The 72,089-nt window shown below is 43.4% G+C and overlaps 3 protein-coding genes across 6 annotated transcripts in view; all 3 read left to right on the top strand.

The window, feature by feature from the left end:
• Positions 1–3,204: 3,204 nt before the first annotated feature.
• LOC134449839 (DOMON domain-containing protein FRRS1L) lies at positions 3,205–9,472 on the top strand. The gene is made up of 5 exons (XM_063199946.1): positions 3,205–3,403; positions 4,103–4,187; positions 7,549–7,687; positions 8,278–8,524; positions 9,282–9,472. Exons 1-5 carry the CDS (start codon positions 3,205–3,207, stop codon positions 9,452–9,454), a joined length of 843 nt encoding a protein of 280 aa, XP_063056016.1. The 3' UTR covers positions 9,455–9,472.
• Positions 9,473–14,684: 5,212 nt separating this feature from the next.
• Positions 14,685–45,692, top strand: tmem245 (transmembrane protein 245). Of its 4 annotated transcripts, XM_063199654.1 has the most exons (19): positions 14,685–15,318; positions 16,078–16,195; positions 17,190–17,297; positions 20,379–20,498; positions 21,766–21,978; positions 22,489–22,658; positions 23,789–23,812; positions 26,925–27,029; positions 27,517–27,599; positions 28,221–28,311; positions 28,934–29,032; positions 30,187–30,261; positions 30,392–30,526; positions 31,338–31,460; positions 33,598–33,743; positions 34,337–34,437; positions 39,649–39,823; positions 41,903–42,082; positions 42,816–45,692. In XM_063199654.1, the coding sequence occupies exons 1-19, from the start codon at positions 14,710–14,712 to the stop codon at positions 42,859–42,861; spliced, it is 2,721 nt and encodes a 906-aa protein (XP_063055724.1). In that variant the 5' UTR covers positions 14,685–14,709; the 3' UTR covers positions 42,862–45,692. The 4 variants fall into 4 exon arrangements, with proteins under 4 accessions (XP_063055724.1, XP_063055725.1, XP_063055727.1 ...); XM_063199655.1 differs by lacking the exon at positions 23,789–23,812; XM_063199657.1 differs by lacking the exon at positions 30,187–30,261.
• A 24,776-nt stretch (positions 45,693–70,468) lies between these two features.
• The window catches only part of LOC134448656 (C-X-C chemokine receptor type 3-like), a 3,327-nt gene continuing 1,706 nt past the window's right edge, over positions 70,469–72,089 (top strand). Inside the window, exons 1-2 of the mRNA XM_063198319.1 lie at positions 70,469–70,898; positions 71,644–71,978. Coding sequence (XP_063054389.1) covers positions 70,892–70,898; positions 71,644–71,978 — 342 coding nt within the window. The 5' untranslated portion in view covers positions 70,469–70,891. The remainder of the gene's footprint in view (positions 70,899–71,643; positions 71,979–72,089) is intronic.

Below are 72,089 nucleotides of genomic sequence, written 5' to 3'. Positions count from 1 at the left end.
TATCAAGACTCACCAGACCAGGCAACATTTTTCCGATCTTCTAGTGTCGTTTATGGTGAGCCTTTGCCAATTGTTGCCTCATTTTCCTGTTAGCTGGACAGGAGTGACACCCAATGTGGTTTTCTGCTGCTGTAGCCCAGTTGCCTCAAGATTTGATGTGCTGTGTAATCAGAGATTATCTTATGCATACTTCGGTTGTAATGAGTGGTTATTGACTTAATGTTGCCTTTGTATCAGCTTAAACCAGTCTGGCCATTCTCCTCTGACCTCTGCCATCAATAAGGCATTTTTTCCCACAAAACCACCGCTCACTGTATATTTTTTCATTTTCGGACCATTCTTTGTAAACCCTAGAGATGATTGTGTGTGAAAACCCCAGTAGATCAGTATTCTGAAATACTCAAATCAAGCCCTTTTGGCACCAACAACCATGTCATGTTGAAAGTCATTTAAATAACCTTTCTTCCCCATTATGATGCTCGGTTTGAACTGCATCAGATCATCGCGACCATGTCTACATGCATAAATGCATTGAGTTGCCACCATGTGATTGGTTGATCAGAGATTTGCCCTGAGTTGTAAAGGTGTTCCTATTAAAGTAGCCGGTGAGTGTATGCACATTTGCTAACAAGTAGACCTCATGTTTACAGTGATATGCAAAAATCTTGGAAACCATTTGGAAAATCCCATCAGTTTACCTTTTGTTTGTGAAGTTTTGTTTTAAAGATGTTTTTGGTATTTTATGACAGGACAGTTTGAGAGGTAGACAGGGGAGGGGACAGCAAATGACCCAGGCCGCGAATTGAACCCGGGTCGGCTGCATGGCAGATAAGTGCCCTACCGGTTGGCCACGACAGGGGCTGTGAAGCTTTATTTTAACATATGCTATGTTCTATTTGTTTCATTGCAAAATTATATAAACACCATTTTTTGATTTTTGCATTTTAATATTGGAAATGACTACTCAGATGTCCTTTCATCTTCTATGTGTGGATTCTTGCCATTCAAATATTTGAATCACATCCTCCTAAAACTAAAATGCATTTGGCAAAGTTATGCAATACCCAATACAAAAATGTTAATTTCCAAAAATCTTGTTGTCATTTTGCAGCGAAGCTCTTCATTTGAAGAGAAACATGTTGTGAAAGCACAATGGGAGGGGGCGCTGTGGCGCAGCGTGCTAAGCCCCCCACATTTGGGCTTACATGCTCACATGGACCCCGATTCGAGTCCGGCCGGGGTCATTTCCCGATCCCACCCCGTCTCTCTGTCCCACTCGCTTTGTGTCACCATCTCAGACTGTTCTATCAAATAAAGGCATGAGCGCCCCTAAACATTTTTTAAAAAGCACAATGGGTGTATTTGAGACCAATTTATGTGCATTTAAACAGGACATAGGCCCTCAAGACTGAGAACTCATAAGCGAACCGTGCTGAGACCACGTCAATAAGGGCATTTTCACACCTAGTCCTCTTTAAGTGAACTGAACTGCAAAGTGAAAGTGAACCAACAGCAAAAGGACTCAGTTACGTTTTTTTTCATATTAGAAAAAGAATCGGCTGATCTTTCTGGTCCTGCTAGGCCTTTATGGTTTGTCAGTCCTCTTTTTGATCACACCTGTTCCTCTAGAGCCCTCCTTCAATGATTACACCTAGTCACAAGTGTACCTTGTCAGAACTCATAAGCGAACCGTAGACCACGTCAATAAAGGTGTGGCAGAACACTGCCATCTCTTGCCTTGACTATTGCTAATGTCGCCTGTCTGGTCTACCTACTGATGCAATAACAACACTGGATATCAGGGCTGCAGTCAAGTCCACGAGTCCAAGACCAGAAGTAGTCAAGTCAGAGACAAGTCCGACTCCAAAGAGTTTTGAGTCCGAGACAAATCTGAGTCCAAAAAGATTAAAATCCATACCAAATTCGAGTCACAATGAATCAATGAATGAAAAGGATGAAAGACAATAAGGTAAATGTTTGAATGTGACCTATATTATGTGAAGAAAACTGTTATTGTATTTCAAGCTCCACTTTAGAATCTATGATGACCAGAGTTTTAAACAAAATAGATAGATTTGGGTGAGTCCAAAACCCATAATTGGCAAGAACAGAGTCCGTGTCCAAGACAAGCCCGAGTCCAACTTCTAGCGAGTCCAAGACAAGTCCAAGTCCAAAAAAAGACTTACTACAGCCCTGCTGCACATGTGCTCAGGGGCCCCCAAACTGTGTGTTGTATGTTGGAACCAGAGATGTGTGCCTGGACCGTGAGGGACAACATTCTTCATTAAGAATTCTTCATTAAGAATTCCATGGACATGGGACTCGGAGCCCTATATGCACAAATAGTTTTGTGGGGCCCCTTCCTTTTAACATTTCCTGTCTGACATGAGTCACATTATCAAGGAATAATGTTAAGAAATCAGTTGGGAAATATATTTAAAGATAAAAATTTAACAGTTTACTTTTTACTAGTCAGGGGAGTCACCATATTTCACAAGTGAGCACAAATAGACTACACACATGGAAAACGTACTCAGTCTCCTCCAATTAAAAATGAGGTGAGAATTTAAGGCCAAAATAAATAGCATATCCTCATGTCTCGCCTACACACATTATAGTAAACATTTCACAACATGGAATAGCATAGAAATGTAGGTCTATCAAATCACAGCCTATTAACAAGCCAACCATGAATGAAAGCACATTCGCCAAAGCAAGCACGTCGCGCGTCCCCATTGGACCACGGTAAAAATTCGATAGATGGCTATTGAGCGAAGAGGGGCGGGCGAAACCATGCAAGAAAAAAATAGACCACAATAATAAACTGATTAGCATCAGTTAATGCCCAAACTAGCTAGTGATATTTGTAATGACGCCTAATGTAACATATCCCGTGGATTTTGACCCATGTTCACGGCCAGCTGTTCTAGCGGACCCGTCGGTTAATCCCTGCGAAGACCACTTGGTTCATCCTCTGATAGGGACCCCCAGCCTAAGATTCTGTGCGAGTACCAGCGATATTAGCCATCTCTGATGACAGCTTTGTAGAGCTTATGATGCGATGAAAAATGAGAACGGGCGTAATGCCAGAGCGTAAATAGCCCTTAAGTAGAGCCAATAAGAAAATGACGGGTTGGTCTTAGGAATGAGGACATTAATGCGAATAATTGCTCTTTTAGCTCACGGTCTATGACGAACACAGCTATGTCTATATTTCGTATACCGCTGCTGCTGCTACTGGGCCCTGAGTTCTGGGTTGGAGTCGTCGCCAGCCCAACCGATGACAGCGCGCTGCGAGGCGGCCATGGAGAACACGGAGAGCCCGGTCACCAAGAGCATCACAAGGACTCATATAGCACGTTTGCCTCCGAATTTCTTGAGTCCAGATACCTGTCCGACGACGGTAGGAGGGAACTTTTTGCGTAGGCTAGGGCGCATGAGATGGGGACAGTTAGTCAAACGGCTAAGACAAGGAATTTCAAGCAGAATAAAAAATGGTGATATAATTTAAGCAGCCATTAGGTCCACCCTAAAATCAGTGGCGTACATAATTGCAACTGTCGACTTGTCATAGCAAGGGAATAGTGGTGTTCGGTGTGGTTGTGCGCCGCGTCCACTGCTGCGATTCCCGTCAGCACCATGGTCAGCACCCGCTGTCCATATTTTGCTTTCCTCACCTCGGATGCCTTGTCACTCATTTAAGCGGGGTATTCCAAAAGGTGATTCAGTAGCTAACCAGGCTCAGTTAACCTGTAGGGCCTAAGGGTTTGTCGGCTATTTAGACTTTAGAAAAGTCCTGCTTTTGTCTCTTATTTATTAGCAAATGTACCACTTTCTGTAGGTTAACTTAGACTATCACTAAACCATCTTCATGATTTAATTTTCCACTCACTGATAGATAGACTATCACTAAACCATCTTCATGATTGAATTTTCCACTCACTGATAGATAAAGGAATAACTATGACCGTGTTATTTTTTTTAGAGTTGCTCCTTGTTTAGCATATTTATATAAGTGGCATACGCTTGGTGCCAAATTATTAAGGCACTAAAGTATTCTGTTGTGGTGATTTCCTGTTTGTGTTTGTGTTTTTCAAATCAGGTTATCCTTTCCCCACGGCTCCCCCTGTCGACCCTTTCGCCCGGATCAAAGTTACCGACTGTGGAGTAACTAAGGGTTGTGTGCGGTGAGAAAAAAAACAAACAAACATTTTTGTTACTGTATGTGGAATTATCCTTTTCAATGTACAGTATATCACGAAAGTGAGTACACCCCTCACAGTTTTTGCAGATTTGTGAGTATATTTTATCATAGGAAAGCAGAAATTTCTCTTTGACACAATAATTAGTGACCTTTTAACAACATATTTAACTACTTAAATTTCTTGTTCACTCAGAAAAAAACAAAATACAGCTATTAAAGTTTGAACATGTACCCACAAAAGTGAGTATACCCCAGATTAAAATCCGGTAGAGAAGGGGCCGTGTTGGATCGAATCGTTGCGAAATGAAAAAGGATTAAAAGGGAGGTCATCGGGGTGCGTTTCAACCTTTCTTTGCATTTAACTTTTACATTTTGAGTGTGCACCTGGCTTATATAGATTGGTGTGAGATTTCAATGCAATCCTATGGAGAATGTCATGATCTGCTTCAGTAATCACAGTGCATGGTGACATGGTTTCTTTTAGGTGTATTTCAGGTTGGCAATGTTGACAGCATTCATGCATCCCCAAACCATGGCAGTCCCACTACCATGCTTGGCCATTCAGAGGATACACTTTTTTGTAAAATTCACTTGTTTACCACCACACATGCTTGACACCATCTAAAGCAAATTTGTTTATCTTGGTCTCAAGAGAGATGAACAGACCAAGGATATAGATCACTGGAACCATGTTGTGTGATCTGAAGAGACCAAGATAAATAAATGTACTTTAGATACTGTCAAGCATGTACGGTGGTAAACAAGTGAGTTTTAAAAAAAAAGTTTATCCTCTCAATAGCCAAGCATGGTAGTGGGACTGACATGGTTTGGGGATGCATGAATGCTGTCAACATTGCCAACCTGAAATACATCTAAAAGAAACATGCATGTCAACATGCACTGTGACTACTGAAGCAGATCATGATATTCTCCATAGGATTGCATTCAAATCTCATACCAATCTATTTAAGCCAGATGCACACTCAAAATATAAAAGTTCAATGCAAAGAAAGGTTGAAACGCACACCGATGACCTCCCCTTTAATCCCTTTTCATTTCGAGACGATTCGAGCCAACGCGGCCCCTTCTCTACCGGATTTCAATGTGGGGTGTACTCACTTTTGTGGGTACATGTTCAAATATTAAAGGGACAGTTTGGTCAATTTCAACATGCAGTTGTATTGCTCACACTACCCTTGACTTGTCAGTACCTGGTGATGCCACATTTTTCGGCTCCGCCCTTTCGGAGATATGAGCAATTCTAATGGGGGCAGCGTTTGTTTACATTTTTAAAAAATGAAACATAGGCCAACTCCAAATGTTTTCCCAAAAGGTACTGCTGTTTGCTAGTTGTCTGCTGATGTTTTATAACCTTTTGGATGTTTTTGGGAATAAATAAAAATGTTTTTTTGAAATGTAAACAAAGAGCTGCCCCCATTACAATGACCAAGATCTCGGAAACGGCTGAAGAAGAAGAAAAAAAAATCTCAGGCACTGACAAGTCCAGGGTAGTGTGAGCATTACAGCTGCATGTTGAAATTGACCAAACTGTCCCTTTAATGGCTGTATTTTGTTTTTTTCTGAGTGAACAAGACATTTAAGTGGTTAAATATGTTGTTAAAAGGTCACTAATCATTGTGTCAAAGTGAGATTTCTTTACTGCTTTCCTATGAAAAGATATACTCACAAATCTGCAAAAACTGTGAGGGCTTTACTCACTTACGTGATATACTGTAGACTTTAATAAGGCTGTGTGTTTCAGGCAGCTGTGTCTGTCTGTCTGCTCATTTGTCACTAACTGGGCAGATCAGGCAGAAAACTTTAGAGCATGTTCAATGTTTTATTTATATGAGCACTGGCCTGATGGTTTTCTCAGTTTGCAGTGGAAGTAGAGTCTCTGTTGGCCTTTTGGTTCATAACTACTGCTGATAAAGACATGGTGATCTCTAAGTTTATCATCATGTCGTTACACATCAGGGCCTGCATACAGGGAGCCTCCTCAAACCTCCATTGCAACTTGGAAATGGAAAATGAGCCTATCAGTGTTTGAGTAAAACCAAATAACAAAGTGGAAGTGATACAGACTGTTTATTTATCCCTACACAAATTAACGTTAAACATCCATACATACATGTGATTAATCTGATATACACAAGCATCCATATCCACGCATACACAAAAAGAAAGGTGTGCCACAACACAACTTAGAGTAGTGAGTGACATAGTGCAGTGTGCTTCTATGCTCTCTTAGGCTGAGAGCGTACCAATGCAGGACAGTAAAGGGCATAAAAGGGAAATTTGGGCTACATACTGTTGATCTACTTAGATTATAAAAATCACCTAGTAACTAGTACTAGTACTTCTACATAGACTGGAACACTTCAATCACCTTTCTCCCCCATTCTTATACTCAGTTTGAATTGCAGTAGATTGTGTCAACTACGTGCCCAAATGTTGTGAGTTGCCGCCATGTAATTTGCTGATTAGAAATGTGTGTCATTGAGCAGTTGGACAGATGTGCCTTATAAATTGGCCGGTGAGTGTATGTGTGTTTGCTCTGTGTTCTTACAGAATTCAGTAAACTTGTCCTTATAGGTAAAGTGCCTTTGTCCCTGTTCAAAGATCTGAAAATAAAAACTGTTTAAACCAAGTGGCCAAGTGCCAATGGCATATACACCAGATCTCTATTTCCCCTTGTGCTGTGTAGTTATAAATTAGAAACACATACTGCTCTGCTGCTTATAGAGAGTTCTTCGTACAGCGATTTTGAATGTGGATAGGAGTGGACATGCACACCACTCCTTTTGTACAATGTGTCTCACAATTTGTTTACATTTGGCTTTATATCCAAAACCGTTATATAGGTACAGTCTCTGGAGCAATTTGAGGGTAGCTATTGTTCAACAACACTTCAGCCATGGATGATATGGGTTTCAAACCGGCAGCCATCAGATTCAAAGACCAACAACCTAACCTTTAGACCACTGATTCTCAAACTGTGGGCCTGGGCCCACTGATGGGTCCCGGATGTCCTATTTTGATATCCTCTTTTTTCAGATGTAATTTTAATTACTGCACAGTGTAAAATACATATGATATGGATGAAAAGATAAGGAAATATAATAAATAATAATAAATAAACCAACTAAACATTATTTGACTATCATAACAGGAATGTTATGTGCAAAAAATGTGCTCATAGTAGTCTTGTGTATTCAGTTGTGATTTAAGGTTTGGTTTGGTGTACCTTTTTCACATTTCAAAGCAGGCCCTAAAGTTCTAAAGTTTGGGGACAGCTGCTTCTGTGGCCCCATAACATGTTGCATCTCTTGTCAATCTTGTAGATATGGGAAGCCAGGCTGTGATGCAGATTCCTGTGACTACTTCCTAAGTTACAGACGTATCGGCACGGATGTGGAGTTTGAGCTGAGCGCAGAAACAGATGGATGGGTTGCAGTCGGATTCTCCTCCGATAAGAAAATGGTAATATGGATGTGGTTAAAGTTTGACTGCATGTGATTGGAAATGTTACTTTTTTACACACTTGCATCTCAAAAGTATTCAATATACCGATATGTGGTACAGTAAAGTGGTAAAATTTCTACTGTGATTATGATTTTATGTTTTGCCTCAACAATATTTTGTTATCATTCTACAGTGATTTTGCTTTTATGTTTTGCCTCAACAATATTTTGCCTCAACAATATATCAGTTGCAATATCGGTTTTGGACACAATTCTTTATCTTTCAGTCTTTGGAGAATCTTTATGACATAGTCCTGTTGCCAGGGCTGGACTGGTAATCTGGCATACAGGGCATTTTCCCAGTCCACAGGGGCCAATGCTGTTGGGTTTTGTTTGTTTCTTTCCTTGTTTGATTGATTTTTTTCCATTCAGTTGAGATGGGGCCAGCCCATTTGTCCATCTTTAATCCAGATACTGTAGTGGACTGAGCAAGTCATAATATTGTAGGAAAGCAGGTAGGGCTGTGTGAGGGGCTGGGCTATACCAAAAAGGCTCGGGCTGTTTTTTTGTCGGTCACAGTCCAGCCCTGTCTGTCTCCTCTGTTACCAGGGTGGTGACGACGTGATGGGCTGTGTTCACGATGACAACGGTCGGGTTCGGATCCACCACTTCTACAACGTGGGCCAATGGGCCAAGGAGATCAAGCGGAACCCGGCGCGGGACGAGGAGGGCATCTTCGAGAACGGACGGGTGACGTGCCGCTTCAAGCGCCCCCTCTACGTACCCCGTGAAGAAACACTGGTGGACCTCCACCTCAGCTGGTACTACCTGTTCGCCTGGGGACCGGCCATACAAGGTCAGTGAGGGATTTGCTAGCTGTTTTAGAGCTACTCCAGAATTAGAATTGCCCTTATTGGCCTACTTGGAGTAGCCTGCTGTATTGTACACCAGTGGAACACTGTAATAGACCTAGTCATTGGATAGTTAACTATCATAGTACTACACTACTATGACATATGTTCATTGGCACTGCCCTTACAATTCGATCTGATTACGATTTGGGAGGTAGCATTGCAATTTCATTTCTACTGCTAGGTCTGATACAACAACACTTTATTGGCTGTTGTGTGTATCAGTCCTGCAGTTTTCAATGCAATGCAAGTGCTTTAATTAAATTTTAAGTTAATTTGATCTGGAAATGTCCACAGAAGTAAATGAAACTTGAAAAAAATATGCTGCATCGATTATGGCATTTGTTGAATCGATTATTGAATTGTCCATGCCCGCATCGTGATGCATTGCCGAATCGATTATTGTTGACACTGCTACTATGATGTAGGCTAATACAAGGCTTTTAGTAATGCACTACGACTTGGTCACTGCCATTCTGGTAACTTTTTAATTTTGAACGCTGTGTAAATAAAAAAAATATCTGACATTTTGTACAATGTACACCTCAGAAGCGCAGTCTTAGTGGGCAGTGAGATGAGCTTGTTACAAAAAAATGTTGCTATTTTGTAGACATGAAATCATTACACGGGTGCACGTCAAAGTGCATTTTATGTTGTATGTTGCTGACACGTAAACAAACAAATGCACCACTCTGTCGCCAGGCTCCATCACCAGGCACGACATAGACTCTCCGCCCGTGTCCGATCACATGCTCAGCATCTACAAGTACGAGGACATCTTCATGCCCTCCACGGCCTACCAGACCTTCAACTCGCCCCTCTGTCTGCTCCTCATCGTGGCCCTCACCTTCTACCTGCTCATGGGCACACCGTAACCAGGACGACGGAGCTATAAGGGAATAGGACGGTAGCGCCAGCATGGCAGAAAAACGAAGAAGCCTCACACAGAGCAAGGCCCGAGAAAGCAATAAAAGACTGAATGAGAAACACTTTGGGAAAACTAGCTCTCCATAGTACGATGTTGCACTCTGTTCTGTGTGTACTTACATCTTCAGACCGACCTCAGTACGATATTCATGTCGATTTGTGTACGTACGTTTCATGGGATTTACACAAGCAAGCAACTAGGCACATACAGTACAGTCAGTCAGCTCTTTTAGGCCTTTGTAACTTAAGTAGGAGAGCTAAAAGCTAATAATTACTATGTTCTACTACCCTGGTGTGTATTTTTAACCCTACGCCAGAGACAAGTTAAACACATTAAACATTAAAACACGCACATGCACACACGCACGCACGCGCGCACACACACACACACACACACACACACACACACACACACACACACACACACACACACACACACACACACACACACACACAGACTTTAGTTGCAGGAACAGCAGTTTGCACATTTCCAATTAAATGTTCCAAGTAACGACTACTCAAAGGCAACTAAGACAATTCAAAGGCAACTATTCTTTACCGTGAGTTCAGTGCCAAAACATTTTTAACCACTTACTCTACCCGTAAATCAACACACATACAATTGGAGTGCATTATAACAAAGTGGGCACCCTTTAATATCCACTTTCATCTTCACGTTTTGTCTTATACACATTATTTTGCTGGAATATGACATTAACTCATTTAGTTTTAACACTATTACTCATCTATGTGCACCAGCAATGCTGAAACCCGTCCGTTCATTTAATGACTATAGTATTATTGTTTTTAGTATCCATATTCAGTATGATCATTTAAGATAATCTTCTAATGACGCACAATGGAATCAATCAAGATCAGAGGTGTATTAAGTAGAAATAGAAGGTCATTCGTGATATAAGTGCAACACTAGAACATGGTAAATGTCACACCAGTAATTCCACTGTACCTTAATGAGTACCTAATGAGGTTTGGACTTTTTCACTTCTATGTCTACTTTACACACCTCTAATAAAGTTCTGTTACAGACTGTTGAATTTGACAACTCTGCCTTAGAAAGTACAGGCCCAGGCATGCATTCCATCTACCTGCGCCCTCAAAGCCGAATTCCATCCACATCCCTCTTCTTTAAAGCTACTGAGAACTTAGGGGTTTAACAAAGAAGATGAGAGCTGTTCAGAACATACTGAGAAATTGCACAGAACTCGTTCAAAGAACATTTAATTATTATTATTATTATTATTTAGAGGACCTTTTCCTGGCTTGCTTCAACTTTACATGCAGTTTCTATCTGTTTATTCAAAGCACACTCATGAATTATGCCTTACATAGCTGGAATGGCAGTTAGAGGCAACACAATTTATTGTCCTGTTCATATGCATGGCCAAATCGACAGTTTAATCAATCAGTCTGATGTTTGATCATGCTAAATAAATATGTTGGTTTCACTCATACTCAGTCTCAGATTCACTCATTCAATTCTGAATGATGAATTAGGCTATGCTGTTTATCAGTCAAGTAGTTGATTTTCGTGGTAAGAAAACATGCCCATGAAATAAATGATTAAGAGATTCTGTGTTCATTTTGTATTTGACCTGCAATTACTAATGACAGTGAGGATGACCGTCAGAAGAAGTTTGGTCACTTGCGACCTCCACAAATGTATATTTGTCACAAGGAGCAGAGGGGGAAATCACAGACTTCAGTCAAAAGACATTTCACAATTGATCATAGCACCCATGCTGCTCTGATTGCTGAATACTGAAACAACATGACTATTCATTCAGTCATCTTGTAGGCTATATTTCTGCTCAGCTTCATGAGCTCACATGAGGGTCTGGAGGACTTTTGGATTCTCCATGCTCCCAAATCAAAATGCAGTAGAACCAATCAGGATCACTGGATTTTAATGCAGAAGGGAAAAATAAGCAAAACTGAACAGTTGTTTCAGACAACAATGGCCTCTCTCGTGGACTCACTCATTGATTATGTCATTTCAACTGTATTTATGAATCTGTGAGTAGTTTAAGTAGCACCTCATTAAAAATGTCATACAAGTGTTTCCCCAATCATGTGCAAGGATTTTTTGGACAAAACAACGCCTTCACAGACCTGCGCCTGATAGCAAAGGGATGTTGAATCGATGCTGAATAATGTCCGATCAACGCAAATTGATGCCCAGCGCTGTCGATTCAATGCCATTTTGCTATCAGGGATGCATATGGTGTTGCCAGACTAATGTTCATGGAGCAGACGGAACCCATTCATCTGGTGAGAGTCAGGTTTGGCCTACTGTCTTGCATAGTTTTTGTTTCTTTCGGTCTCCTTCTCTCGGAATGTAGTCCCATCACTCTAACAGCTTCATAGGCAGTCACAACTCTTATATTATTATTAAAGCTTTTCAATGTTATTTTAATTTAATTAGTTTTATTATTGCGGTTAAACTCCTATATGAAGATTTCGGCCACTTTGTGATGAAAGCATGACCTGTCATAAGATGTGGAGGTAAGTTGCATATGACCTCTGCTGACCTTGAGAGGTCAAAGGTCATCAGTGACACTGTTTGCTATTCAATATTCAACATGAATACAATGAGGAAAATCTATTGCATGTGATAAATTTGACTTTACAGACATTTATCGTTATCTTAAAAGAACAGGCCTATAATGTTGACAGTTCAGAACAAAGGTTTCAAACAAATGTTATGGTCAATGGCCTATAGCCTAATTGATGACAACTTTAAACTGTGCAGTTCAAAGCTTTCAGTGAAGACGGTATACAGTATGGAACAGTTATACTACAACACATGTGTCACCCCTTGTCCTGCCCTATAACTACAGTAGCCTAACTTACAAAAGTGCACAAGTGCAATATTACTAACCCTGTAGGTAGGCTTATTATAATATTGCATAGGGCCCTTGGTTCATTCACATAGGCCACAATAACACATAACTTCCTATGAGGAACAATTCCACTTCCAACCTGTAGGCTAGCTTTGCAAGCCTATAAGTAGGCCCCTAGACCATAGTTCTAGATGAAAACTTTGAGCTCCACTTCCAAACTGCAAGTCGAAGATAAAAAATACTTTGTGCACAAAATGTTGTCAGACAGGGGGTGCTGTTTCTCATCTCTCTGTTCTCTGGCAGCCCATGCCATGTCAGATCCATGGCTAGGCTACAAAAAGCCTTTTCGCGAACTGGAACTATCAGTAGCAAAGTAGGCTTATCGGCTGTCTCTCAATATGTAGCCACAGAACGATGTGAACTGTGGTGACATGACGTGATGGCACGGGGATTCATGGAAAGATTCTATGCCAACGGCTGATCTATCTGTCAGACATGGACGAACGCAGAATGACCCAACTCGTTTTCTTCCGTGAACGTACGCTGCTCCTCCCTCTTTTCCCTCCCTCTTGTTCCCATTTCCCCCAATGAGGTAGTGGAGCAGGCGTGTAGCAACCCAATGTAAGTAGGCTGCCGGATGTGAGTGCCCGGATATCCGCCCGAGTATTTACGTCTATTTTACCTCAGCTACTCGCCTTCGGTCGTGTATTTACGACCGTTTAACCTCAGCTACTTGATTTCGGTCCGATTTGAGTCTGACTGAAGATGGAAGGGACATAGGTGCCGTGCGTAAAGAGCCCACCGCACATCGCCGTTTCGGCGACACCAGAAAGTTCCTTGATCTCCCAATCAAAAGAATAGGCCCTGTGACATCAAAATAATAATAAAAAAGTATACAATGAAATTATAACTTAAAACCGAATTGATTTGGGTGTGAAAATTAAACTGTCTCAACCGGGCACCCAAAGGGAATTCATCAAAAGATAACGGCGTTACTTTCTCGTCGGCATTGTGTTTATTATCCAGGAGGACTGAGCTGAAAACTGCAGCAGTCACCTTGCACAGTTCTAGCTGCTCTGAAGCACGTGCGTGTCTAAGCAAATCATCCTGCCCATTCGCAATGTTACATAAAAAGTTTTGCACCAGGCTATAGTCTAAAATAGACACTGGAATAGCCCGTTTCGGAAGGCATTAAAGTCACGAGTTTACCCAGTCTAAATGTAGCTAGCACCCGGGAAGTTTCTGAGTTTTACTCCTTACATTAGTGAAACATAATATCAGGATATCTAACAAGTTAAAAGAATATCTGGGCATAACATTTAAAAGTGTCAGTGCAGAATTAAACTGGGCGCTGAATATAAATATTGGAGCCATTCTCCCTCCGTGTCTAGATACAGTCAGAGGCGCGCGCGCACGCTCTTATTTCTGTATTATATGAAAATATCCTAAAACGGTCACAACATCAGAGGACCTTCGTGGTGGAGGATACTTGCGGCGGGGGCCGAGACCGAGTTGTTACGGGACACTCTTAATATTATTGAAGGGACAGACCATGCTCGATACTTTACCCGGTCTAAATGTAGCCCTCGAAAAGTTATGCCGCATAGGCCTATTGTGCAGATTGATGCCAAGAACACGTGAAACTAGGCACATTGGAGACTAGAGCCTATAATTTAGACATAGCCTATTCATTTGATTGTGCTACGTAAACTTAAAAGTGTCAGTACAGAATCAAGCGGGACGCTGAAATATTGGAGCCAGTAACTTCGTGTCCGGTGGATATTGTGCAGACGTGTGCGCACGCACAACTAATTTCTCTCCCATATCTTTGCTAATCAAGCCTCCGATCTGAAAAAAGACACGGGCACTCAGGATAACCGTTTAGGCCTACACGAGCTGTTTAAATAATGTGATGCACGTTCTTCGTGACATGGCATGGTTTGGCCACCCTAAATTCAACATGACTGCATTCGCACATATCGTTTAAACATCCATGATGGAATTGTCACTCTTAATGTGCAAGTATTGGATATGAAAAAAAGATCCTAAAACGGTCACAACACGAGGACCCGTGGTGGTGTGGTGGATATTTGCCGCGGGGACCGAGGCCGAGTTGTTACGGTGGGCTTCAATCATATTATAGAAGGGACAGTCAGGCGACACAGCGCGACTCACATAGGGTAGCTGTGGTACCGCAAAGCATTCCTGATGGCGGAAATGAATGCAAATACATGCAAATACTCGGGCGGATATCCGGGCACTCACATCCAGCCGCCTACTTACATTGGGTTGCTACAAGGCGTCTGAAAACATTTGAGTAGTCGTACAACATTAGTACGAACATGGCCGACGCGGAGGGCTCCAGCCAAGAGGAGCCAGCCGTCGCTGAAGCTACGACGGCTGAAACACCGCTCTCAGCCCGACCGCGATATGTCTCGTTTAGTGAATCGATGCAACCTGCAGTTGGTATGGTCAGCCAACTGTTTGGCCAGCCAACTTCGCTTAAATTTGACAAGAACATCAAACAGGCCTTCTATAACACCGGGGCGATGATTTTCGTGGCGAGCTGTTGCGGCGCAGCGGTTTTAGTTTACTTTATCCTGGAGGCGTTTCTCCGACCCCTGCTTTGGGCTGTGCTGTGCGGGACATTTCTGCACCCGTTCAAGTACTCTCTTGCCCGTCTCTGCCGCTCCTGGCTCAATGGACTTCAGGAGACGGGAACCCCGGTGGTGTTGGGGACCTTATTAGTTCCGGTGTGGTGTGTGAACTATGTTATTGACATGCTGGGCACACTGGTGTTAGAGCGCTTGAAAGTACTCATGCTAGTGTTTGCTGGAGCCCCTTTACTCTACGGACTTTACCTCTCTTGGAGTCTAGTTGGCATGCAAGTGGTTCTCGCGTACGTCTGGACTGCCATCTCACTTGCGCTGGATTGCTTCAGCGCTGTTTGGGTAAGACAACACTAGCATAGCATGCCATGAAACATAAACAATAGAATGGGCGTGGCGCTTTCCTCCCCATGAGCCTGTCACTTCAGCTATCATTCCAGATCATTAGACTGAAGAGGGCGTGGTCTCCACTTATCCAGTCTAGAGCTCTAGCCAAATGTCTGGGACCTGCTGTCCCAAAATGTTTCTTCTCTAGGCTATATTTGTCTCACGAACAAGCACCCCCACTCCCAACCCATGGACATCTGCGCCGTGGAGAGTGGATGTAAACTAACTGAGGGGGTTCTTACTGTTCACGTGGTGATGCTAACTGAGATGTCATGTTGGCACCAAAGTGTCTGTGAAAAGATCCATTCATCCTGGTCATGTTATCCAAAGAGTTCAGTTGGGTGTAAGCAACAAGACATCCTCTTGGAGCTTGAATGATCCATAACTCATCAGCAGTCTGGTTGATGTTGATGTTATTCCCTGTCAACCAGACCACAAATTAAGTTCCTGAGTGACGAGTAACAAAACATTCAACAAGACTTGTGTATCGGATGTCCCAGGCTCGAACCCATAACCTTACAGTAGCCTAAATCTATGGCGTGGGAAACAGACGCTAGCTTAGTCGCCAGCATATCTGTATGAGGCTTAGGAGGGGAAGTTGTGGTCTTGGTAATATCCTGTGCCAAACAACTGCTTGTTAGTAAGTTACGCTTACAACTAAATGCTGTGGAGAACACTTGAACTGACAATATAATGAACTTCTCTATGTCTCAGGTGGGTACTTTGGTGATCGGCTATGTCTTGGCGGTCATCTTCAAGTGGACTCCAGGGATGGAGGGTTACCTGCGAGCCATGTCTGTCCCAGTATGGACTGTCCTCATATTTTACCTAGGTGAGATCCAAACCCCTGAAACACAGCTGTACCAAGGAATCGTCTTGTAGAGTGAGATACCAAACCCTGCCTACCCAATGCAATGTGGGCATTGTCTCCTCTTTCTTCTTTTTTTGTGCAGTTTGGTGACACTTTGCATAAGATGTGCGCTACCGCCATCTGCAGCACCAAGGGAACTCCATTTATTCTCAACTTAAAGTCTCCAAACCTCTCCTAAGTAATCAAAGGTCTCCTAAAAGGGCATCTGACATCACATGGACCAAGGAAAAGCATGGGCTTGATGTATCTTCCTCTACTAGATGATTATTTGGTTGTACAGCATTTACAAACATCATGGACAACAGGGAGTAAAAAGGCCAAAAGCACACAATCAGTGTGAATTAATCCAAAGCCCTACTGTTTGAAATCACTGACTGTTGTGGAATATATAAATACAAGAACATTTGATGTACCAGACGGAAAAATAATGTGGTAGATAACACTAACCGAATACAATCTTAAATGCAACTTGAGTTTGGTTCCATGCCACATTTGGCCATTAGTGAATACCAGTTCCTTATGCAGCTTGTGTTTACACTAAGTACATTTAGCAGTGACTTTCTGCCTGAGCGACATACACTTATTTGGGTGCAGGGTTTTTGGATAGAGTCCCTTCTGTAACGTGAGGTGAGATGCGTTGGATGAAGGTGGAAGAGACCTCCCACATTTGATTCTACTGGTAACAGGATTCAAACCTGTAACCCTGCTGATCTCATGACCAACTCTCTATCCATTAGGCCACAGCTGCCTACTTGTACTGTATGTTGTCTGTGGCCACTGTCACTGCAACACACACCAACACTCCAATGTGCATAGCACATATGCTTGACCTTTGGCAAAATGTCAAGTGGCAGGCATTTGTGAGACACAGCTGTGACTTCCTCAGTCACTCTGTCTTGTGTCCCTCCATTTGCTGACATGTGACTTCACCTTCACCTTCTTCTCTCCATCTCAGTTTCTCTGGCGGGCTCCTGGAGGGTTCCCATGTTTGTCATCGCTGTTGTCCTTCTCCTCATCGGAACCCAGGAGAAGCAGCCCACACCAGGTGGAACCAAGCATGAAAGTAAGCAACCCTAAGACACACATTAGGTCTAAACCAAGCATGGAAGTAAGCAGCCGTAAGACACGTATTAGGTCTAAACCAGACATGGAAGTAAGCTGCCCTCACTCTGATCCCTTATTTTCTGCTTATGTATTATCATATCTTTTAATCAATAATTTATGAATTAAAGAAAAAGAAAAAGAAAAAGCAGGACAGCACTCCAAGTTGAGCGGGTTACAGTCCTTAGTTTAATTGAATCAATAATGTATGTAATATTAATCATTAGGTCTAAACCAGGCGTGGAAGGAAGCAGCCCTAAGACACATAGGCCCTACTACGTAGGGCTGAACGTTGTAATGGTCAATGATGTTTTTGGGTCTCAGACATCAAGTGGGACAAACACAGCTAATGACCATAAAATGGTAGCCTTTTGCTGCAGATGGGGTTGCCGGCAGGCCTATTCACTATCTGTTGAAATACCCAACTACATCATAACAACATTGCTTTGACATTACTTAGAGTCTTCAGTAACAGATTAAGACGTAGCATTACAATTTTGGTGACAATAAAGTTATAGCATAGGCTCTGTGCTAAGGGGTTAATGTTAAGGCAAAAAATTAGATCATTCATTGAAAACAACAAAAATATTTCCCAATCATTTTCGGCGAGCACCCTCTTTTGGACCTCTTTTCTCAACTCCTGTCCCCCATATCAGATTCAACAATGTATTGTGCTGCCAACTCTAGTGATGAACTTGGGGAGGTAATATCCAAAGAATTGGAAAGGGTGTATGAATGGATTACTGTGAATAAGCTGGTCTTGAATATATCCAAAACTAAGAGTATTTTATTTGGGTCTAGACATAAACTGGCTACCAAGCCAAAGTTAGAATTATATGTGGCCAAAGAACCCATTGAACAAGTTGAAAAGCTGAAATTGCTGGGTATGGTCATTGACAACCATCTGTCTTGGTCACAGCATATAGATAGAATCATTCAAAAAATGGGCAGTGGTATTCACTTTACTAGACAATGTTCACCATATGTGCCATTTAAAATCCAAGAGCAAGTCTGCAAATCTTTAATTTTATCTCATCTAGATTACTGCTCAGTGGTCTGGGCCTCAGCCTCAAAAAGGGAGCTGGCAAAACTACAAGTCGTTCAGAACAGAGCTGCCAGACTTGTCCTTGGATGTTCACCTAGAACTGGCATCCATAAGATGCACACTGCGCTGTCATGGCTCAGCGTGGAGAAGAGACTGGCCTTAAGCACAGCGACATGTCTTAATGAAGCAATAAAAACGCAGAGACCTGAGTCGTTGATCCAGCAAGTAGTGTTTTGTAACACGGCTCACAAATATGCCACCAGGAAAGCAGGCAAGGGTGACATTGTGCTACCAAATCCAAAAACGAATTCAATGAAAAGAACTGTGCTTTATAGAGCAATTAAGACATGGAACGAATTGCCATTGGATATCCGTGAAGACACGGGCAAAAAAACCTTTAAAAGGAAATTAAAAAGGTATCTTTTGAATGGTTGATATAGGTGTCATCTTAAGTTGTAAGGTCTGTTTTTTATTGTTTTAAATGTGTGAAGGAGAACTTTCAGCAATGTGGCAGCATTGCTTTTTATAACAGTTTGCTAAACTTGTTGCTGACCTTCTGAGATCTTCTTGTATGTCTTTTACTTGAATCTTTGAAAAACTCTTTTTATTTTTTTTGCAAGGCATGTTTATCTGTATTGTTATTAATCTGAAATGTGATGTGTTACATGTATTTGGAATAGGACCCCAGGAAGACTAGCGAACTGCTACGGCATAAGCTAATGGGGATCCTTTAATAAAATAAAAAAATATCCAAACAACAACAAAAGAAAATGTTCCAATATTGCCAAACTTGGCATTCACAGGAAAAGTACATACATTCAAGTGAATTCTGTTTCTTATCAATGTATGGAATTGTTATCTGTCCAAGGTTTTATGCAAACAGTCTAGTAGCTGCCTGGTCAGTTTTTGTAACAGTGTTTGTGTAATACTTTAAAATCCTACAAATATGCGAAAATCGAAAAAGGGTGGACTGTTTTTGTAAGGCAAGGAGTACGTTTTAAAGGTTTAATAAGGTAGTCAAGAGATACTGGTTCAGTGAGGCTTGTCATTTGTTTCTGCCAGTAATTCAAAATCAGGAGCTTGTACTCAGTAAAAGCTAAAAAGAAATGCCCATATAAAAGTGGGATTTTATTGGTGTCACATATGCCGTGCTATTTACAAAAGTGCAAGTGGAAACGTTTCGGATGACCCCATCCTCAGTGCAAAACCATAACAAACATTCACAGTGGTTTAAAAAGGAAGTAGCATCAGAAGCAACAGGTGACTTGGGGTCACTTTTATGTGGGCATCTCTTTTTAGTTTTCACTGAGTGCAAGCTTCAGACCTTCTGATTTTGAATTACTCTATACCAGGGGTGCTCAACTAGAAACTGAAAAGGTCCACTCGCCAAATTTCGTATGTTTCCAGGGTCCAAAAAAGTTACCACGGACCGATGCAGAAAATAGCCTCACTCGCTGGCCGCACTGGCCTCTTGCTCACTCACTGAGTTGTCATAGTGATGATACTTTTATTTGTCATAAGACTGGCTTCGCAGAAATACACCTATAGATCGCATGGCAGCGAAATCTCATTTATAATTTATACATATTAAATACAGATGGATTTTGTCTTGGTCTGGATGACATTGCGTTTGGGTCCGCATCTGGACCTGGGTCCGCCAGTTGAGCACCCCTGGTGTATACCCAAAGCCAACGCAGCACCACACAACAAAAGCCACCTTGAAAGGTGCAGGTCATCTCTTCGATGATATTGCCTTTACAATAGTGCCATAACTTGTGAAATGGAATGGTTTACCTCTCTCTGACTCCATCTCTCCAAGCAGTCTATCTCCCCATGGGCTTAAATTCTTCTCTAATATGAATCTACAGTAAGGCTTTCTTTTGAGAGAAGGACTGTTGCTAACTGTCAGTTGTTTGTCATCTCTCTCTCTCTCTCTCTCTCTCCCTCTCTCTTTCTCTCTCTCTCTCTCTCTCTCTCTCTCTCTCTCTCCTCTTCCAGATCAGTTGTCGGGGCAGGTGTTGTCTTTTGCAGCCAGCACCATTTACATGGCCATCTCCTGCAGCACTCACGGACAGCCCAAAGTGGAGCAGCAGAGGAGCGACACTGCACCGTCCCAAGGTACAAAGATGGCCACACACACACACACACACACACACACACACACACACACACACACACACACACACACACACACACACATACACACACACACACACACATACATACACACACACACACACACACACACACACACCCTGTCCCTGTTTGTACATATTGTACACAAATGCTGATATTTAGCAGAAGTCCATTCATATTAAATGAGCCCGGGTGACAGCCCGCAGTCATCTGGAAAGTCGTTGAAAAGTTATCACCCAAACAAAAAGCAATGTGATACGCATAGGGCAACTAAATACGCCGCAGTGCAATAAAACACTGGTCAGTGCTGATGAGTGGCATTGGAAAGTCATGGTCCTACTCATGTAGTAAGTGGTTACTTGATCCACCATTGAAGGAACAACAGTAGCAAGAGAGGCATAAAACCTGTCAACCCAGTTCTTCTGCCTCAAACGTCCCACTCTAATGTCTGTATGCCCTTGCCCTTGGATTGCTGAAGTTTATATTAAATGTCGCTTAATGTATGTCCTCTACAAGTCTTCTGTTGTCCAGTCTTGCACTTTAAATGTCTGTATGAGCACTGTCTATGTCCATACTGTCTTAAGTCCATGTATAAGTACTGTCTATGTCTATACTGTCTATGTCCTTACCTAGATTAGTCTATGTCTGTATGGGAAAGCAAGAAATGTAATTTCAAATTCTTTGTATGACCAGTGCATGTAAAGAAATTGACAATAAAAACCTACTTGACTTTATATTAAAAGTACCTTTTGTAATTGGCACGCACGATTTTGATGAAAATATCCGTCCACGGGTTGGAAAGTTATGTGAGGGATAACGTTCGACATGAAGGTCCCTGTCAGGGAATAGCGACCAACAGAGAGATGCAAGATCCCGTCGCTTCTTTAGAAATGGCAGATGTTTGAACGTTGGGGAGCCACATTCAAGAGAACGGCACATTCTACAGAATGAAGACAAGCCATGTAATAACTGATGATGAATTGATGACGCTGGGCCAATTGGTGGTGGAGGGCCAGAGCCTGTCTTTCCTGGAGTCCACACATTAAAACAGATAAAAGCGTATTGTATTATAGCTACACAAAAAGGTAAATAAGATAGAGGAAGAATTTACATCACAGATTAAGTACAATCAGCTACAATAAATATTGCTTCATTTGACTACCTAACTAACTAACTAAACTACATAAGCTAACAAACTAAATTTGATATTGGAATTTTTAAAACTTAACTTGTTGTCCCCTCCATCCAGACTCGGTGGATGGTGCTGGACCAAGTGCTGGTGGTGGTGGCGGTGGTGGTGGTGTGCAGCGTGTCCAGCGGCCCGTGCGGCCCCAGCTGGGAGCCATGCAGCAGAAGAAGAGGGCCAGTGACATCTACTTCGTGATGCTGGGATGGGCCTTCATCATTGTGCAGATCTTCCTCAACCTGTGGATTATACAGCTGCTCCCCATACCTGTAGCTGGTATAGTCTTTCTCTGACTCTCTGACTCTCTGACTCTCTGACTCTCTCTCTCTCTCTCTCTCTCTCTCTCTCTCTCTCTGACTCTCTCTCTCTCTCTCTGTATGCGTTTTTGTGAAATGTGCTTTGAAGTATTTTTGAGTACATTTGAGCATTTTTGCCAGTGAAATGGGACTGTGTGAACAAGGGAAATTGAATGGTCTCAAGGAAAACTTGGTGCAAGAAAGCTTGTGGCCAGTGTGTGGTTTGCTGGAAAGGAAAGGGAGTGCTCGTCAGGATCAATGTTTAGGTTTTTGTAGATTTTTGTAATTCATTATGTGTGTGTGTGCGTGCATATGTGTGTGTGTTTTTGTGTGACTTCTGAAAAAGTGCTTTACGTGTAGTTTGTGTAGGTGTTTTTACATTATTTTCACTGTGTGTGTGTGTGTGTGTGTGTGTGTGTGTGTGTGTGTGTGTGTGTGTGTGTGTGTGTGTGTGTGTGTGTGTGTGTGTGTGTGTGTGTGTGTGTTTTAGTGTGGCTTCTGAAAAAGGCCATAGTGCACTTTGGGTTGAAGGGCTTCGCCGAGCGAGCCCTATGGTCCTGGTGGGGGAGACTGCAGCAGTTCGTCGGCGAGAGACAGGAAGTGCTTCTGCCCGGACCAATCAGAGGCCTCTCTCGCTTCCTGCTTCGTATCGACACAAAGGTAAAGCCGCCTCCCACTCCTCCCAGCCAGTGGAGTGCAATGGACCCTTGGCCACTGTCCGTTTCGCTTGTCTTCCCTCTTAACAATAAGTCCTCACATCCACACTTTTGAACACCTTATCATCACCTTATCATACCTACACTGCTGTGTTCTTTCACACAGAGACTCATGAAAAAAAAGCCGTCCACTAAGGGTGAATGGGCCTGCATGGGTTTATGTAAGTGTGAACAACAGCTGCATAGAGGGACGGTAATGGAGTTTAAGGCAGAATGTGTGCATGTCAGGGGATTCCCCCCTCTGAGTTCTCATCTGGCTCAGAACAGCTGACATAAAGCAGCTGACCATCTCCTCTGGGAAATTCATCAAGGCAAGTCTTTAAAAAAAAAGAAGAAAAAAAGTAATCAGAACAAAACGAGAAAAAAAAGAAGTGGTAGTATAACAGTGAGTAAATGTTCATACAATAGCTGAGCTGATGTGCCTTCAGGCTACGTTTCAGCACTTGCTCCGTGTGTGTGCGTGTGCGTGTGCGTGTGCGTGTGCGTGTGCGTGTGTGTGTGTGTGTGTGTGTGTGTGTGTGTGTGTGTGTGTGTGTGTGTGTGTGTGTGTGTGTGTGTGTGTGTGTGTGTGTGCGTGTGTGCGTGTGTGTGTGTGTGTGTGTGCTTGTGCGTGTGTGTTCGTGTTTCAGAGAGCGAGTGTGTGAATGCCTCACATGGCATGCTGGTGAAGCCTAGTACACCCCCCGCCCTTTTCCTCGCCTCTGCCTGCCTCAAGTCACACGATGGTATACCCCCGCCCTCCACAAATCTCAGACATGACACAGCAAGCCATTTTGGCAGTCACTTTCACAGTCCAAGTGAAAGGTTAAGACTGCACACACACACACACACACACACACACACACGTCTTTCTGTCCAATCACGACCTCCGTCCACTCCTCACCTCACCGTCCCGTGCCCCACTCCTCGCCCCCAGCACCTGACGGAAACTGATCCCCACACACTCCCTCAGCCTGGAAACCATGTGACATGCTGCTCAGAGCAAACTCGAAGACTGCACTCGGTTTTTTTATCTATTGCTCTTTCTCTTCTAATCCCTGGTTTGTCTCTCTTGTTTGTCTTCCCTCCCCGAAGCTCTGGCATTGGCTTAATCAGCAGGTAAACATCCTCAACAACACTCAGTCCGGAAACAGATAGCAAAAAAATAAAAAAATAAAAGGTAACACTTTTAAAGTAGGATTCACATGGGAGCCACTTAACACATGCCTGACTATGTGACTTATAAGACACAAGTTCAGCAAAATCAATCATTTATTAGGCGTGTATTCTCATACCTCATGTTCATTTCCAACAATATTTCATTGACATAATCGTAAAGAACTTATTAGACCCTTGATTTTGCTGAACACGTGTACTAAGTCACTTCTACAGATGGTAATACGCAGGGCTCTAAATTAACTATTTTCATCACTAGCCAAATCGGCTAGTATGTTAATCTTACTAGCCAAACACACACTCACTAATAGGTCAAAGTGGCTAGTAAGTTTAACAGACGGTAATGAGTCTGTGGCTAACATGCGAACCCTATTCTGAAGAGCTACCAAAACGAGATAAGAAGTCGTGAAAGAGTGGCGAGTGTGTGCAATACGCATTAGAGGCTTGGACTTGATGCTACTGTACTCTACTCATCTTTGTCGTCATCCCTCCATTCCTGGCTCTCACTGTACTGAATCTCTCCCCGGCTTTGCTGCTAGCGCTGGCTTGACTTGACTTGGAGTGCTTGCTGCTCTGGAGCTGTGGAAAAGGGCACATGCATGAGCCTGCATTGCAGACAAATGAGCATAGACACACAATTAGATACACATACACACACACGTAGACACACATGCACGCAAACACAAGGCAAAACTCAGCTCCCAACACCAGCATGTATCTGCCTGCACACCGTGCTGCACCAGAAGACATACTTTGCAAATATTCAAATGCATTCACAAAGCAGTCAGTGTCACTCAAATAGGCAAATGTCAAGTGTTTCTTAAATGTAAAGTGCCCCCTAATTGGTCATTGATTATGTTTGTATAGCACAGGAGAACTTGGAATTGCATATCGGCATTCAGCCCAGTTACTCAAGTGAGCATGGGACAGCCATGTCAGTCAGGCCCACCCAGGAAGCAGTATGTAGGGTCAGAACCATGCTCAGGCTACTTCCTTGTGCACCTCTGGCTAAACGTTCAACAAAGTTTGGCTTGAGGCCCTTCCACAGTTCCACAGTGTGTTGCTGTGCTGTGCTGTGCAGTGCTGTTTGTATGTGCAGTATGTGCCTCTGCAACTCTGCTTCGCTGCACTCGTCCGGTTTGCAGGTCTTATGGTAAGGGTAAATGGCGTGGTGACTCCTCGGATAAAACGGAACCTTAAGTTTTTACGGGCTGGTTTAATCGCCTCTGTGGACATGTGGACGTGTGTACATCCAGCAAGAGCTATTTTGGTAAGGGTTAAGCAGCATGGAAATGGAATACCTAGAATTGTGGGTGAAGATTCTAATTCATCCAGGTAATGCGATCCTGCGATCCAACTAATTCATTTGTAAACCACTGGTCTTGACCCTTGAACCTGAAGGACGTTTCGCTCCTAATTCAAAGCTGCCTCATCAGTTCTGGTATGAAGTCATGTGAATTTCGTCAGAGTTGAAGAGTGGGGTCTAGAGAAGTATACTGCCCCACAAAGGCAAAGTGCAGTAACTACATATTAAGTCAAAGTTGAGCTTGGCCTGAAAATGGTCTTCATAACACCTCCTTTATATGGTGACAAACTGCAATACAGTATTCAACCTAATACCAAGGCTTGGAAGGTATTTTCCTCAGTTTCAATGCTGCTGTAGTTATTGCACTTTGCCTTTGTAGGGCAGTATAACCACTAGCAAGCATTCTCTCCATCAACCAGAACTGATGAAGTTCCTTGGATGAGGGCTGAAACCTCTTTCAAGCTCAAAGTAGAAGCCCAGTTGCTGACAACTGTGTTAAACTCATTGGAGTACCTGGAATTGCTCAAGCCAGTATATTGCAACCCATCCTATTGCCCATGGCGGATTCTTATGAAACTAGCTTGTCATGAGGTGCTATTTGGACAATAGCCTTTTCTAAGTATTCTATTTCTCTGATTACAGGACGTAATTGGTGTCTCAGTTTGTTTAACAAACCTGCTGGTGGTCAACAGAAACGCAATCCTTGTTCAGTAACACAGCACTCCAATGCAATCCCTGTACAGCACACCCTGTAATACATCAACTAACTGCATTAAAATGCTTCAGTTTATAGTTTTAATAACTCACTCCGCCTCCTCTGATGGAGTTAATAAACATTAAAGGAGTGCTTTTTTGTAAATCAATCCTTAGTCCTGTTTTTTTGAAGGTAACAGAGGGCTGTTGGTTGAAGTCTAACCGGAACTTCAGTTGCAACGTAAACCAGATCTGGTAGAGAACACAAATGAATGAGATATTGGAAACATTGAAAAGTTGGCCATTATTTTGAGTAGCATCAATACGAGCAAATCCAAGCAATTTTTTATATCAACAGTGCTCAGGGACCTGGGGAAACTGAGCTTTGGATTAATCCATACTAAGCATCTTAATCTTAAAAGCCAAATTTCATTTTTTGTAAGTGTTTGATGTCAGTGCTGACGTGCAAGGCTTTTTTTCTGCTGGTGATGGTGACGTACAAAAACACCACACAGGGACGAAGGGAAGGGAAATACTAACAGTCCCCAGGTGTTGCCCCATTCGCATAAGTGCGGCTGGGCCACACCGACTGTAACGAAGACCCCTTAAATCCACTAATCCAAGCATGTCTGTTTTCAGGTGATGTGTGTTTGCGTGTGTGCACTGCATACTGTAGGTAGACAGCTAATAAAGATAAACGCAACCTCATGGTTTTCAGGACCCCTGGGCCCTCATGGTTGGTTGGGGTTTAGACATTTCCCAAGAGGCGCACACACACTCAGACACGCATACACACATACACACTGCGTACATGTACATGGCGTATTCAAAAGGGCTAGTTTTAAAGTAGTACCTCTTTTTTTTCTTCCCCTTATTTGTCACATTCCATTTTTCTTTCTTTCTGTCTTTCTTTTTGTCTGTCTTTCTTCATTTCCTCTCTCTCTCTCTTTCTCTCTCTCTTTCTCTCTCTCTCTCTCTCTCTCTCTCTCTCTCTCTCTCTCTCTTTCTCTTTCTCTCTCTCTCTCTCTCTCTCTCTCTCTCTCTCTCTCTCTCCAGATCATCGTGTGGCTGGAGAGTTCCCTGGACAAGCTCATCAGCATCTTGATCATCTTCCTGCTGGTGACGGGGACTCTGATCATGGCAGTGCTGCTCACATCAATGGTACTGTGTCATCTGACAAGACGCTGTATAGTGTGGGTTGATCTTACAGGCTGACTTGGAGCTTTTTGTGTCTTCGTTATTCAATCAAAGAAAAATGACTACTCTAATAGTAACTGATAACTACACCTTGGTCTTTCTTGTAATCTTTGCATTTCTATGACAGAAAGCATTAGAGCTTTTCTGTCATTATTACATCAATCAAAGAAAAGTAAGGGCAAACCAACAACAAAACCGCTTTGGAGAAAAATTACATAACGTTAATATTGTGTCAGGTTTTTTCCAAACAAAGCTTTTAATTTGAAATGGCAATGAAAGCACAGTGGATTTTTACTTTTAAACCCTTTTTTGTTTTCAAAACTGTTTGCTTTGCTTGTCTTTGCTTATCTTTGGTTGAATTGATAAAGATACAAAAAAGCTCCATAACTTTTGTGTGTAAACCATGTAGGCCAATGACACCAGCCTTTTGATGTTGATCTTGAACTTGTAGGTCCACCATGAGAGCGTACACATCATCGAGGTCACCAGTAACCTGATTAACGAAACCGTGTCCAACCATCCTGAGTGGGCGAAGTAAGAACCGCAAACACTCGCAACAGATGTGTCTAAAAACCTGGCTCAGACAGTAAAAAAACCTTGCCATAGTTTCCCTCCAATGCTCGTGACTTCACTAATGCTGTTTTCAGGCTGACCAGAATGGTGCCACTGCCCGTTTCCGCACCAGTTGCGTTCAGAACGAAAGTGCTTATCTACTAACTACCCACGTTCATACCGAGCTCGTAAGTTTTATGGAACCATTTCTTACGCAGATGAACCTGCTGCCATCCACATCGTCAGACATGGTTGACAGAGAAAACCCCAGTATTTTTCAGTTCTTATCGCAAACCAACTTTCTCAACGCCCAGACTTGCGATGTGAACACACCAGCGAGTTTGAGATAAGGTGTGGAAACGGGCACCAGCACGGTTCTCTGTCATCCGCTTTCAGTCTCTGCTCTACCTGCTTTTAGTTCTCATTAGGATCCATCAAGTCAGAGCTGGTTGGATCATATTTGTGGCAGAGGTTTTCAACTGTCTGAATCCTAAATTGACACATCTCAAACATTACCTGTTACACTTCTTGAATATAGTGATGGTCTCTCATTTCTGACTGCACTGGCTTTTTGTGTGTTTGCATATGTCTGCATACCTGTAGCTGGCTTCCAGAGGCGCGCGTGGTCCAAAATGCATTAAACTCAGCCGCAACCAATGTCTACCAACACGGTCGAGAATGGATAACACACAAGGTGGGTGACTACCCTACTGAACACTATCCCTAACTATTATTAAGATCTTCCTTGTAGACAACATAAGGTTAAGAACAGGGCTTTGAACCAGATTTTTTTCCAAGTGTTTTGTTCTGAACAGAAACAGAATTTTAACGGTTTTGGTTTTATGTTCCAACATTAAATAGACGTTCCCAAATGGATCAGAACAAAAAACATTTTGTTTCAGGAATGGTTAATTACGTTCCCTGTCACCTGTTTAGCAACAGGTGACAAAGGAATTTATAAAAAATTATGTCTCATCCAGTTTAAGTTAAATGTAATTCTATTCACAAAATAAGACAATAATTCAAAACATGTATCATGTTCAAACGTGTTGCCTATTGTTAACTAAAGGATTTTCAACACAAAAGTCAACATTATAAAGTCAAGTGGCTATATCATTCAGTGGGCAACAACAAAATTGGACTTATTTGGTTATTAACCGTTTACTATTTTTTTAATAAGCATTTCTGTTCCAGAACATAAACAATAATAGTTTTCGTTCCTTGAACCAGTTCGAAGCCCTGGTTTAGAATTGAATAACCTTTGTATGATGCATGTGTTTAGCTCATGCCATGTGTACTGGTTTGTTTTCATGCAGCTCCACAAAATGTTAGGTGACAAGGTCAACCACACAGCTGTCATTGAGAAACAGGTTCTGGAACTATGGGACAGACTGTACCAGACTTGGTTTGTAAAGGTAATGTTTTCTGTTTCCTTTCTTCCACACACACACACACACACACACACACACACACACACACACACACACACACACACACACACACACACTTTTACAAGTACTGAGGTTGAATATTGTTTTTATAAATCGGACCCTCCCATTCACACTCCAGTTCGGCATGGGAGGCACAGTACCATACCACAGAGCTTAATGTCCACATCGATATCTCAGCTTTACCGATGAAGTATGAGGCTTTGAGAGGGAGCTATTTACTAATGTTTTACCGGCAAACTCTCCTAGTTTGCGTCCGTTATACTCACCCCCTCTAATCCTCACACCCATCCGAGTAACGGCACGAATGTAACCTGGCACTAGTTCTTCACTCGGGGCTCTAAGCCACGACCTTCCAGTTCAAGCTCTAGTTTGGCATGATTTGCATAGTATGCTACCACTGAGTCCAGGCAGATAGTTCAGCACTACCGATACTGTATGAGACTTTGGGACGGACGTTTATTTACTTTATTTATCCAGGAAGGTCCCATTGAGGTATGAAACCTCCTCTTCCAGAGAGTCCTGGCCAAGACAGCATTAAGACAAACCAACAGAGGAGGCACATGCATAGGACTTAAAGACAAAAAACACATACAAGGATATATACACATGCAGTATCAGACATGGGTGCAAGCAGATAGACACTAGACAAAGACTAACAAGCAAGGCAGACAAGCACCAAACAGTAAGAGGAAGAAAAGCAAGCAGGCAGGAGTTGTTTTTAAAATATTTTTTAAAGTATCAATAGAGTGGACAGATTCCAAGTTTAAAATGTTTTGGAGGTTATTCCAAGCATGTGGGGAATATGAACTAAAAGAGGTCTTGCCTAATTCAGTGCGCACAGCAGGGGTGTTTAAAATTATTTTATCTCCTGACCTAGTGCCATAGGAACTGGCCTGGCGTGACACCAGACAGCTGATATGACGGAAGTTTACCAACCAATGCCTTCAATAAACTGCTGCTACTATCTACTGCTGAACATAGCTTCCGCATACTGTATGTAGCATCTGCTACATAAACTCATATGATTGTGTCTGTTTAGGCCTTTAATTACACACACACACACACACACTACATTACACTACACTACACACACTTATTGAGTGTGTTTTGTTGTGCAGAATATGACACACCATGGCCGCCACCACCGGGGCCACAACGGGCACGAGCAGATGACAGTTGCTCCTCCTTCACAAGTACTGTGTGTGAATATTGAATGCATGACTGCATCCGTATGGGCCTTTTAATTTTTCATGCACATGCACGCACACAATCACACACACGCATACATGCACTTATCAACTGTTATTTTTTGTTGTTGTGCAGAATGCGACACAGCATGGCCGCCCCCACCGGGGCCACAAGTGGCACATCCAGAGACAGGGCAGCTGGCTGGGGGACATCCTCGACTGGCAAGACCTCGCCTCCTTCCTGCAAGAGAACATCGAGACCCTCATTTCGGTCAGTTAGTCATTTAACACGTTTATACGCAGCATTGTAATGCAATTTCAAGGCAACATTTTCTGTAACAAGTTCATCCCGCTGCCCACTAAGCCTGCACACATGAGATTTACACAAAATGTCAGTTTTTTTTATTTAACCTGTTACGACAGGGCGTTATAAATTTAAAAGTCACCAGAATGGCAATGACCAATTCGTAGTGCATTACAAAAGGCAAATCAAAGACCAGTGTGAGGTGATTAAATTAAGCCTTATTAACCATGTGTTTTTATATACAACTGTGCCTTCGTATCACCAGCACCAGGACACTGCCTGTGCATGAGATCCTGTGCCTTCAAAAATCCATGCCCCAATTAGAATGCTCAGAAAGGGCAGAACAAAAACAAAGCTGTGTCATTCCACTACTGACCAATCAAGGCATGTTGAAATTGGCAGGAAATCTCCTGTATCCCCATAATGCATGCCGTTGCTCCAGTGGAACGCTGTAATAGACATTGAAATGTTTACTATCATAGTACCGGTACTACTACACTACTAAGGCAATAACACAGGGCCTTAAGTAATGCACTACGATTTGGTCATTGACATTCTAGTAACAGCAAATGTATAATGCTATAACGTGTATAACGTGTCGGACTGTATTACTCTGAGAGAGTTTCAACAAGAATTTCCACCTGGCTAATCATTGTCCCTTTCATATTCAAATGGGGTGTCAGGTACTATTCTGAGAGTGTACAAACACAGCTTAAAAAAATGAGCACTTCAAAATGTGCTTTAAGGTCTCGTGTGACGTGTAGTCTTTTTTCTTTAGATTCTGGAGTCACTGTGGATCGTGATGAGTCGGAACCTTGGCCTCCTCATCTCCACGGCAACCACTCTGTTTACAGTCCTCTTCCACAGCGGGACGGCCTTACTCAACTTTGTCCTGTCCTTGGTAATATCCATGTTATTGCTAATGCTCATTTTTTGAGAGGAAGATACCGCATACTCTTGTCCATCGTGCTGAATTGTATTTACAGAAACAACGTTTCGGCCAGTGTGGCCTTTCTCAAGTTTCCTCTTCCAAATATAATTCCTAATGTTAATGTCATGTTGATTGCACGGATGAGGGTCATCAATCAGACCGCAACATTATCAATCCTTTTCAATCATTACAGATCTCTGCTATAGATTTGTATTATAATTGCTTGTAAAGATGCGTATGATGACTTCTAGCATCAGATTCAGAGAGAAAAGAGTGATTATTTACTTAATGACAAGAAACCTGGAATGGGAAAGTGTGCACTGGTTTCTCCCCAAACATAGCCTTTGCTACCATCCATGGCCTTGTTTCCCGATAACGATGGTTCTTAGCCTTACGTGTGTCGTTAACCAGTGATCCTACGAATGTTCTTAGATTTCCTACGACTGTTTCCCAAAGACACTCGTACATGAACGCGCGTGCACAGCCTCTAAGATCATTCGTAGCGTCGCTCTTAAGGATCGCTGTCCACATATGTGGTGCTGAAGTCTCCTCGGAGTGAACTGCGCGGTCATCTGCTGCTAAACCATTTAGAAAAAGTAAGGCGTGTTTAAGTGTCAAAAGTTGCTCTCCATAAAAGGTGGACTACATTTGTCGCAGTTTGCAACTATTGACAGGAGTTATTGTTGGCAAATGAAATAAAATGCACACAAACAATGAAATCATGCAAAACTCCCAACTGACGGTAATAACCATGAGCTACGCCGTTAAGACCCAGATAAAGCGCGTGCAGTTGGCTACTGCAGCTTAATATTTAAGAAGACAAGTAGGCCTAGTTGGAGTTCCAAATTGGGATGCGCAAAGTTACAACCTCAAGGCGTTTAAGGCTTGACAACTGTCGGGAGCACGTCAGCATGGTCTTATGAAAAACAATGTCCATCAAAATTGACACATCCCCTCGCTGCCTTCTTGTTATTGCTTAGCATACTAGAGTCGGAATAGGGAGAGCAGAGCTTGGCACATGTGGTGAGCGGTGCGCAAAGTAGGCCTACCGTGCGCTCAAGGCTTTCACGAGGACATTTTTACACCGCAGTCTGCTGTTATTAAAACAAAAAATCTACACGAATCCCCATCGCTGCCTTTTTTTGTCATAGCTTACCCTTCGCCTACAACTATCATGTATTTTCTGCGTCGCCTTCCCTTTCTTAGGCTACTTGAAAATGAAAGAGGGTGCAACAACTCGCTGACCATTTTTCTTTAAAAAAAATATAGCCTAAAATAAATAAAGTTTCGGAAGTGGCCTTCCGACATCAACACTCTTGTCTCTGGTTGCCGAAGCCCCTTATTCATTTAGCCTTGTCGTTCATGAAGCACCGACACAAATTATGATTGATCACAGTTTAATTTGCACAGGTTTATCAAACACAGTCGAACTATTTTACTACCTGTAAAATATTTCCAAACACGTTGCTTTTGTTTTATAGGCCTACACATCCACAATTAATGTTACCTTCTTTTTCGTTGCAGTGTCAACTGTGCTGCCATGATATTGACACTCCCGTCTTAAAACATCAACTTGAAGCGCAAGTTTCCTCTTTTCCTATGGGTGTCTCCACTGTGCCATGCCGCTCGCGTCTTAAAACAGCAATCTTATGCGCAGGTTTCTTCTTTTCCCTTCATATCCTGTGGGTGTCTCCACTGTGCCATGCCGCTACGATCAATCTTAGCGCGTTAAGACTACTCTAGACCACTCGTGGATTGCTCTTAGAGTTACGTGTCAACCTACGATGGTTCTTTGCTAAGTTGGCTTTGGGAAACGCTCCGTGAGCTCTACGATGGTGTTACGTGTGAACTTAAGTAGCACGTAGCGTTAAGTAGTACGTAAGGCCCTTTCGGAAACGAGGCCCATATCAGTTGCTGACAATCTCTTCTTTCTTTGTCACGTTGTGTGTCTGTCTGTCTCGCTGTCTCTGTCTCTGTCTGTCTATCTGTCTGTCTGTCTGTCTGTCTGTCTGTCTGTCTGTCTGTCTGTCTCTCTCTCTCTCTCTCTCTCTCTCTCTCTCTCTCTCTCTCTCTCTCTCTCTCTCTCTCTCTCTCTCTCTCTCTGTAGGTGATTTTCCTCACCACTCTGTTCTATCTGCTGAGTTCCAGTGGGGAGTACTATAAGCCAGTCAAGTGGGTGATCAGCCTCACCCCGCTGTCACAGCCCGGGCCATCCTCCAACATCATCGGCCAATCAGTGGAGGAAGCCATTAGGTGGGTCTGCAAATAGATACACACACACACACACACACACACACACACACACACACACACACACACACACACACACACACACACACACACACACACACACACACACACACACACACACACACACGATGCAGCACTACGCACCATCCGCTGCAATAATGTTTTCATGTTCCGGAGAAATGTAATTATACTCACAGGTGCACATTGAGCAGGCACTGTAGTGTGGCATTGTGGACACAGGGTGGAGCCCTTGAGCTTTGTCGCGCAGCATTGCCTTCAGTCGCCAGTGTACGGTAGCTCTTCTGAATGTCGCCTGTGAAGCTCTCTATCTGCTCTTATACTCCTCCCCCCCCCCATTACCATCATACCATTATCATTACAAATTCAACGCACCATTATCTATTATTGGCATTATATAAAATACCTCCAGCCATGTTTCAATGGGCACATGATGAGCTATGAATCTCCTTGTATATGCACATGTGCTTCATTTATAATTTGTATTTTTTATCAATTTGACATTTAAATGGCACCAGAAACGCTGGCAAATGCAAGAATCTTGTGTACTGTATGTGTGTTTATGTGTGTGTGTGCAGGGGGGTGTTCGATGCTTCGTTGAAAATGGCGGGCTTCTACGGCCTCTACACTTGGCTCACTCACACCATCTTTGGCATCAACATCGTCTTCATCCCGTCAGGTAGGTTGGGCATCGGCATGCACAGTAGCACACAACACACACACGTACACATACACATACACATACACACACACACACACACACACACACACACACACACACACACACACACACACACACACACACACACACACACATTTTTCTGTACAGTATTTGTGAGGCCTGGTCTACTATTTCCTTAACTATAGAATGCTAAACGGTCCCCAGAGCAAGCCCATCCCTAATCCTGACCTAGAAAAGAAATGTTTTTTCTCCACTTTTCGTTTTGTCTTTAATATTAAAAGGACTAAAAGTCATATTTTTTCTAGTTTTCTCATCGTGAATGCCCTTGGTCCTCACAAACATAGAAATACACACCACACACCACACACCACACACCACACACACACACACACACACACACACACACACACACACACACACACACACACACACACACACACACACACTTTTTAATGTTCAATCTATACATTCAAAAAAACAATTAATTTAGTTTTACACCTACACCATGTCCAATGGAAATTGGCTCAATGGTTTGCATGTGTGCATATACGGACACATACATGTCATTCACTTCTGCAGACATTTGAGCATGTGCACGCACGACGTATGCGCGCACACACACACACACGCACACACACACACACACACACACACACTCTGTGTAGCAGGGTGGCCGCGGGTCCTTAAAAAGTCTTAAAAAGTCTTAAATTTCATTTTTGCCAAATAAGGCCTTGAAAAGTCTTATTTTGTCTTAAATTTTCAACCCAAATGTCTTAAATTTGTGGAGCTTAATTTAGGGAGGAATAATTATGTCAGCCATGTGATGAATTTCGAAATCGGGAGTTGTAGCCATGTAGTGTAATTTAGAACGCATTATTGAATTTTATTTAGTGTTAAGTTTTATTGTGTATCGTTTTGTGTTTTCAAACGTCTACATTAATGTAAATAACCAATTGGTTTTTGTGATTCATTTGAACCTGTGTATGATCTTGCGAGTTGGTCCTAATTTCATTTGGAAAATGGTATTGAAAAGTCTTAAAATGTCTTAATTTTGACTTGCTAAAACCTGTAAACGCCGTGAGTTGGTCTTAATTTTATTTGGAAAATGGTATTGAAAAGTCTTAAAATGTCTTAATTTTGACTTGGTCAAACCTGTAGACACCCTGGTGTAGACTGGAAATTAGACCAGGTTGCTTAGCTGTCATCCTCACTTTTCAGCATGGTTTAGCACAGTCCCCTCCGCCTCCCTCACATCTCTCTGTTTACATGCCACTTCAGGTGTGTGGGCGCCAGGGCAAGCAGAGAGGCCAATTGTGACCTGGGTTGTTGTTTATTTGTTTGTCTGTCTGTCTGACAGGCTGTATTTACTCATGCATGCGGTGCGGAGACCAGCCATCTGCCTGCTTTATCATCATCCTGCCCAAGCCTCGTCTACCATATCGCCTCTCTTCTGTCTCCTCTCTCTCTCTCTCTCTCTCTCTCTCTCTCTCTCTCTCTCTCTCTCTCTCTCTCTCTCTCTCTCTCTCTCTCTCTCTCTCTCTCTCTCTCTCGGCCTCTAGTGCTCATTTGCTTTCCCTCTGTCTCGCTCTTTCTTTCTCTCTCTTGCTCACTCTCTTGCACACAGTCTCCCTCTCCCTCCCTCCCTCCCTCCAGCCTCCCTGCTCCATCTATTCTTTAACACGGGGGGCAGCTGTTGCGCAAAGATTAGCAAAGTCCAAGTCTTGAGACAGAAAGAATGTGGACGTGGAGAGGGTGGCGGTGCTGCCCTTGCCTCCGTGGTAAACATCTACTGACTGCCTAAGTGCCCTTGAGCGAGACATTCGCCAACCTTCCCCTGCTCCATGAGCGCTGCATATACTCTTCTCTGTGCCCTAGTGTTGGTAGTATTGTATTACATTAATGTTAATAAATATAATTTTTTTCAGAAAAGGCATGAAGCACCCAAGAAACAGAGCGAAAATGAAATGGCTAATGTGAACAAACAATGCATAATATTTAAAAGAGTGTTTTTTTGTCTCACACCGTCAGATGTCACCACTGTCAGATTTTGTTCTGCTCATCATGTTGTTCCATATTTTACTAAATTGTGCTGGTTAATGAAACATTACTAGGCATGTTAGTAATAATTGTGATCCAAAATGATACTCTAGCCACCACTGAGGTGCATTTGGAGGTTTTTTTGTCAGAAAACCTGACGGTGGTGACATCTGATGGAGTTCACCAAAAAACACATGTTTTACGTGTTTTTGACATGTTTTAAGAATATGCATACAATAAGTACAAAGCGGATTCCAAAAAAGTTGGGACACTTTGTATTTTGTGAATAAAATCAAAATGCTGGCATTTTCAAAACATCTAATATGTTAATAAGGTATAGCATTATGTACAGACAACATATCAGTTGTTAAAGTCGAGCAGAATTATTGTTTTGAGGTAATTATGTGATCATTTCAAATTTGACCCATGCAACAAATCTCAAAAAAGTTGGGACAGGGCCAAAACATGTTGTAATAGTTGGATAATTCTAAAAATTACACAAGGAAGAATATTTTAAAAGGAACTATATTGACTGCCAACATGAATGCACAAATAAAATATCATCACATAGAGGCTGTGGCACTCAGCAGCAAATATTTTGAGGGACTAATTACTTACCTATTACACAGAAAGATTGAATTATCAAAATTGCAGGCATATAAGGCCTATTTCCGTAATATAGAGTTCTGTGTAATCATTGCACGAGTTATGAGATCATGACATACTCGTGGTAAATAAGCAAACTATGACACTCCAACAATGACAGCTCTCGAAAAATTGACCATAAACACAACACTTGATTAATGCACATGATGCAGGCATCAATCAATGTTGCGTGCAGAAAAGCTCATTCTATGGACCTAGTAGACATGTGAAACTATCCTCTGATTACAGAATGGAAAATATTTAATCCTTTTTGAAAATTATGGAGTCATGCACCCTCCAGGTTATATAGAAAATGAACACTTCAGCTTGATTTAGTGGTCAGTCTGAAAGACAGCAAATATGATGGTAAGGGGGTGCAGAGGTGACTTGGTTAGGGTCTTCTTACTCATGTAGAGCATTAAAATTAATGTTGAATGATACATACAGACTTTAAACAGCAAACATAGCTACCAAGGCATTATATTTTGGAGCACCGCCTTTAGATATTGCCCCATAATGGTGGCAAATTTCAATCTCGACTATGTTCCAACAGTGTGGTTGCATCATAAGAGTAAACAAGTCACAAAATTGTTTTCTTGCGGTCAGGATATGCCACATATTAAGCATAACAAAAAGGTAAACAAGTTGAAGAACACACCTATCAGTTGAGCTGCTGAAATCATGTCTCGCATATCAAAATATCTAATTTTTGAATAAAATTATGCCATCAGTCAAAGTATTTAACTGTTCAGTCTCATCCCTTGTGTTGTGTTTAGTCGTATCCAATATAAAAAGCATTTTATTGGCCCTGTCCCAACTTTTTTGGGATTTGTTGCAAGGGTGAAATTTCAAATGATCACATAATTACCTCAAAACAATAATTCTGCTCAACTTTAACAGCTGATATGTTGTCTGTACATAATGCTCTACCTTATTAACATATTAGATGTTTTGAAAATGCCAGCACTTTGATTTTATTCACAAAATACAAAGTGTCCCAACTTTTTTGGAATCCGCTTTGTATCTACAGTTATGTTGAATTGTTAAAGTAATTCACTTTAATACAGTAAACATGTGTTTTTACTTCTAATTCTGTCTGCCGCTGTTGACAAAACAAGAAAGAGCCCATTTTATGAAAAATGTTAAACATGGGGAGCTTGACCAATGCATTCCCTGCACAGCCAAGCCCTACATCTATGATTATACACCTCTATATTTTGGATTTGAACAACTTAAAAGCTGTTTTTACCACATTTTCAACAACCAGTGGCTTACTTCCTAGATATTCTAACTAATGAAGTAAAAACACATGCTCATACTGTGCACACACAAAAATAAAGTGTTTATGCAAGATGCCATTGACTTGAGAGGGCTATTTATTTTGCTAAATGCAGGTACTAATTAGGCCACTTTCACCACTCTCAGATTACTGTCACCACCGTCAGTTCTTAAGTCACCACCGTAAGAAGGAGTTTTGGACATTTTAAAGGAATGTGCTTACAACATTTTCCTTAGGGGTTGTTGAAATATCAAAGTAATAGCCAATTTAAGCCTACACGAATATTTGTGAAATTACAAAAAATTGTTTGTTGTATTTAGGCGTTAAGTAAGCATCGTATGACGGTACATATTTTAAAATTAGAACACATGAAACAGTATTAAAATAGAACAAAAGTGAATTTTCAACATTTAAAGGCATATGTGTGAACCAAAAAATACACATAATCACTTAAAAACTCCAGATACATATGCAACCAAATCAATACAATTTTAATAACTTTTAATTGTGTCTGACGGTGTTGACAAAAAACAAGGTATGATCGGAGAAAAGCCTGATTTCTGAAAAAAATACATAATGGGGAGATTGGCCTTGTGCATTTCTGAAAAGCCAAGACCTTAGTCTACGAGGATATACCATATCATTTTGTAATTCACTTTGTTTTTTTCTGTCAACATTACAACCTGTTTTAGCCACTTTCTCAAGAATCAGTGATGTGTACGCTACGCTCTAAGGGTGTGAATAGTAATGCATCTTATTTAGAAACAGCCTTTCAAAGACACTCAAGGGCATGTATGCAAAGATTAATAAAACAACAGTAAAAACAAGACACAATTAAACCCATTGGAGGCAAGTTAATCATGAACAAAAAAAGAGGGAGGAATGTAACGGTGCAATCATAGTGAGTATGCTTACTGGAACCCATGTGTCTGTATTTCTAGCCCTGTACTGTATGTGTGGTGTTATCAAATCTGATGTGACATTGTTTAGTCTCTCTCTCTCTCTCTCTCTCTCTCTCTCTCTCTCTCTCTCCTCTCTCTCTCTCTCTCTCTCTCTCTCTCTCTCTCTCTCTCTCTCTCCTCTCTCTCTCTCTCTCTCTCTCTCTCTCTCTCTCTCTCTCTCTCCCCCTCTCATTTGGTGTGTATGTTTTTAACTAGGACGTGTAATTTGTATATTTTGCAAATATTTTCTAAATTTGAATTATCTTCCTCTCTCTCTCTCCGCTGTGTGTGCGTGTGCGTGTGTAGCCATGGCTGCCATCCTGGGTGCGGTGCCGTTCCTGGGGACGTACTGGGCGGCGTTGCCTGCGGTGCTGGACCTGTGGCTGGCGCAGGGCGAGGGCTTCAAGGCCCTGCTGCTGCTGCTCATACACCTGGTGCCCACCTACTGCGTGGACACCGCCATCTACTCCGACATATCTGGGTATGGGACTGTGTGTATGTGCACATGTGTGTGTGTGTTATTTATTGGGAAGGATGTTTTGTACTGGGAAAAATGCTAAAATATTTCTTAACTGACAGGTTTGTGGCAGGGTGGTTTTGTTCTGGGCACAGTTTAGCATTCTTCAGTTTTAATTCTAATCAGAGTCAATGGGAAGGTGTGTGTCTGTCTGTGTGCGTCTGTCTTTATGACTGTGTGTGTGTGTGTGTGTGTGTGTGTGTGTGTGTGTGTGTGTGTGTGTGTGTGTGTGTGTGTGTGTGTGTGTGTGTGTGTGTGTGTGTGTGTGTGTGTGTGTGTGTGTGTGTGTGTGTGTGTGTGTGTGTGTGTTTGCCTGTTTGCCTGCTGCAGTCTGATTGTATGAGTGAAAGTCAAACTGTGTGGGTGGGTGATCTCCTCGGCTCTGCTCATCTCGTCTGTTTCGAGATGCAGACTCCAGTCCTCCGCTCGGTATGAATATTTAACAAGGCCTGGCCGCTCCCATTAGAATTCCTAATGAGCTCCAGTTAATTAAGAAGGAGGCGGCGGGTGAGCAAGCTTAGCAGGTGAAAAAGGAGCGCCTCAGCCAAAATCATCAGACGGAATAGAGAACCAGGCAGGCCAGACTAGTGGGCGTCTACTGGGGCCTCCAGCACCATAGCACTGCTGCCTATGCAGTCTGTGAACTGATGCCAAACCCCAGCGCATCTTCAGGGATTTTGTTTAGCTTCTCCTCGTCTATGATTCATATGTAGTGTGCAACCATTCTGTGGAGGTGTTCATTATTTCAAGGTGAGTGCTATTCCGACAAAACTAGAATGTTTTATTATTATATGACTACAAGAACCTTTTATTACATACAAGATATTTTAATTCTTACAAGACACTTTTATCTAAAGCAGTTTATGACTGTTTTTAAGTACACATGTTGTTGGGTACAGTCCGTGGAGCTACGGTATGCAGAGGTAGGTATGTTGCTCAAGGGTACTTCAGCCATGAACAAGATTTCTTTTCAACACAGGTGACTTACCTAAGTAAGCAGTTGACATGTGTACTTCTCTAACAATCAGCTGACTCTGCACATCTGAGGATGAAGTTTGTGATGGGTCCTTCAGTGTTTCCCATACATTAAGGAAACTATGGCGCACCGCCATAGTTTAAATTTGGCCGCCATAGTTTCGAAAATGTAAAAAAATAAAAACTAAAATTAAAAAAGGATTTTTTTTTTACGATTTCCGTTTTCTATTAAACGATTTGAAAAACGATTTCCTTCGCATTTTCATCCTGGAGTAAATACATCCTATAGAGAAAACCATGAGTGCTTGAAAGACAGAGGGATCAAAAGCCTTGTCAAGTTGTTGTGGCTAACTTGGTTTTGGGAGCAATAAAAAACCTTCAGAGAAGGGACAGTTGGGATGAGTTTACTGACACTCCCCAGGCTTGTTTTACAGTTGTATGATAATGACAGGCCTTCAGGTCTTCATTGACACAGCAGAGGAGACATCGGGCTGCATATAGAAATGAATGTGTAACGAATGTGCATAGACATAAATGTGTAATATGTGTAAAATGTGTGTAAAAATGTGTAAAAGGGCTGAACACTTTTACCCTTTTATGGGAGGAATTTTGAAAAACTGGCCCTGTGACCAGCACCCCTCATGTAGAATGTGTACGTCTATGTGTGTTGGGAAAAAGGTATAGCCTACTCTCTTAAAACCATTTTTGTCTGTGCGTTAACAATATCACAGTGCTCCTAAATTCTTATCTATTTCTTTTTTTTTACGCCGCGTGAACCCCCCCCCCCCCCCCATTGCCCCGTGTGAAATATACACCCCCCCCCCCCAAACAAACAAAAATCCCGCTGCCCCCATAGTTACCAAAAATTCTGTGGGAAACACTGTTGTTTAAGTGTTTTTCGGTAACAACACTACATCCACCTAATTTGGTACAGTGGAGTAAATGGTGTAACAGCTATGTGATATTATGTACTAGTGTTGTACTTGCACCATTCATTTACTTTTGCTCTGATCCACATACATCTAAACATGGCTTTGTGTGTTGTGTATGGTTGTGTGTGTGTTGCAGGGGAGGCCACCCGTACCTGACGGGCCTGGCGGTGGCGGGCGGGGCCTACTACCTGGGGCTGGAGGGGGCCATCATCGGGCCCATCCTGCTCTGCATCCTGGTGGTGGCCGCCAACATCTACAGCGCCATGCTCATGAGCCCCAGCAGCACCCAGGCCACGCCTGTACAGGCCTTCCAGAGGTAACAGAACTCCTCACATTCAGGACACTACTTATTAGGTACAGGGTATTGGTTACAGCCCCACAATCCCCAGCAGCACCCAGGCCGCGCCAGTACAGGCCTTCTAGAGGTAATACAACTCCTCACATTCAGGACACTACTTGTTAGGTACAGGGTATTGGTTACAGCCCCACAATCCCCAGCAGCACCCAGGCCACGCCTGTACAGGCCTTCCAGAGGTAACAGAACTCCTTACATTCAGTACACTACTTATTAGGTACAGGGTATTGGTTACAGTCCCACAATCCCCAGCAGCACCCAGGCCACGCCGGTACAGGCCTTCCAGAGGTAATACAACTCCTCACATTCAGGACACTACTTGTTAGGTACAGGGTATTGGTTACAGCCCCACAATCCCCAGCAGCACCCAGGCCGCGCCAGTACAGGCCTTCTAGAGGTAGTGTAGTGGCCTAGTAACTATACAGTGCTCACATTCATTACACATTATGCATTGCCTTCCAAAGGTACTATACAGTCCTTACATTCAGTACACTACTTATTAGGTACAGGGTATTGGTTATAGCCCATGCAGGCCTTCTACAGGTACTACAGTGTACACTACACTACAGCCCTCATATTACTTAGGCAAAAGGTATTGGTTACTTATAGTCCTTAAATTCATTTCAGTACACTTACTTAGTAGTGGTTTTAAAATGATTCCATACATTTATTCTTATTTCTCTTTCCTTTGTAGACCCTTCATGGACACCCCCATGGTACTGAAGGAAGGGAGTGAGTGAAGAAACGGACAATGCGCCTACAGTGTGCCTGTGGTCATCTCTGTCTCTGTCACACACACACACACACACACACACACACACACACACACACACACACACACACACACACACACACACACACACACACACACACACACACACACACACACACACACACACACACACACACACAGGTCAATGTGACGTACAGTACAGTACCATCCCTGAGACGGGGCTTCCATGTTATTCAAGCAGGGGCTGCTACCATGGCCATGCTGTACATGTGTGTGGCTACTACAGTACAATGGTGGCACAGACAACGTAGACATGCTCTGCACCAGTTCTTAATTACGTCAGAGGTCTCTGTGAAGAAAGCAGTCTTATTTTTACCAAGTGAATGTTTTGTCCGAGTTGTCTTTCTCGCTAAAAAAAGAGCCACAGAGCATCAACTTAAGGCTGACATCGGCTTAGCTGTTATAAGCTAACACCAGCCGCCCTAACAAGGCTTAGATTGAACTTCAACTAGCAACTCTAATGCTAAACACGCACTTGACTGGCTAGCGCGCTAGCTGCTGTTAGCCACATAATATGCAATGAGGCAGCATTATTTACCAAAAAAGAGCTCTTGGTAAGACGCCAAACTAAGTTGACATACTACAATAATACAAATGTTGAGTAATATGGTTCTCCGGTAACCATAAAGATATATCATCTTTAGCAGAAGGGCCAGGTCCTGTATATCGAATACCTCCTCTGTCCAAATACTGACTCAGTGCTTAGAAAAAAAACGATGGCAGTGAAATAGCTGCACTAAACCTCAACTGGCACAGCAACCGAGTGCCATTTGAAATATCGCTAGCGCAAGCTACTTTGTAATGACCTTATTTATTTTTTGGGTCGGTGTGTAATAGCACAGAGGAACATGAGTTACACTCTAAAATGGCTCAACCAATCAAGTTTGTCCTTGTTAGGGCATATATGATTAGTGATTCTTATCATTTGTTATTTTTTTCTGTCAGATATGGTTTAAACGGTTTCCTTCAAATAAAACGGTTGCTGGCGCTGGCTGGTGCTGCTAGGAAACCAGGAGCCCAGGGATCAGACTAGGACACTCTATGCATCTTAGTCGACTGTCTTGCTCTTTTGGGAAAGCTAATGTCTTATCTGTGAATACTGCCTGTTTGTGCTGAAGCACGAGGGGCAACTAGGTCTTGGCCTGTCTGGTGCCTGGCAGGCCTGAATTGTCGCTACACTCTCTCACACAAATGCATAAAACACACTCTCATTTTGTTTACACACATATCATAGAACTTTGGCAGTTTTGAGTGATGGCCTTTTGTTACAAGCTTTATTGTAAAATGAATGGCACACAGAAATACATACTGTAAGGTTGTCACTGAAACGCGTGCCGTGCACACATCCATGGTATCTATCTACCATGCTGTGTACTCCATAACCGTTTTCAGTGAGGGCCTTTTTTGTTGAACACACATTCATGGCTGCAGCTCAGCTGCCATGTTGTGCACTTTAGAAAGGCTGTCTCAATGTGCAATGTTTACTGTTTGTGACAGTAGAGTGGTTTTGTATTGGTTAAGTTAAGTATTACTATGTGCTCTACACGTTTAGAGATGCCTTGTTTGCTTTTAAGATGCACAAGAGCCCCTAATGCAGTGAATTAAATGGGCCAACCCTCTTCCTCTCAGAGGCCAATGAAGCTCAGTCCTGTGGTTACTTTGGGCCAGGACAGTCGCAGTTACATCTAGAAAGGATAATAATTGGCTTTAGTGAAGCTTTATGCACAGAGGTTAAGGAATATACAACTGTTTTGTTAATATCCCATTAATAAACAGTTTGATTTTGCTCTTTAGAGACATTGCCATTGCTTAGTCTGCCTTTAATTTGAACACATATAGTGCTTGCCACCTTTTGTTGCCCTGTGAAACCCAAATTGGGAGAAGGTTGTCTGCCTACAGGGTATATGCCCGACACTCTGGACGTGTAGCGGGCACATGCACATGCATAAACATACTTAGAACATGGTGAAAATTTCACATTGAAGTGACACTTTGACGCCACAACAGCCAGTGGCACCAGCATCCTGATCTGCCCTGCCTTCCACTCACTTCTTAAAGGGACAGCCAGGCTGTTTGATACGTTTTTTTACGGTTAAAACGGTTGATAAAAAAATGGAATCAAACTCAATTTGAATCAATATCCAAATGTTGCAGAAGCACATAAGATATGAGCATGAATCATTCACTCAGATCGCACGAGTTAACATTCATCTGGTCCAATCTAACTCAATCAGGTATGTTTATGCTCAGTGATGCCACCAGATCTGAGATCAATGGGATGAACAGGATAAAACAGACACAGTTTAACTTGATGGGCGTTGGTAACAAAGGGAGCCTTTTCCCCTAAAAAAATGCATTTTTTTCCGTAAGAAAAACAGAACACTCCTGTCTCCTTGCTGTGTTAAAGAGATTTTGAATGTGAAGCAGGGAATAGGCCAAGCCTTTTTTTCATTCACCTTGGATTTATGAAACTGTAAGGCTTTAACATGTTAGACATCTTTAAATATGCATAGGTATTTTTCCCTTGTCCCTATATATGTCCATTTTACAAGCACTTTGGAATTAAGACATATTTGAAGAACCTGCTACTTTTTACACCAAATAAGAATAATATTTACATTTTATTTTACACAATTTTTAAGATTTTATTTCTAACTTTCTGTAGACACAAAACTACTGTTATATTGTTAATATTATTTCCTAGTATTTTTTTTTTTTGTTCCATATTCTGTTGTCATGTTTTCTACCAACATTCACATTAAAGAATTGAAATGCTGACATTTGTAATTCTTCCGTTTCTATTTTACATACTTTTGTGCGCAAATGTCTGTTATCTGGCATGGGGACTGTATTATCACCGTATAGAGCTAGCCACAAAATAACATCAGGGCGTTCGTCTCAATAGTCAATAGGGTTGGAAATTAGGGGCTTGTTCTTAAACAAGCAACTGCAGTTCCTCAACTGTGTCCTCGGGGCATTGCCCAGCAAGGCAGCGGGAACAGCTAGCCTGTGTCCCTTCACCAGGCCACTTGGAGCCAAGGATGGATTAATGCACTGGCCTACTGGGCACAGGCCCAGGGGCTCAAGAGCCCAGGTGGCCCTGAAGCCCATGCCTCCATATTTCAATTTGTATATTTTGTTTTTTTTGTGTTATATTGTGTTAATACTGTCCTTTTGTATTTTCAATTTTCTCATGGGACAAACCCCCAACAACATAGGGTCTATAACATCTGGCCTAACACTAAATATTATTGGAAATTAGCAGCATTGATGGAGGGGGGGCTTTCTTGCTGTCTGGCCCAGGGGCCCATGGCGTCCTAATCAGTCCCTGCTTGGAGCCATGCGGGAACCAAGCCCTGAAGGCATAGATTTCAGGTATACGTTTGCTTGACGAATAACAAAAGCCAAGATAGACTTTTGTTTTGTTTCTGTCCTCTGCAACCCACACATTTAAACCAGCCTGCTTTCTTGGTTGGTATACATGTGGCTTAAGAGAATGAATGTGTGTTTTAGCCTGGTGAACCAGCGCCACCCGCTGGACGGCAAAATGTTTGATTCAATGAAGCCAGAATGCCATGAATCTGGCAAACCAATTACAACGCAAAGATGTGTTTTGAATCAAAGCGGGCAGGGTTTTGAGGGAAAGTTGTTCTCATCAACAATCTTCGGATGTATTATGCATCGAGGCCAGACTAAATTAGACATCCACATTTAGTCTGGTTTATCAGGCTATGTGTGTTTTGTTTCAGCCCTCCCTCGTCCTCGTCGTATGCCTGTGCTGTTTTGGTTACAGCTGACTCAGACAATAAACAATAGGAGAGGAATGGGGAAGGATCGAATGAATCTCTCTGTGGTTTGTGGAGGAAGGGGCATTTGGTTGCGTGTTTGTGTGTGTGTGTGTGTGTGTGTGTGTGTAGGGGGGTTCACAGCAAGCTCGTATTTTCCACAGATTGCACATTTCATCCACTGGAGGGCAGCTCCCTGCTTCAGGCATTGTTCCTGCAGCAGCACAGACGCCCACACGGGGCTGTTGAGTCACTAAAGGGGAGCAACAAACCCAAACCATGAGTAGGCAGAGAAATAGTCCCCCCTCATACGTGTATATCCACATTTACGGTACTTTTGGTTAGGCGTTGTTAAGCTGTGCCTCATTATTATAACAACAGGGATGTTAAGAGTTCTAACCTGATGGCATGTAAACATGATGTGCTGTACTGTTCCTCAGGGCAAGGATTAGGGTTAGGTGCGTGTAGAGTACTGTACATAAAGTACATGTTGATACCCGTAGATAAAAGAACCCATTGCCTTCTACGTTCTAGTTATCTGTTTCGCATCACCGTAGCCTATATCTCCCACTACCGTAGAGCATCACTGATTGTTGGAAACCCTGCTTAAAGTGCATTATTAAGTGGGTTTGCCTAGGCAAGTCCCACTTCCTGCCCTTGGTAAGTCCTGTTTATTAAGAGGGCTTTCCCCAGCTATGTCCGCAATGCAGTGTAGTTGTAAATGTCCTGCCGTTTTCTCGCTGTTTTGTGTGGGTAAAGCATCTTTATAACTCGGAGTTTGTGGCCTTGGGAACCTATCAAAGGTCATTGCAGGCTGATGAGCTCGCTAGTGAGGAAACAAGAGGCCCTTTCAATGACCTGATCTGAGGGCATCCTTTGACTGACCTGTCCCGCCTACAGGGGGGAGGTGTGATTGAAATCGATCAGTGCCCACTTGGCTTTTTCACACACACAAAGCAGAGGAGTATTGACTCAATCAACTCTCCCCCCCACACACACACACATAGACACACATCTCATCATCTGGTATTTTGCTTTGCACTCAAGAGATGAAGGATAGAACAGGCAGAACACCTACCTCTATTTCAACTGTGTGTCTACATCTCTCTATATATCTCTCTCTCTCCCTCTCACTCATTTGTCTCTCAGGGACTGTGCTAGAGAGGTCGGGTCCTATGAAAGAAAAAAAAACACAATATAGCACTCTCCCCCTATGTAATAGCCTTGATACAGATCTCCAAGCACCTGCACTGTCAATGTCGGGGCCTTTAGAATCTAGCAGCCTGCCTGCTTCACTGCACCCTCATCCTTATTGTCATTCAGTCCCCATGTGTCCACAGTAACTTTTGCAGTGTTAATTTAACACTATGGTGAATGGGATTGTACCGTAATAGGCAGTAGAACATACCGTAGCTAAATTCAATTAGCGTGGGGCAGCCGTGGCCTAATGGTTAGTTAGGGGGTTGGACTGTATATCACAGGGTTGCAGGTTTAAATCCCACCCTTGCCTCTCTCTACATCTCCATCCATGGCTGGAGTGCCCTGGAGAAAGGCACCTAACCCCACATTGTTCCGGGGACTGTAACCAATGGTCAACAGGAACAAGTGATTCAATTTTGGTGGTGATCCGGATTCAGAAATTGTTTAAAGGTTCTTCACCATTGCGGGATAAGGCGAATTTTGACATTCCAGTTTCTAACTCCTTAAAAGAAGAAAAAAGACTTGGGGGAAAAGGGTGTAACAAGTCAAATGTTAGCAAACTGCTTCCTTGGCAGAGGTCTGCACTCTCTGAGTGCATTTCTAGTTTTGAATTCAGCACTGCAAAATTGACTGTGTATCTGGCTGCTCTGGCTCTGTATGTCTGTCTATCTGTCTGTCTGTCTGATGGGTTTATTATCCCTTAGATGAGTATGATACAGTGACTGATGAGTCATTGTTACAATTGCCGATACAGTCCTGTATGTGATCAGAATTTTAGCAAAAAATGTGGCTTCTCATTACTGTGGGCTCTCATCCATTAAATGATAGAGGAGAAAAGCCTGATGAGGTGAGAGACTTGGGAGGGGCGTGGGTGGATGGGTGTGTGTGTGGGGGTGTTTGGGTGTAATGTGCCGGCGGCTTGGGTTTGAACACTGTCCCCATGTAAACCTCCAATTTGACGTGTCTATTTTGAGTGTTGAATAGGTTCGTTTCATTATTACATTGCGTAGGCCAGATTTATTTAGCAGGCACTGTTATCCATGTCTACTTTGAATGACTGTTTGACAAAAGATAGATTTCTCCCCCTCGCCATTTATTTCGTCTTTGCTGCTGTCTCTGGTATTTGGCTAATTTGGATTTTGTCTCAACCGGCTTTAGAATGGCCATTTATGGGCATGTCCATATGTTTTTAAAATCACCCTAATCATTTATTTTTAAGACTGTCCAACTCACTAAGTGTTCAGGGGCATTCAGTGGTATTCCATAACAATGTTTGTAGCGAAATATGGCTTCTGTCGTGTTTTATGCAGCAATTTGTAAATACATTTTTTCCCTTTAATTCACAAAATGGCAAATATAAAATGACCATATTTGCCATATTCGTCTTTCAAAAGCCACATTTAGCTTCCAAACTTGTTAGGGAATACCAGTGAACACCCCAAACCACTTAATGAGATGCATACAGAACGTTTGCAAATATACTTGTATTTGGACATGCCCATAGTGGCCATTGTAAAGCCAAGTTAGACAAAACTATATTAGCCAATTAATGGAGACAGCAGCAAACATCAAAAAAATGGTGAGGGGGACTCTAAAACATTGCAGACTACCCAGAAAGGGGGCTTAATGTTAAAAAATAGTGCGCTTGTCCTTTAATACAGAGCAAGAAAAGCAATAAGCCCTAATCAGGAGTCTTTGGGACTGAGTGGGTAATTGGTGCTGTTGCAATTCAGAATGATTAAGACCTCAGCGCTGCAGAGATGAGTCACCAATTATTCTCTCTGATGCGGCCAATGTTATTTGCTATACAATTGCCACTATTGTCGCTGCCTTGCCTGTGTAGTTTCATAATCATTAATTGTATCTACCTACTCATTACCAGAGAGAGCTTAAACAGAGTAGATTACCCTTCACGTCAGGACAAGTAAAAATGGTCTCATCAGCAAAACCAGTGTAAGCAGAGATGGATTATGACTCTATGGGCCCCTGGGCCAGACAACAAGAAAGGCCTCTATGGGCGTTGCTCATTTACAAAAAAGAAGTAGGGTTTTAGACCAGATGTTAGAGACCTTGTATTTTTTTGGGTTCGGGGTTTTCTTGAAATACAGTTGTTAAAAGTGTGAATTTAACACAATATGCAAATTGAAATATGGAGGTTTGGGCTTCAGGGCCCTCTTGACTCTTGGGGCCCCTGGGCCTGGACCCAGTAGGCCTGTGCAATAATCCATCCTTGACTGTATGAGGACAACTGACGTCTAGATCATTTGATAATGGATACTGAGGCTCCTGCTCCTCCACTGGCTCTTGTTCGGCAACTGTCATCAAAATCATAATCAATGTAAAGTGTGTGCTCACTGTTGCCACTGCTGAGAATAGAAAGGCAATGCACATTGTATCTGCTCTTAAAACATCTGCACTTAATTGACAAGGTAACCTAATTTGGAGATAACGTTTTTCTCAGAGCTTAAGGAATTTTCCATGCGTAAACAGTCCACGTTCTGCATCAGTCAGAGAGTGAGAGCCAAACCAGAGACATGCGGCTTTGAGCCTGCTGAAAGACCTTGACTACAGGATGGCTAGCCTGATAAACCAGACTAAATGTGGATGTCTAATTTTGCCGTCCAGCGGGTGGTGCTGGTTCACCAGGCTACAGGATGGCAGCACAGCAGATGTCTGCTCTGAAGGCTTAAGAGGGGGGATGCTTGTCTGAGAGCGTCCCAATCACTAGTGACAGCAGTGTCCCCTACAGTCCTTTCAAAGAATGTCAGAGGGTGAAGTACATGTACATCACCACTGAGGTGTCGCATTGTAATTCTCTTTTTAAAATGCCTCTGGGAGACTCAAGGCCCGACTACAATCCTCTACACTGAAAATTAATTTATGTCCAAGAATAGCTCGTTGATTTTCCAGTTATCTGGTGTAGGCCTATATACAGTATTTATTGTGAGTAGGTCCATCAATCGGAAAGCCAAGAAAGATACTTTTTTTTGCCTGATCAGAAAAACTTGCAGTTAAGTGCAGGATGGGAGACAGCACACATCTCATTTGAAGACTACGCAGCAAAGGTCCCTGCACCAAAAGATGGGAGTTTATGAATGTGGTAAAGTTGTATACCTTGTAATTTAAATGAAAATAATAATATTTTCTTTACATTCACTTGACTCATATTTTATGATTTTCACCTTATGACCCACTTCTGCATGGATGTGTTCCGTTATGAAATAGCCGAATGTGGATGTGACTGCCCCCTTGGACTGCAGGTCAGGGGCGGAGCTACAGGGGTGGCTAGGGTAGCATTTGACCCCCCTGAAATCTGATTGGCTACCCCAGGTGCTCCCCCAGAAAATGGACAGTGGCCACGCCCACTCGCGTTACAGGAAGCACATAAATCGGTACACACCACCCTCGTGAATTTGGGCATATGGGGTACCATTCGAAAGCTTAAAACCCCCTCTATCCAGTGGTATGCATGGGAACTCTCTGTGTTGTATGGTCTGACGGTAATGACTCATAGAAGCAGATGTGTGCTTTTCCATGCTGAACAAGAAAAGCCTTAGAAAAGCCCCAGCTTATTTCAGTCCAGACTAATTTCATTTTCCTTTTGAAAAGTTAGCTGTGTGCCATTTAAGATTTTTCAGTACCATAATGCTCTATTGCCCATGTGATAAATAAATAGATTCATAAAACACATAATAGGAGACCTAAAACTTAAGGGTGCAGTTATAGGGTGCACTTTAGAAGGGATTCAGTGACAGTGCCTTACAGTAGGGTTGCCAAATGTGACCAATGATTGCCAACCCAAAAATATTAAAAAGAACGCCTTAAGACTAAAATCCTGCCAGAATTAAACAGAAGTCTTGATTTATATGACCACAAATCTACAGAATACGTACCTGCCCAAAGCCCTTTTTAACCCATAGATGACAATCGGAAACCGCTCAATCTGGTAACACTGACGGGTGTCATAAGAACCCAAGAAAATCATTCTCTTTATCTATTCTATAGTGTTTGAGTGTTTATTTTCTTTGAGTAAGAGCATGCCCCTGTGAAATTCACGTGGCTACCCCATTGCCTCCCCAAGACTAAATGTCTGGTTCCGCCACTGCTGCAGGTCCACCAGGAAAATGCCTTTTTTTTTAGGTGTAGAGCTTTACTCCTGGTGCCCTCAGTAGTAAGACGAAAAAAAGGAAAATGACTTTGGATGTGCTTGGGTAGCGTGACATTTAGTCAGGGAGGAGACTTGCAGTAACAGCTCCAGCATGCCTGATTGCCACAGCGTGTAGGCCTACTGCTGGCAAAAGAGCCTCGGCCATGACAAATGAATCCTGGCCCATATGATGAAGTTGAGCAACCAGGGTGGGTCTAAGAGCTCTGCATACTTCACGTGCGCACTTTGGCGCATTTGGCGCGAGAACCATTAATATGTGGCAGGCCATTCATAGTCAAAAGCGCCGTTTACAGGCTTTTGTTTGCATTTTCGGAAGTGTGCCCTCTGCTGTTCATGAGAGAAACTGCAGAAATCGCCGGCAGAATCAGATGCAGCAGTTGTAGGCCTAGAGATCTAAATAGTGCAGCAAATACCTCAAACAATCTTTCACTTGGTGATACAAACATCACATTTGGTTCAGAGGTGCTTCAGACCCTACTCTTTTAGAAAAGGTCGCTATCCAGGTGAAAAAACAAAATGGTGGCCATTTTCCAAGATGGCCGCCATGCAGATATGAATTAGCAACTGAAACAACTGTTCAAATGGTGATACAAGCACTGGAATTGTCATAGATACTCCTTAGACACACTTCTTTTGAAAAGGCATGCAGGCCACTTGAAATCCAAGATGGCCGTCCATTTTCCTAGATGGCCACAATACATATTATTGGAATCGGTTATGGGACAAAAAGGGCACTACTGTTACGGAGCTGACAAAAGCGTGAAACTTTGCACGATGCTTCCTTAGGACCCCCTCAATGATTTAAGCCTAGGAGCCCAAGTGAAATGCTCAATTTTCATATCAATCAAGTGAATAATACATGTACATATCATGTGTCAGCTTGGATTATCTACCTCTATAAGGTCATTACAAAATAAAATATATATTGATTTGTGTTCAGATATGTATATCTCAACTAAGTGTACTGTGGAGTGATAGGGGCTTTTATGCTTGGGAAATTATGAATAATCAATGTGCAATACACCATACAGTATATTGACTAATATTTTATGTATTGTATGTATTAGCAAAATGGTTTTCTGGTCTACTTTGTGCTTAAACTTAGATGACATGTTGGCTACCTAACCACTTAATGTATTGATTGCTTGTTATTTTTTATTTGTGCGTGTGGTCCTTTGTTTAAAACATATCTGCCTGCCTTCCCTCTCTCACACACTCAAGTCTTTCAAAAACTTCAAACAACAGCATGTGGAAATGCCATTGGCTTTGGAGGGATACAGCTGTCAAAGTAGCCTACAAGTCATCAAGACTACTGTACTGTACTGTGGCGTAGTGTACTCTGCTATACTGTACTGTACTGTACTGTACTGTACTATACTGTACTGTACGGTACTGTACTGTACTGTAATGTGATATACCACACTGTACTGTACTGCACCGTACTATATGCTACTGTACTTTTACTTTACTATACTGCACCGTAGGCTACTGTTGTATGCTACTGTACTGTACTGTACTGCACCGTACTGTATGCTACTGTACTGTGCTGTGCTGTACTGTAGTGTACTGTACTATACTCTACTGTACTGTAATGTACTTTGCTATATTGCTCCGTACTGTATGCTACTGTACTGTACTGCAATGTACTGTACTACACTCTACTGTACTGTATGCTACTGTACTTTACTGTACTGCACCATACTGTATGTTACTGTATGTCAGATTGCCACCTGACCTTTTCATTGTGTGGGATAACCTGCCCTCTGTCACAAGAAATTCGTTTGCTGCTACAAAGAAGCACTTGCAAGAGGTTTTTGGCAGAACGGACGTAATCGCGTCTTTTCAGGCTTTTCCTAATTCACGTTGTAGAAAGCCGAATGAAGCCATTGACGTGTATGCAGCCGATGTGTGTAGACTAGTGAAAGAAGCATTCCCAGATTTCGAACCAAATGCCTCTGAATATATGACACTCACACGTTTTTTGGCTGGTCTGGATCAAGACCTTCAGATTAAATGCCACGAGAGAGGAGTGAAAACATTCAAAGAGGCGTTGGCCATTGCTACCCAGGCAGAACATGCCCGTCAAGCTGTTAAACTGCTACCCCCAAATCCATACACAAGCAACAGTTCTGCCAAAGCTCAGTCTGTCAATACAATCTCAGAGGATCCTGCAACTCTCCACAATGTGGTGAAAGACCTTACAGACACAGTTAGACACTTAAGTAAGGATTTAACTGACTTGAAACTCACAATCAATGCTCAACCCCCCACTCAAAAATACAACACATACTCACCTTCCCGTGCCCCAAGGTCCCCTTCCCCACGGCACAGAAGCCCTGAATACTCAACACCAGCCCGGCAGGGTCGCGCCAGGTAGCAAAAACCGTTAAGAACAGTCGGCCCGATCTTGGCAGAATGTCGGCTGAGAGTCGGCTCGGCTGGAACACTGGTTACCGTGACTCAGCCAACACTTCATAGAACACTGAAAATAACTGTCACTTCATGCAGTAACTGAGCCAACACTTCATAGAACACTGAAAATAACTGTCAGTCTCATGCAGTAACTGAGCCAACACTGAGCCGACACTGTCGGCATACGGTAGTAGGACCATTATTGGGCCACGGACAAAGCCAGAATCGGACCGACTGTTATCACTCGCGAAAAAAGGATCGGACCAACAATGGGCCAGATAAACTTTGCTACCTGGGCGGTTTGTCACCTACCCGTTACCGTCAGCCATCCCCGGCCCAATATCATAATCAGCCTGCGCGTTATGAGGTAGACAGCCGTCATCAGGGTTACTATGAGCCTCGCAGTCGTGGCAGAGCATACTCCCCACACAGGATAGAGACACCAAGAGACAACCGCTACTACAGATACTCACCTGAGCGCCATACTGACTACTACAATGACATGCGAAGACCTCACTATGCGAGACAGGGTGGTGACCTCATGCGCCATCGCAGCAGCCCAAGCCCAGTGCGCAAGCGCGTCTCATTCTGTGATGACAGGAGTGGTGAGCAGCAACACCACCAAGAGTACATGCATCAGGATGACCACCGGCAGGAAAACTACAACTAGCTGATGCAGTGGGCATTCATCAGCTTGTATACAACTAGCCCCTGAAGTTGGATCACTCAATGTGCCTGTTTGTCATGACCCAATGGTGCCCCCTTGTGGTGGACAGAATTCACATCGCAATGATGCTACTGCTTACATTAGGGGTACAGTGGAGGGCACAGACATGCACATTCTGTTAGACACTGGCTCAAGTATTTCATTTATCAGTGAGAATGTCAGAATGGCCATCCCATCTCTGAACAGACGGCCTATCAATAAAAACCTGATCCTATCAAAATCTGTAACTGGGCAGAGTTTGGACACCCTAGGCACCGTAAATATTTCACTGCGCCTAGGTCCACTGCATCTACAGCATGAGGTACAAGTCATTAGGAATGTAAGTCAGAACATGATACTCGGCTGGGATTTCCTTCAGCAGCAGGGCGCTGTGCTTGACCTAGGTATAGGTGTGTGTCGCCTACACAGCCACAGTCTACCTCTGCTGTGCGCAACAGACATGGTGCCAGACAGCTGCACAGCCCTGGTTGCAGAGTGCACCACTATACCACCTTACTGTGAAATGCACTGTGCAGTCAAACTTACACCTCCTACTGCTAACCTGACTGTCCCTGCTGAATACAGTGGCCTTCTAGAGCCTTATCCGACTGACTTGAATGGGCTTGCAGTAGCCCGCACCCTGGCAAAGGCAAATGAGGGTTTCACTGTTGCCCGGGTTCTGAACCCTACCAACTCCCCCATTGAGCTCCACCCTGGTATGCAGTTGGGTCAGTTCACCCCCACGACAGAGGATGACATCAGCACAGATACTCAACCTACAGAGAATGACATCGGTACAAGTGCCCCCACTGTTTGTCAGGTGTCTACACCATAGTCACCATCACAAGCCTTACCATTCGCTGTGAAATGTGGCAGCCTTTCAGATTCACAGTCTTCTGAATTAAATTCCCTGCTCTTGTCTTATTCTGATATATTCAGTAAAACTCCAACCGACTTTGGGAGAACCAATTTGGTGCAACACAGAATCAACACAAACGCCGCTTCACCCATCAGAAAGCGTGCCTATCGTACCTCTCCTCATATGCAGTCTGTGATTCAGGCACAAGTGGAAGACATGCTGGCCAAGGACATTATCGAGGTCAGTCACAGTCCATGGGCTGCGCCTGTGGTTATGGTGAGAAAAAAAGACGGAAGCTGGCGTTTCTGTGTTGACTACAGGGGTTTAAACTCAGTGACAGTCAAGGATGCTCACCCTCTTCCCAGAACAGATGACACTCTAGATGCACTGAGTGGTGCCTCTATGTTCAGTACCATGGATTTGTCCTCAGGCTATTGGCAGGTTCAGCTTGACCAGCAGGACAAGGAAAAAACAGCCTTCACAACTAGCCGTGCTCTCTACCAGTTTAAAGTAATGCCAATGGGATTAGTCAATGCACCCCCCACATTTCAGCATCTTATGCAGCTAGTACTACAGGGCCTGTCCTGGAGGACATGTTTGGTGTACTTAGACGACATATTGGTGTACAGTAAGACCTTCACCGAACACCTGCTGCATTTGAAAGAGGTGTTCGAACGACTCAGAACTGCCAACCTCAAGTTGAAACCCTCCAAATGTGACTTTGCGCAACCTCAAGTGACCTTTCTGGGACATGTCGTGTCTAACACAGGGTTAAAGCCAGACCCCAAAAACATTGACAAAGTACTTCATTGGCCAGTCCCAGAAAATCCTACTGAAGTTAGGGCATTCCTCGGGCTCTGCTCTTATTACAGAAGATTTATACACCAATTTTCAAAGACTTCGCAACCTCTACATGCCCTTACGCAGAAAGGAAAGTCTTACTCATGGACTGAGGTAGAGCAAAAGGCTTTTGACACACTCCGTCATGCCCTTACGCACACCCCCATTCTTGCCTACCCAGATTTTTCCAAGGAATTTTTGCTTTTCACTGATGCGTCTAACTTCGCAATTGGATGTGTGCTCTCACAGCTAAATGACAACAACAGGGAACATGTAATTGCCTATGGCAGCCATACCCTCACGGCAACAGAGAGACGGTGGTCAACATTTGATCGGGAGCTTTGGGCAATTGTGTGGTCGATACGGCACTTCCGTCAGTACCTCACAGGCCATTCATTTCGAATCATTACAGATCACAAACCTCTCCTTGGATTGAGGAAGATGGCCCTGGATTGTGATCCCACAGGACGGCGAGCAAGGTGGGCACTTGAAATAGACAGTTATGACTGGACTATTGAACACAAACAGGGCCTCAAACACAGCAATGCTGACCCCTTGTCACGACGCCCATGCAGGGCTGATGAACTCATGACTGCAAGCAACTCCAAGGCTGCGGATTCTGTCCTAATACAAAGTCAGATTGCTGGGAAGGCCAATACCACTACATCGTTAAAACCTACAGCTCAAACACTGGCAGTGCACCCTGTGACAGTGAGCCTCCAACATGATGAGCTTCTTGGTCTCGGCCTGGAGAAAACCACTCTGGCCGATGCACAGAGACATGATCCAGTCTTGCAGGCAGTGTGTGAGTGGGTTTCCGGGGACAGCAGACCCCCTTTTGCACGACTACGAGGAAAGCCCTTCGAACTACGCCACTACTGGAAAGAATTTCCAAGGCTGGTCATGGTGGACTCCATCCTGTGCCGCAGAGTTCGCCATCCACCAGGTGACCCTGTGTTCCAAGTGGTCATACCGAACCAACTGCGGAAAGAAGTATTTAACATGCTGCACGGCCACTCGCTGGCTGGTCACTTTGGCAGTAAGAGAATCATTCAAAATGCAGAACCACGTTGTTACTGGCCACACATGAATCGGGATCTCACAGAGTGGAGTCTTCAATGTAAGGCTTGTGAGGCCCGCAGACCACCAATCCCACATCTGCAGGCCCCAATGCAGAACATAGTGACATCAATGCCTTTTGAAAAAATCGCTGCTGATCTAACTGAACTGCCAGTCAGTCACAGAGGCAATCGTTACATACTTGTTGTGATGGATTATTTTACAAAGTACATGAACTTGTATGCACTCCCTGACCAGAGAGCGACAACTGTGGCAAAGTGTTTGTTTGAGGACTACATCAGCAGGCATGGAGTACCCCACAGTCTCCATACTGACCAAGGTCGCCAGTTTGACTCGGATCTGGTCAAAGAGCTGTGTGCACACCTTGGAGTTCACAAAACCCGGACATCTGCTTATCATCCTATGTCAGACGGTATGGTGGAGCGAGCGAACCGATCTATTAAGGATCAGCTGGCCAAATTTCTCTACACAAAAGGGGGTGAATGGGATGATCACCTACGCCATGTTGAATTCGCATACAACACAAGTGTGCATACCTCAACTCACCACACACCTTTCTTTTTGACCCATGGCAGAGAAGCTCGCTTGCCTGCAGATGTCATTCTTGGGGACTTACCAGCATCTTCTAATGGTACACCTGGAAGCCCTAGTGAATATGGAGCGTCTCTCAGACAAAGACTTTATTCAGCTTTTAACATAGTGGAAGACAACATTGCTGTGGCCGGGGCTAGACAGAAGCAGTATTATGATCGCCACATGAGGCACAGTGCTTACAAGCCAGGCGACCTGGTGTGGCTCAATCTCCCAGCACTGGCCAGACAGAAGTTGTCCCCCAGATGGACTGGGCCTTTTAAAGTGCTACAGCGTTTGGATTCCCACTCCGGGGAAATTGGGGTGGATTACAACATCCAAGACCAACTCGACCCAAGGGCAAAGCCTAAAGTGGTTCACTATAATCGCCTCAAACCCTACCGCTCACCTTGGTCCGAAGACTCAGCTCCCACGACACCGGAGAACAACCAAGCTAATCGAGCAGCAAGGCCACAGCTCACAGCCCTTTCAGCATCACGGCCATATGCTTCCAGATACAGCCACCAGCCATCCTGCACCTCCAGATGGTGCACCAGATACACCAGCAAGCCACCAGGCAGCTCCAGACCAGGCCCCAAATGCAGCAGCAACACCAGGTTGTGCGACGCCAGCGCACCCAGCTACACCAGGCCGTGCGTTGGATCCAGTTCCAGTGGCAAGGCTCCCTGCATCACCAGTCGGTGTTCCAGAGACACTAGCAGACAATCCTACAACCGAGGGACACACGTCTCACGAGCAGACAACCAGATCAGGTCGTATTGTCCGTCTTCCTCAACGTTATAGGGACAACACCTAGATGTTTAAACTATTTACTTTTGTCTTGCTATCTGATTGTTTTGGATAGGGACAGCATTTAATTGCATGTGTACATGTGATGTGTTTTCTTCTGTCTGAGCATGTTATTTTTGTCGTTTCAGAGCCTGTTCCAAGTGAGTTCAAGAGCACAAGGCCGTGACAGTGCTATAATTACATAATAGTGATTATTATTGATTTTTTTTTGTATGTGTAGGACATAACGGTTATTTTGGTAAACTGTAATTTAGTTTTTGTAAGGACTATAAAACGAGGACGTTTTAATTTCAGAGGGGGGAAGTAGTGTAGGAACTGAAAGTGTGATTGTTGTGTATTGTGTTAACTGCAAGTCCCAAGATGCTTTGTGTGTTCGATTGGCAGAGATGCTTTTGTATTGTATCCGAAGACACTTGGGTAATTTGGGGAGTCTGGGAAATGAAGAAGTAAAGTATTGTCTTTTCAGTTCGAGCTCGTATGTTTGTGAGTTATTCCAGTAAGAACCCACTCTTGAAAATACTTGGTTTTACACTATCCTCAAAATGATGCAGGATTCATTCTGTAGTAGCCTACAGCTGTAGCCTCTCTTCGCAACTCCTGCTTTGTCTGCCTACCTGCATGGTCGCTGGTGGCGCACGCCAGGTGGGGTGCACGAACTCGCGCCGCGCCAGCCGCGCCAGGGGCGTGTGGCGTCATTTTGAGCGCACGCCATCGTCGCGAGTTAGGTATGAACAGAGAATCTCTAACAGGGAGAAGGCTCAGTCTCACTGGTTAGCTTTGCATGCATACTGCAGTAACGAGCGTGTTTTGTTCTCACATATGTATTTTATTAATTTCGCTACAAGTCATGGAGAACTGACATACTCGATACAGCAAGTGCCTGGTATGTTCTTTTTAATCTGAGATCACAACCAATCACTCATAGGTATATGAACCGTTACTGACACCTTGTGGCAGGAGGTGGAACTACACGATATCACCACATCCCCCTTTCTCTGAAGCATGAAAAACTAAACACATCACGAGTGTCAGCATTTACCTTAGGTAACTTTTCCATTAAACTGCATGGACAACTTATCTCATTATAAGTAGTAGCAACAAACATCATAACTCATTCTTGGTATTCAGTTGCGTAAAACACAATGGCAAATTACTTACTGCAATTAAACTTAAACATTAATGCCATAACACATAACACATTAACTCATCAACTTTCTTTTTCATGTCCTCTTCTCCCTGTAAGGTAAGTATCATTAACTCATTTTTTTTTTTTACAGGTCAAGTCTCTCAGGTTTCTTGATATTTCTTGCAGATCTTCTTATCAGCATTTCACCTGGAAGAGAAGTATTGGTTAGATTATCAGTGTGTGTGTCTGTGTTGCAGTGTGCATCATGTGTTGAGATTGACTCGGACTCAGCCTGGGTTTGACTGAGCTCTTGGTCTGGAACAGTCTCTGGTGTTGCTGGTGTTTTCAGGAGACTGCGCCGGTTTCGCCTGATGATCTGTCCTTCTGGTGTTTTCACAGTGTAGGACTGTGGGGCGACCTCTTGAAGAACAGTGGCTTTCGTCGTCCATCCTTCAGGACTTTCAATCCTGACTGCGTCGTCCCTGGACAGTGGTGGTAGCGGCTTTGCTGTTCTGTCATAGAAAGTCTTTTGTTTCATTTTCTGATGTTTCAGCTTTCGTTCCAGCTTTGGGCGTTTCTTTTGCTTTTCACAACTTGGAAGTGTTGTTCTGAGGTTTCTATTCATCAGCAGCTCAGCAGGTGAGAGTCTGCATTCCAGAGGCGATGCTCTGTAGCTCAGTAGAGCCAGGTAAGGATCGGAAGCGCTGTCTGCAGTCTTTTTCAACAGCTGCTTCAGGATGTGAACGCCTTTCTCCGCTTTGCCATTAGACTGTGCATACAGTGGGCTAGATGTGACATGCTGGAAATCATAGGCTTTTGAGAAGTCTTGCCACTCTTTGCTATTAAAGCAGGGCCCGTTATCACTCATTACGGCATGGGGAATGCCATGCCTGGCGAAGATGGACTTGGCATGTGTAATGACACAGTTGGATGTTGTACTTGAGAGTAATGCCATCTCAGGGTAATTTGAGAAATAGTCAATTACTACTAAGTAGTCCTTTCCTTTCAGGTGGAACAAGTCCATTCCTACTTTGTGCTATGGTGTTGTCACATCAGTTACAGTCATTGGCTCTTTTGTTTGTTTGTTTCTGTATTTTAGGCATGTTTCGCATTTGCCTGCCATGTTGTTAATGTCTTTGTTAAGTCCTGGCCAGTAGACTGTGTCTCTTGCCCTTCTTTTACATTTTTCAACACCTAAGTGTCCTTCATGTATTCTCTGCAGTATTTCTTGTCTAAGTGTGCGTGGAATGACTATTCTGTTTTGTTTTAGCACAAGTCCATTCACAACACTCAGCTCACCTCTGACGTCGAAGAACTGTGGACAGGATCCTGCAGCCCATCCATTCCGCATGTTCTCCATCACACGCTGCAGCTCTGGATCTTTCGCCGTCTCGTCTATGATCTGCCGGGTCTTGGCGTCGGACACAGGAAGCGCTGCGGACACCATGTTGACGTGCACCTGGACATTTTCTTCAGTCGTGCTCGCACAACCCTTGACAGTAGCTCTAGACAGTGCGTCGGCTAGAATGAGGTGTTTGCCTGGTGTGTAAATGAGTTCAATGTCATACCTCTGCATCTTCATCATCATGCGCTGTATCCGCGGTGACATTTCATTCAGGTTCTTTTTCATTACTGCAACGAGTGGACGATGATCAGTCTCAACTGTGAAGGTGGGTAGGCCATATACGTAGCTCTGAAACTTTTCAAGGCCAAACACTAATCCGAGACATTCTTTCTCAATTTGATTCGATTCGATTCTATTAGATCCAACCCGATTCGATTCAATTCTACAATGCATTGCAATGCATTACATTTCTACTGAACGCAAAGCAAATGTTCAGCCATGATGAGGAAATACAAGTAGTCAGATACTGAGCAACAATTTATTGGCTGTTTTCTGTATCAGTCTGTATCAGTCTTGCAATGTTTTGAAGTGTTTTTATTTAATTTAACATTCATTTGCTCCCGAAATATCCATGGAAGTAATTGAAACTTAAAAAAATTGCCGGATTGATTCTGGAACTTGCCGGATCTGGATCTGGATTGTCCATGCCCCGGATCGATTCGGATCGCCGAATCGATCATTGTTGACACCACTACAATTTGTGCATATCTGCACTCAGTCTCTGTCATTGACCTGGACGCATATGCTACAGGTTTCCAGTGCTCACCCTCGGCTTGTAGGAGTACTGCACCGATTCCATCTTTCGAAGCATCTGTAGACACCTTGATCCTTTTGGTTGGGTCGAAGAATGTCAGCACGGGTGTGGCAGTGAGGGCATCTTTGAGTGTTTGCCACTCGCGCTCGTGGTTGGCTGTCCAGTTGAAGTTATTTTCTTTGCGGAGGAGCTCTCGCAGGTAAGTTGTTTTCACTGACAGATTGGGTATGAATTTCCCGATGAAGTTTACCATTCCCATGACGCGTAGGACACCTGGTTTGTCTGTGGGTCTTGGCATTTTCAGTATGGCATTGATCTTTTCATCATCTGGCTGTATGCCCTGTGCTGAGAGCTTGTCTCCAAGGAACACGATCTCCTGAGCAGCAAACTGGCATTTGTTTTTGTTGAGCTTTAATCCATTTTTTTGTATTCGCTCTAGCACTTTGGTCAGTCTCTGATTGTGCTGCTCGATTGTGGACCCCCATATAATTATGTCATCCACATAGGCTCTTACTCCATCCAGGCCTTCGATGATGTGTTCCATTGCCCTATGAAAGATTTCAGAGGCGGATATGATTCCAAAGGGTAGCCTCTGAAAACAGTATCGTCCAAAGGGTGTATTGAACGTACACATCTTGGTACTGCTCTCATCCAGCCTCAATTGCCAAAAACCTTGTGACGCATCAAGTTTTGAAATGTATCTGGCTCCTTCCATCTCGCTGGTGATCTCCTCTCGCTCGGGTATTTGGTGGTGTTCACGCTTGATGTTTTCGTTGAGGTCTTTTGGATGCATACATATCCTCAACTCTCCACTCTTTTTCTTTACGCGGCCATGGAGTTGACCAACTCCGTCAGTTCTTCGATTTTCTTAATCACTCCAAGCGCCGTCATCCGCTCCAGCTCTTTTTTCAAGCTGTCTCTGAGTGCCAGTGGAACTCTTCTTGCGGCATGAACAACTGGCTGTGCGTTGTCTTTGAGCTGAATTTTGTATGTGCATGGCAGCGTACCGAAACCTCTGAACACGTCGGAGAAGTTCTGAACGACCGCGTCAGCAGAGTCAGGTGAGTCAGTTATGCTGGAGTTGATCCGGTACACTCTTTTCACAAGCTCCAGGTTTTCACAGGCTTTGTCCCCTAGCAGCGAATCGAGTCCTTCAGGAACAACTGAGAAGAGGAGGTGATGCACTTTCTCTTTGACTGTGACTTTCAGCTTGCATGTGCCTAAGCACTCAATGCTCTGTCCATTGTAGTCTTTTAGTGCGAGTGTTTTCTTCTGTATTTTGGGTTTTTCTCTCATTGCCTTCACATCTGACATGCTGATCAAGTTTGCTTTTGCACCTGTATCTAGCTTCAGTGTAACTACAGTCCCATTAATTTGCAGTGGTGCTATCCATTTGTCTGATTTAACAGCGTTTATCTGTGCTTTTGGTTCATCACAGTTCACCACGTCAATAAAGAATGTTTCACCTAATTCTGTGTCTTCCACGACATTCACAGATCTTCCTCTCTGCTTCTCTTTTCGTTTTGAAAAACACTGTTTGGCGAAGTGATTCTTGCCCTGGCAATTGCTGCATTGCTTGCCGAAAGCAGGGCATTCTCTGGGCTTATGCTGTGTGCCGCACCGTTTGCACTGAAACTGTCCTGAATTCTGCACACTGGAATTTCCGCGGCGTGCATTGTGGTGCTTGGATATGGCGCCAACCTCTGCCGTTTCTCGCAGGTTTGTATTGCTAGGTGCTGCTTCACTGAACGATCGCACATGCTTTTTGCTAAGCTCGCTAGCTTGGGCAATCTTCACTGCTGCGTCTAGCTTTAGTTCAGTCTCTCTTAGCAGTCTTTCCCTAACCTTCTTATCATCAATTCCAAACACAATTTGATCCCTTATCATGGAATCCTTGAGAGTGCCAAAGTTACATGACTGTGCTTTTATTTTCAGGTCCGTGACGAAGTTGTCAAAACTTTCTCCAGGCTGTTGTAGCCTTGAACGGAATACATATCTCTCGTATGTCTCGTTTTTCTTAGGAGAGCAATGAGCTTCGAATTTGGCTAACACAGTGTCCAACTTGCTTTGGTCTTCCTCCTCTTCATACACGAAGGTATTGTACACTTCAATGGCCTGTGGCCCAGCTATAGTGAGTAATAACGCTACCTTTCTTGCGTCCGGTTTGTCGTTCAGCCCCACTGCCTCGATGTAGAGCCGAAACTGCTGCTGAAAACTGCGCCAATTGCTGTCGACGTTCCCCGTTAGCTTCAGATGAGCCGGAGGTTTCATCACCTCTCTCAAGTCCATCGTCGAATTTCTTGGCTATCGTTCACTTTCCAAAACCGAAACTCACTCACATTTACGTTTGTTCACTCCTGGTACCATGTTTTGTTCTCACATATGTCTTTTATTAATTTCGCTACAAGTCATGGAGAACTCACATACTCGATACAGCCAGTGCCTGGTATGTTCCTTTTAATCTGAGGTCACGACCAATCACTCAAAGGTATATGAACCGTTACTGACACCTTGTGGCAGGAGGTGGAACTACATGATATCGCCACAGAGCGTAGGCCAGTTCTTCATGTGGGAAAATGTAGGCCTATGGAATGGAAAGGGGAACCCATATGCTAAATACACCGCTATTGCGATTTCCAGTCACAAATATCATCAACAAAACATTCCTGGTAAGCACTATGACTGTTATTTAACAATAGGCTGTATTGACAAATCGTTCAGGTGTGTAGTTTTACAGCAGGTTAGAAGATTTCAACCTGGCCTACTCGCTAGCATCGCGCTAATGTTTATGGGTTTGGCCCCATAAAAATTGGGCTTTGTGACCCAGTATATAATAATCTAGTGGCGCAAAATAATCGAAACGCTACTCAAATGGGGTCTTATTATTTCTAGCTTCGAACTTAATATTAATATTTCAGGACAAAAAATTACAAAAAATATAATGGTAGAAAACTCCATTGACACCCATTCATTTTGCACTGGCCCGTGGTTAGGGTTAGCCAGTTGTGGCTAGTAGCTAGTTCCGTGAGTGAACACCCCCTGGTATGAAGGAGGTTAGCGCCAGTTACGCCAAGTATGAATCCGCCAAAGGGCTCTGCATACTTCACGTGCGCACTTTGGCGCATTTGGCGCGAGAACCATTAAAATGTGGCAGACCATTCATATTCAAAAGCGCCATTTAAATAGCCTAGAAATCTAGACGCCCCTAGCGACCGCAAATTGAATTTGCTCCCGGGGGCAGTCTAGCGGACCCCGGTCGTTTTGCGAGGCTGAAAGTTATCCGATGACAGGGCCAATCAAATCGCGAGGGGGGCTGGGCTACCTAGTAAACAGGAAACTTTCTAAGAAGAAGCATGGTATCCGCCCGTGCTACGTACAGCACGAAAGTGTTTACTTAATTTAAAAAGCCTGGATGATAATACATTTCGTGGCTGACATGGATTGATGTAATAATACACCATGAACTTATGGGGCACAAATAGATCCTAACACATTACCATTTGATCATTCGATGTTTTAAACTAGCTCGGTAAGCTAAGTTGAGCATTTTACAGAACCAGATAGTCACACGTTATTATCAGACCACTACTGTAGGTGTAGAATGAAATTGCTGCCCCAATTTCTAACAAGACACATGCCATTAAAAACGAGACATTTGGGAGCTTTGGAAGTCTTTGAGTAGCTTACTAAATAGATGGGAATGACACCGAGTCTACCAAGCTAGTGGCTAGCTAACCTGTCGTCAACAACACAGACCTAGGTATCCAGGTTAGGGTTAGGTTAGGGTTAGTCTTAGAAAAAAAAAACTAGGGTTAGAAACAAAAAACTAACATCAAAAAGATAACTAGCTCCGTTATATGGCGGTGGGATCGATAGTCTGGCTAGTGGGAGCGAGCTGACCGGGGAGCGTCCTGCGTTGGGAGCGACAATCCGGGAAAGTTATGGGTAGCTGGCTAGCTAACGCCGAACATGCCATGTTGACAACAATCATAAATATAACCATTTAACAAGCCCCAAATTGCTCGACATTTTGCTGATTGATCAAGGAGGGTTATGTGGTTGAAAACGAGGCATTTTTGAACTGTATAAGTGAAAACACGATTTATTAGGAAACTTGTTTGTGGCTGTGGTCATCACACGAATTCACTGCTACGACGGCTGGAAGCCGCTTCACCTACAAAGAGGCCCTCGCTAGTGGCTAGCTAACCTGTCGTCAATAGCAGAGCTAGGTATCCAGCCTTGTATTATATGCCTGCCCCAAATTCTAATAAGACCCATGTCATTAAAAACGAGACATTTGGGTGCTTTGAAAGTCTGTAAGTCGCTTACTAAATAGATGGGAATGACACCTGGTCTACCGACCTAGCGGCTAGCCATGTATTAGTTATGGGTATACAGCTAGCTAGCTAACACCGAACATGCCATGTTGACAACAATCATAAATATAACCATTTAACAAGCCCCAAATTGCTCGACATTTCGCTGATTGATCAAGGAGGGCCATGTGGTTGAAAACGATGCATTTTTGAACTGTATAAGTGAAAACACGATTTATTAGGAAACTTGTTTGTGGCTGTGGTCATCACACGAATTCACTGCTACGACGGCTCGAAATTGCCGCTTCAACTACAAAGGGGCGTGTCGCGTGTACGAGACAGCTGTGACGTTACACAGAAGTGTGTGGGGATTGGTTGTTTGCCATCCAATTGCGTGACGTTGAGTGCTGAAGCAACCGTTTATCCCGCCCACACTGCTGCCCAGCTCTCCTAGACCCTGGTACAGCTTTTTGCTGTACGGGTCTGGCTGCGCTAGGCTACCATTTACAGGCTTTTGCTTGCATTTTCGGAAGTGTGCCTTCTGCTGTTCATGAGAGAAACTTCAGAAATCGCCGGCAGAATCAGATACAGCGGTTGTAGAGATCTAAAATAGAAAGCCAAACACGGCTGCTGTAGGGCTTCTGAACGTCTGACTATTTAGGCTACCACAATGAAACGTAGATTTTGTTGTAGCCTACATTGCCAGATCATTCTAAGACCATGTGAGAGCATTGTTCTGACTGCAGAATTTATAAATAGATCGCCAAACACAACGAGCTTCTGAACAAAGTAAACAATTGTTTCACTGAACAACATTTAAGGGAGAAGATAAAATAACTCTCTAGGACATTTTATTATCCTCAAAATGATGCAGGATCCATTCTGTAGTAGCCTACAGTAGCTGTAGCCTCTCTTCGCAACTCCTGCTTTGTCTGCCTACCTGCATGGTCGCTGGTGGCGCACGCCAAGTTACAAAAAATGTGGGGTGCACGAACTCGCGCCGCGCCAGCCGCGACAGGGGCGTGTGACGTCATTTTGGGTCACGTGACGGCGCGCGCCATCGTCGCGAGTGAGGTATGAAGGAGGTTAGCGCCAGTCACGCCAAGTATGAATCCGCCAAGGAGAATATAGATGTGGCAGATAAATAAAGACAAATGTGTTACAATATCAGTGGCATAGTCTACGTAGAACGCAGGTATACGGAGTATACCCACTTCTAAATTTCAGGGATTTCAGTATACCCACTTAAAATTGATTGATCCATTATTTTGAATAGCACAAATACTGTATATAGGCCTACAGTATACCCACCTCAAAAAATACTCAAATATACAGTATACCCACTATAAATAAGTAGACTACACCACTGCAATATGCCCAGTGGGTTGTATAGTGTTCTCCCCATTTCATTAAGGGCGTTCATGACAGCGTCTTTCCTGCGAGGTTGAAAATTTGCTAGGCAGCGAGCATGCTCAGTGTGTCCGCGTGAAGCATCATGGTTAGAATTTGCCGTTCACGACGCAGTTGAAGGGAGTGACCTCTGCGCGGCAGTCGTGTCACATGGCGTTGAACCATCGCGGGAACAAAAGTTTTGTCAAGCTGCCACGCAGTAACAAAAACCTACTGCGCTGGGCAGAAGACCTCCTCCATGATGTGAGGAATCTGCCGTGATTGGTGTTCATAGCTCATGTGATTCATGTGTGTGTAGTTGAACGTGCTTCATTTTCTACATGCTGAAATGCATTTCATGCTCAAATGCAGCATACTCAGAGTGGTATCATCCATATGTATGGTCGCACAACCCACTTACAACAGTAAAAAAAGAAACAAACCACCCTGTCGTCAGATGCTCCATCTTTGCCACGTTAGGAGTGTATGCCGTAGGTTACAAAACCAGTACTATTCCGCGGGCCGCCTGCTCGACGGTTAGAGTAGTGGTTGCGCGCCTGACTTCCATTCATGAGGTCCCCGGTTCGAAACTGCACCGAAACACGGGGAGTCTTTAGTTGCTGATGGTTAATGTGGAAACAGACCCGTTGCGAGCGACTTATCTTGTCCTTTATGTATGAGAGTGCACGAAACAGAGTGGCCTTTGTGGTTGGCGCTCCATGGTAAAGCTACATATTGAACACCTGGGTTCAACCCTCGCAGGATGGGTTGGCGCTGTTAAGTGATTTTAAAACGGTCCTATCTGAATGACGACTTTGGTCCCAAAACACAAAATGAATAGCCTAAAGTGAGCACTAATTAACTGAATTATTACATGGAAGTGAAGCCAAATCATCACAAATTTAACTAAGAGTTGTACCATGATTCACCGAGTGATAATCTGTGTCTCTACCTCAAGACCATCCGATTTCTCTTCGAGAGGCAGAGAGAGTTTCGGATTTCAGAAGCATGTGCCGACATTGGTAAGCGCGTCATGGAATTAGCGCCATGATGACTTAATTCCACGAGAGGGCGCCCTGGTACACCCGCTGTCAAAAAAGGTAGATCCACCCACAGACCTATAGACCCACCTTCTTAGACGCTGTTGAAATCTCGTCGTCCTGATGTGTCCAGCTTGGTTGCGACGCAGTTATCCCCTCCTTTTTATGACCAAGCAAATCACGTTTTGATCAAATCTTTTACTGCGCGGTTGCAAACGAGCCTATTGTCTCTGATTTCCATGACCTGCAGGAGGAGCTGTGGTGAGAAGAAAAGCAAGCTTGTTGTGACTTGAATGCTCACTAATGGGTTGATGTAGCCTACTGTAGTTCAACTTTGGAGATTGTATTTATACAGTATGCAGCATCTGCACGCCCTCTCTCTCTCTCTCTCTCTCTCTCTCTCTGATACACACACCTGGCCATCCCTCTCCCTTTTCACCTAGCCGACACAGCATTAAGTCATTTTGTAAAAACATGTTATAGGCTACTTTTGTTTCTTCTTTAAAAAAAAAAAAAAAAAAAGTTAGACCTTCATTATTTCATGTTACAGCAGGGCCTACTAAATCTAAAAAAAAAAAAAAAAGCCTGTTGATGATAGCTTATTAGAGAAACGGTAGACTATATGGTTATTATAGGCCTAATAGTTGTAATAGTCTTTACTATTAAGGGAATTATTATATTAGTAAATGTAGATCTAGTCTGTTGAGTTGCTTGTTTGTTTATTTGTTGTGGTAGACTAGGGCTAGGCCTACACAGAATAGAATGAAGCAGCACGTGCCTTTATGGAGAAACTACCCGTATGTTGTGCATCAGGACTGTATTTTTGAGAAGCTGTCGGCTGCGGGCTGTATCTTTCCTGGGGTGCATTTCTGGAAGGCGTAGTTGCTAACTGTTAGCTACTTTGTTGGTTGCAATGCGATTTCCCATTGGCAACTACTGAAGTACGCTTTCCAGAAATGCACCCCTGATTGGAGTTGGTAAGTCGTGCGCTTTGTGTGGACAGCCGACAGATAGCGCCACCGCCTAAAGACTGCTTGGTCTAGGCTACAACTCGGTTGTTTTCTCACGGCCACCATAGACAACAAAGAGGACAGTGGACGCTTGGCTCTTAAACTTATTTCCTGGTGGCTCCTGTGTTTACTATGGCTGCATTCAATAGATAGTGAAACGAGGCTGTGATTTCAGCATGCAAACGAATCAACAACTGCGTTAATGATGGTAAATGGACATTTCGCGCTGATTTACAAAGAGACCGAGAGCGCAAACGAGACTGGACAGGATTTATCGGGCTAACCGCCAGATAGCCAGGTTTACCATACGTTTGACACAGCTCCATGTGCGGCCGGACACTGCGCCTTCTTTAGTGTTTGAAACAGCAACGAGTTAAATATTCTCATACCACTGGCGGCGTATCTCTGCGGGGTCGTAGAACGAAGGGTTGTCCCAGTCGGCTTACTACATAGGCGAAGTTGAGAACAGCCTAACTACTACCAGACACAGACCTCTACAGCTCAAGTATGACTGGTGAGTTTTTCAAGATGTTTATTCAATCCCCTCAGTCTCAATTTGAGAACATACCCAGAGAAGCGAATCTAGACGCATGCTACAACTTTCTTTTCTTTTGCGCATTGTCTTATTTGGTTAGGCCTACACCAAATGCGTTGCTTTGTAACCTATGTCCCAAATTAAGCACGATAACTCACCCTCACCTGGAACCTACATATTTCCCGGCACCAAAGAAGTCACTTGGTCCATATGTAATAACACAGTCTGAAAGCAGGCGGAATCCGTCTCTATGGGACTCGTTTCTTGTGTGTTTCCTGACTCGTGTCCGAGCAAACCGAGTTTACAGAAAACCTTTGCCTTTTAACTTAATCTTCATCGACCCTTTATAAAGAAGTCTGTTAACGCGTATGCTGTCTGTGTGCCTAGTGTGTTCATGTGTCACCATGTAATCTCCCATTGAAACGGTGCCCCAGATTACTGACACCACACTCGTGGTCACTTGTGGCGTGTCAACGGCACGAGCCCCCTCTGGTGTCATGTGTCATCGTACTGTAGGATAGTACATTTAGATTTGGGGTGGTATCTACGGCACTAGAGAAAAGGAAAGCGCATTTCACATGATCCGGTTGCTTCACTCCAAATCATGAGACCGATGATGGGTGTTAACCTGCCCACCACCCTATGTCATTAACGTTGCAACTTTAAAAGAGGAGCTGTCCAGTCTGATACAGCATTGCCACGCAACTTGGCTTATATCTTTCAGGCTCCGAGATGGACGTGAACGTCACCTTCGAGATGAACTCAACCTTCGATTACGTTGACGACTATAAGATGGCAACGTGCGTCCCGGCGCACGAACCGGTCTTCATCCAGGTCATGTTTTACGCCGCTCTGGTGCTTGGACCGCTTGGGAACGCATTGGTTCTGGCTGTTCTCTGGCAGAAAAGACGCAGCTGGAGTGTGACCGACACCTTTGTGCTCAATCTCGCACTGATGGACATTCTGCTGCTGTTGAGTCTGCCGTTTTGGGCAGTGAATGCTATTACTGGATGGACTCTCGGGACCAAATTTTGCCAGTTTGTTGCTGTCATGTTTAAGGTAAGGGGTGTACTAGGTAGGCCTACAGATGAACTATGATATGTTGCTAACATGGTGGTGAATTAAGTTTGGTTTCTTTTAATCCGTTAAAACACAGTGTCAAACAGTTTT

This window comes from Engraulis encrasicolus, chromosome 5 (genome assembly GCF_034702125.1).
Source record: "Engraulis encrasicolus isolate BLACKSEA-1 chromosome 5, IST_EnEncr_1.0, whole genome shotgun sequence".
Classification (NCBI taxonomy): Eukaryota; Metazoa; Chordata; class Actinopteri; order Clupeiformes; family Engraulidae; genus Engraulis; species Engraulis encrasicolus.
This window is presented reverse-complemented; position numbering and strand designations above follow the sequence as displayed.

Bases quoted from the DNA above. Each gene is read 5' to 3' on its own strand.
- tmem245 (XM_063199654.1), top strand. From the start codon at position 14,710: ATGGCCGACGCGGAGGGCTCCAGCCAAGAGGAGCCAGCCGTCGCTGAA. The intron at 15,319-16,077 runs GTAAGACAACAC...TCTATGTCTCAG, and splicing joins ATTGCTTCAGCGCTGTTTGG to GTGGGTACTTTGGTGATCGG. The intron at 34,438-39,648 runs GTAGGTTGGGCA...GTGCGTGTGTAG, and splicing joins CATCGTCTTCATCCCGTCAG to CCATGGCTGCCATCCTGGGT.
- LOC134449839 (XM_063199946.1), top strand. From the start codon at position 3,205: ATGTCTATATTTCGTATACCGCTGCTGCTGCTACTGGGCCCTGAGTTC. The intron at 7,688-8,277 runs GTAATATGGATG...CTCTGTTACCAG, and splicing joins TCTCCTCCGATAAGAAAATG to GGTGGTGACGACGTGATGGG. The intron at 8,525-9,281 runs GTCAGTGAGGGA...CTCTGTCGCCAG, and splicing joins CTGGGGACCGGCCATACAAG to GCTCCATCACCAGGCACGAC.